Source organism: Lepisosteus platostomus, chromosome 5, assembly GCF_059453375.1.
Source record: "Lepisosteus platostomus isolate fLepPlt1 chromosome 5, fLepPlt1.hap1, whole genome shotgun sequence".
In the NCBI taxonomy this organism is placed as follows: Eukaryota; Metazoa; Chordata; class Actinopteri; order Semionotiformes; family Lepisosteidae; genus Lepisosteus; species Lepisosteus platostomus.
This window is the reverse complement of record NC_142615.1, coordinates 58,944,103-59,005,050: the sequence shown is the minus strand read 5'-3', so window position 1 is coordinate 59,005,050 and position 60,948 is coordinate 58,944,103. Positions and strand designations below refer to the sequence as shown.

At 38.9% G+C, this 60,948-nt stretch overlaps 1 protein-coding gene, 1 long non-coding RNA gene, 1 other non-coding gene and 1 pseudogene across 3 annotated transcripts; 1 reads left to right on the top strand and 3 right to left on the bottom strand.

The window, feature by feature from the left end:
* Positions 1 to 254: 254 nt before the first annotated feature.
* Positions 255 to 6,251, bottom strand: LOC148670334 (uncharacterized). Its single transcript, XM_088631017.1, has 4 exons — positions 6,240 to 6,251; positions 1,593 to 1,606; positions 861 to 1,290; positions 255 to 527 (listed from the first exon to the last, which is right to left on the bottom strand). Exons 1-4 carry the CDS (start codon positions 6,249 to 6,251, stop codon positions 255 to 257), a joined length of 729 nt encoding a protein of 242 aa, XP_088487143.1.
* Positions 6,252 to 10,650: 4,399 nt separating this feature from the next.
* Positions 10,651 to 17,064, bottom strand: LOC148670333 (antigen WC1.1-like; annotated as a pseudogene).
* An 896-nt stretch (positions 17,065 to 17,960) lies between these two features.
* Positions 17,961 to 29,804, bottom strand: LOC148670332 (uncharacterized). Its single transcript, XR_015937049.1, has 3 exons — positions 29,700 to 29,804; positions 18,466 to 18,777; positions 17,961 to 18,241 (listed from the first exon to the last, which is right to left on the bottom strand). It is a non-coding gene; the product is annotated as an uncharacterized LOC148670332 (long non-coding RNA).
* A 25,294-nt stretch (positions 29,805 to 55,098) lies between these two features.
* On the top strand, positions 55,099 to 55,170 carry trnad-guc (transfer RNA aspartic acid (anticodon GUC)). Its single transcript has one exon. It is a non-coding gene; the product is annotated as a tRNA-Asp (tRNA).
* Positions 55,171 to 60,948: the final 5,778 nt, after the last annotated feature.

The window sequence follows — 60,948 nt, the reverse complement described above, 5'->3', positions numbered from 1 at the left end:
TATCATTTACAAAGATATATATACATATATAAGATATATAAAGATATATATATATACAAAAATATATTGCTTTGATGATGCAAGTTTAACTTGGGAGTTTTCTGAATCTGAAATGCTGTTCAGAACCTGTACAGATTCAGGTGCCAGGGAGTTCTGCTAAGGGGTTAAAGACCTTCATGATCAAGTCATGCCACGATAGACTAAAAATAAATCATCATTCAACTCTAAACTTCTGTGTATTGTACTATCCAGTGTTACTCTCCTGTGTGAATAAGCTGGTGTCTTTTTAAATGGCTTGGCTGACTAAAACTCTTCCCACAGTGACTGCACTTAAATCGTCTCCCTCCTGTGTGAATAAGCTGGTGGGTTTTTAAGTTGTCTGCTGTACTAAAACTCTTCCCACACTGACTACAGCTGAGCAGTTTCTCTCCTGTGTGAATTAGTTGGTGTTTTTTTAAGCTGCTTGCCACACTAAAACTCTTCCCACACTCACTACAGGTGAAAGGTTTTTCTCCTGTGTGAACAAGCTGGTGGGTTTTTAAATTGCCTGCCTGAATAAAGCTTTTCCCACACTGACTGCAGGTGAAACATTTCTCTCCTTTGTGAACAAGCTGGTGGGTTTTTAAATTTCCTGCCTGAATAAAACTCTTCCCACACTGACTGCAGGTGAAACGTTTCTCTCCTTTGTGAATAAGCTGGTGGGTTTTTAAATTGCCTGCCTGAATAAAACCCTTCCCACACTGACTGCAGGTGAAAGGTTTCTCTCCTTTGTGAATAAGCTGGTGTGTTTTTAAATTGGCTGCCTGAATAAAACCCTTCCCACACTGACTGCAGGTGAAACGTTTCTCTCCTTTGTGAACAAGCTGGTGGGTTTTTAAATTGCCTGCCTGAATAAAACTCTTCCCACACTGACTGCAGGTGAAAGGTTTCTCTCCTTTGTGAATAAGCTGGTGTGTTTTTAAATTGGCTGCCTGAATAAAACCCTTCCCACACTGGCTGCAGAAGAAAGGTTTCTCTCGTGTGTGAACAAGCTGGTGGGTTTTTAAATTGCCTGCCTGAATAAAGCTCTTCCCACACTGACTGCAGGTGAATGGCTTCTCTCCTGTGTGAATTAGTTGGTGTTTTTTTACACTGCCTGCCTCTGTAAAGCTCTTCCCACAGTGATGGCAGGTGAATGGTTTTTCTCCTGTGTGAATTCGTAAGTGGGTTTTTAAATGACTTGCCTGATTAAATCTTTTCCCACACTGTTTGCAGGTGAATGGTTTCTCACCAGTATGGGTGCGCTGGTGACTTTTTAATTTACTTGATTGTCGAAAACATTGCTGCTGTCTGGGCTGTACTGACATTTTCTCTACATTATCCAAACAAGGTGCTGGATGAGTCTTCCTAATCCTCTGGCCTGCAGTGAGCTGGTGATTTTTAACGTTGCTTGAATGATTAATCCACTGCTGCACTGACAGTCTCTGCATGTTTGCAGAAGAAGAACTCATTCCTATCAAGTCCTGTGGGCCTCCCTGTTGTTCCTCTCTTTCCTCTCTATACTGACTCTCCTCTGAGTACAGTAACTCAGTACTGTTCTCTTTGCCAGGTACATTCGTCTGCTGCTCTGAAGGCTGAATCAACTGGGAACTGAAAACTTTCAATTCCTTTTCTTCCTCTTCCTTTCTTCCTTGAACAGAGACCAACTCCAGTTCATTCACATGCTTTGCTATACTCTTAGTGTCCAAATTATTATACATCTCTGTAAAGTTCTTAGATACTAAAGAATGATTCATTTGTTTAAAACACTTCTGCAATGACAGTCTCTCCACTCTAACAGAACAAGGCCTTATTATCATCAAGCCCTGTAGGAGCTGTTGTTGTTCCTCCCTGTCCTCACTCTTCACTGTGTGCTGTAATTTAGTACTGTTCTCTTCACCAGGTACATCAGTCTGCTGCTCTGCAGGGTCAATCAACTGAGGATCCACATCCTGCTTTTTAAGATTAAATGCATACAGTTGTTTTTTGTGATTTTGTACAGAGTCACAGTCCAGTTCGTTACAACCTTGTCTAATATTGTTAGTATCTAGATTATTAATCTTCTTTGTAAAGTCCTCAGATACTAAGAGCCCAGGTGTCCCACTCTCAGGCTCGGTCTTCATCATGGGCACAGAGTCCATATCCTCTACACTCTGTCTGCTCTCTGTGTGCTGCTCACTGAGTTTCTCTTTCCCTTCTGCAGCAGTGAGCCCTGTCTCCTGCATCAGACAGGAGCCCCACTCCTCACTGTGCTGCTGTTCAAAAGGAGCCCTTTCCCCAGCGTCAGGGAGACCACTGGCCTCTGAGCCTGAAAACACAGGAGAAGAGAATAAAACCTTGAACGTGATCTTAGAGGAGAATTCAAAAGGAAATAATATTCATACATAAGAGGCAAAAAATAATAATTTTGAGATAGCAAGGAAATATCATCAATAACCTTATCTAAATGAAATTGTCAAAGCTCATTTTCAAACTAGATATACACCAAATAGTCAAACACACTCGAGTTGCCTGAACAAAGATAACGTGAAAAGGAACTGAAAATAATAAAATCATGACACTCAAAAGAAATAAATTTAATCCTAGTCTCTGTCCAAGTGAGGTTCTGAATCCAACTATAACAAAAGGAAATGTTCAGCCACAGAGATCAGAAAAGCATGAACTGCAGATGCAGAACAAGACTTGTTCTCCTAAAAATGAAAGGGATTTTATAGCATCTAGATAGACCAGCACAGAGCACTTGTCACACCAATATTCACAAACTGACTGGATGCTACAGTTCACTGACACTGCACTGAGACACAGACACACTGACTGCACACTACAGTACATTAACACTATAATCAGAGAGAGGGGTTAACACAGACAGACTGACTGGACACTCTAATACATTAACACTGCACTGAGAGAGAGAGGGATTTATACAGACACACTGACTGAACACTCCAGTACATTAACACTGCACTGAGAGAGAGGGGGGTTAATACAGACACACTGACTGAACACTCCAGTACATTGACATTGCGCAGAAAGAGGAGAATATAGACACAGTGATCCTGAAAATGTTAATATGGCCACTTACATTTATATTATTATATATGTTCAAGAAGTTAGCTGCATCAGCATGTGCAGGTTGCAAAGGAACAAGTAAAGGTTTATTCGTTGATGAAAAGAGAAGAAAAGAAACACAATAGAAACATTGTCTTCTGTTTCTTCTCTTTCTTCTCTTTTCACCATGTAATAAACCTTTACTTGTTCTTATAATTATATATTACATATATAAATAATACATGAGATGTGTGTATTTATATGTACAGACATATAATACAAATACAATAATTATGGTAATGACGCTAAATTATAGAAAGTGATTCAGTTATACAATTATTGTGTCTTTACTTACTTTAACCTTCAGATTTACAGCAGACCAAATAACTAAAAATATTGCTTTACATTATATTTTCACTAAATTTACAAATACAAACTAACTGTGTCTAAATGACGTGATTGTAGCCCTGTTACTATATCAAGGATGTTTTAAGCACCATAACCAAACAACAACAATTCAGTTTGCAGTAAAGAATCTCGTTGCTACTGTACATCACACAGTATTTTCCACTTCACTCTGCATCTCTCCACTATACTCTCACCAGTGAGGAAGTTAAAGACACTGTTTTTAAACACACAGACACTGACTTCATACAAGTCATCACACTGACCTGACAGCTCCAGTTTCGTGTCCATTTCTTCTTTTATTTCTGCAGGGACTTCACAGGGAAGCGTGTGTCCAACACGATCTGTCTGTCCCTGATATCCTCCTCCTCCCGACTCCTTCTCCCACAGCTGCAGTCTCCACTTCAGGCTCTCGTTTTCCTTCTTCAGCTGCGCCATTTCACTCCCGAAACTCTCTTCCACAAACTGTGTGATTTTAACCATCCTGTTTCGAAAAACTTCAGAAACTTCGTCCACGATCGATTTAAGCGAAACCTCCATGAAGGAGTGAAGCTCTGTCTCCAGTGTGAAGAACACATTAGCCATCTTTCTAAAGATTCGATCCGAAACAGAGGCAGAAGTTATACGTTCGGGGTCTCTACAAATCTACAGATAAACAGGGTCGTTTCTTCAGGAGATGGAAAGTTATTTTTAAATAAAATAACCGTCTTTATTATTCATCCAAACTAACCGATTAAATTACTGCCACGTGGGTTAAATATCTGCACAGCCAGCGATTCGTGATGACGTTATACACTAGCGCTGCAGCGGCTTCAAAACAGCCGAGGAGCGGAGCTGAGAAAGGAGATTCGGCAATTTGATATAAACTTCACTGCACCTGCTACCACCAGCTACTCGGGAGGTCTGAATCGCCATCGAGCTGCACTCTTCGTGTTGAACCGTGCGATTGCAAATTTATTTCAGCTTTATACAGTACCTTCAAGGACATAAGTATGTACAATATTTTCACTGTAGCTGTTTAATGTAGGTAAGTCCAGATACGTTTATTTTGAATATGCCTTTTTTCTGCAAGCTTTTGTTCAAAACATGTTTAATACGTTTAAAATATTTTTAAATCGAAGTATCGAAGACTATATGTAAGAGTTTCAGATATACGCATCAGCTAATCCTTTTTGTTTTGTGTTACACAATCAACACAGAAATGCAAATATTAATGTAGCCCGGGAAAGCACACACCGTACTACAATAAACTTAAATGGGGATTCTTTTTATTCTGGATCTGCATGAAATCATAAAAATGATTGGTTGTATTATTTTCTGTTACAGAATTTAGATTGGATGCAGTATAACCTTTAACCCGAAACATTCACATAGATATACATGGAGATATACACACACCAGGATGCACAAAGTGCTACTAAAATAACAAAGACAAAAAAAATACGGTAGTGGCAATTTCCCTAAGGAAAGAAATACTCCACATTAGTCTGAATGCCACATTCTTCATTGGTCCCATTACATCACAGAAATATAAAAACAAAACTACTCACTCTAATCTCGTCTAATCCAAGACACACAGAATATCACAGTCTTCTTTTAACACGCTCTCTGCATTCACATCACACGGAGCCACACACCAAGCTCAGCTTTACTATGTTTATTTTTAAAGAATTTTTTATTAAATGTATAAAAAGTTTACAAATACAATCAGAGGATCAAATTATGTACAAGATAACAAACACAAACAGAAAAATAAGCAGTTAACCACCAGAGGTAATAAGTAAGTTATATGATTAAATTGTATTTTTACATATATCATATGTTTTCCGTGCTTTATTATTTCTCACATTTTTAATAGAATTTAAATAGAACTTTACGATGTTCACTTCCACAATTACTGGCGCACTGACGTCACTCATACGTGCGTGTCTTAAAGCGACAGCTACCAATTTCAGTATCAGATTTCAAATATCCACTCCGTAACCACCCGGTTACATTAAAAATAATTGTCTCCTGAAGAAATAGAACAACTATTTATAGAATAGCAAGAACATTAAGTACAAAATTAAAAGTATACTTTTCAGATATGCTATTATAAATTTGGTTAGTGGCACCATTGCTAAACAAAGAGGGTAGGTTGTTGAATTGCCCTGAGTTCTTGGACAGATTCCAGATTCCAGTTACCCCTTGGGAATATGCCATAGTCTCTGATGTTATCCATGAGAAAGTGACTCTGTCAGTACTGCCTTTCCTGATTTTACTGTAAATCTGTTCATGGATGGTGTGGAAATAAAAGACAGAAAATGCAATAACAACCACATCTGTCTACCTTCTGCTTCATTCCTTCCTGTATATCCTTCTGGAGTTCAGTATGTGAAAATATTCATTTCAGATAGTTTTATACCAACCTTGATAGATACTGCCTAAGAAACAAGATTAAAGAAATAACTTTTTAATACTGTGGGTCCTGTCCTTCACTTTTTTTCCACTGAAGAGGTTGGTCTGGTCTCCAAGTTACCAATAATAAGCTCAGGCAGTGCTCCTCAATAAAGCAGTGTTTGTTTGTATCGCTTATGTGGGGCAGCACGCCAGTTTGATGATACACACTTGGCTTTTTTTCTTCATTTAAGCAAATATCAAAATCTCCAGTCTAGTGCTGCTGTAAGCCATGTTCATTGCAGGGTTGTTGCAATCAAAACATAAATTTACTAACCATATACCTGTATGATCATGGCAAGATGCTGAGACATACATGTGGCTTGGCATACCTGCATGGCCATGTCTGTGATCTCAACGTGTGCCAGGGATCTGAAAAGTCCTGATGTTGTACATCAAGTAAGTCACAGTAAATAGACTCTGCAGTGCTCTGGGTGCCAGCTAGCTCTCTAACAAGCAAACTATAAAGACTATGCTTACTTTATGTAGAGTGTGGCAATACTCCCTTAGGGTCTAGTGATTAGCAATCAGATGTTTTTATCCAAGTAGCCCGGGTTCAATTCCCAATATGGGAATGTGGCTATATAAACTTTTTGTTTCCAAAATATGAGCTCAATACAGAAACAAGGTTCATAAAATAAGAATGGCAAACACGTGATTAAATATTTTTTAATTATTTTATTACGAAGTAGTGCAGTCCTGCAATAGAATATTAATAAAGGGTTTGATGCATTATGACAAATTATTCTGAATGGCAAGATTTGCTCCCATATGGCCTAGTGATTAGCAAACTGTAGTGTACTATGGAACTGAACATTATCTGTACCTCCCCATTTCCAGGGGATATGTGTTGGGGGGGGGGGTTACGTTATGTGGCTCCTAGGAAAGTAGTTTAAGTTAGTTCAGTTAGATGTTCATTGGAAGCTACACTATGCTGTTCAATAAAGCTAGCATTCAACATAATCCTTGAGTGGCTCTGCGTTTTGAGGTAGATATAATAATTGTGATGATATATCAATTTAATAAATGTATAACAATTATTATACCAATAAAACAATCTAGTAACTTCTGCCATGGGTTGTGAGATAAGTATTTTATTTTCTATTTATATTTAATTGACTGAGTTCATATAGTTAGATATTAAAAAATCATAAAACGTCATACCATGAAGCCACTCACTATAACACCAACTAAGCAAACCAACTTTTGCAATCCTCTTTCTCACCATCAACCGTTACACCTCTCTGTAGAGGGAAAAGTCCACTGAAAATGCAATTCAATCACTCAGAGCTACTAATTCCAACCTCTCATTTTAATTAACATTGAAAGAAATATCAAGACAGATGATTTTGGCAAAAGAGAAGGAGATCTTCGGGCCCATACAGGGAACAGACCCATACTTTGGTGTAACCAACTGAGCTAACCAGCCACATGGAAGACGTTCTCTTTGTGCGGCGTAAAATTTAATTTAGAGAAGTTTCTTTTTTCTAACTTGAATAAAAAGCCTCGCAATTAAGTGTCTTGGCTTTCTGCGAGTGGACAAAAGAGTCTGAGTCGCTGATTTTCTGTCTCAGTCCTCCTTGGAAGAGGAAGGGAGTATGAACATCATGCCCAAGTCAGTGATTGCAGCTGATTATCGCAGGAGAACAGTTCATCACAAGCATGTCAGTCTACATAATGAGGGGGAATAGATCAGCCTCTGTGATGTAGTATTGAGTGACACTGTTGGAAAATAAACCTTGTGGATTTCCATGTTGTCTTCCTCTTGTGTTAGTGTCACCCAAATCCCTAAATTGTGCTTTGGTGATTATTCAGACTATAGAATACAGTACAATATTCTGTCAGTATTATAGAATTCACATCATTAGAGAAACTAAGACACATTTTATTGTTATTTTGCTTATATGTTGAAATGTGTCCTGTACATAATTACTTGTTAGTTTTAGAAAATTCCCTTTTTCCCTAAAAGCAGGCTTCCTAACATCTTCAGCAGACAAAAGGTTAAATTAACTCTTAAAGGTCCAGAGTAAAAGTATATAGAATATTGTTTTACACACTCTCTTCCTGTTTTGGAAGTATACTTATTTTACAGGTGGCCCAGTGGTTAACACTGCTACCATGCAGTGATGGAGTTCTGTGATTATTTTCTGATATGCTGTGCTATCCTTGTGGAGCTTGTATGTTGTCCCCATGTTTGCATGAGTTTCCTCCAGGTGCTCCAGTTTCCTCCTACAGTCCAAAAACATTCTGATGCCATTTTAGGAAACAAGTTTAAAAAGGCCTTTTCTTTCATGATCATGAGTTTTGTAATGTCAGTTTGTCACACCTCTTTAAGTTTCCTTTTCTGCTGGGGTGATATTATCATTGTGAGTGGCCAGGAGCTACTTAATTTGTGATGGTCTTAATATGAAACATTAGAAAGCACATACCAAAAATGGTTCTAAAAAGTTTATTGCAAAACAAAACTTTAATAAAATGTATAAACATTTGCTCAGAGCTGCTCTAAGGCTGTGTGACTGTGTTGGTGAAGCTCTTCTGTGTCTAGACCTGCAGGAGGAGCTTCTCCCAGACAGCCCTGTCAGTCTCACAGCACCCATCCTCTCCCTGAGACTCATCCCCAACATCATCATAGTCAGTCTTGTCAGGGGCATGAGCTCCTTCTTCAGAGGGCAATGTGGGCAGGACCCTGTCCACTCCAGGTCCAGTGTGGGGGACACCTGACAGAAAGAGACGGGCAGTGGACAGCTGAGGGACAGGGATAACTCTGTTAGCTGATATTTTTGGTTTAGGAGGTAATTAAAATTAGACCCATACATTTGTAATCATGGGTACAGGATGTATTTTTGAAAATGTATATGTGTGATTTTAAAATCTATAAGAAGTAATTGTTTATTAACTGTGTGGAAATATATAGTGTCATAAAATTAATGTTTTAATTAAATCAGGCCTTGACTAACATGGTTTTTCAAATGAGTCAGCTATTAAAATAATATTGTTTCAAATTGGAGTTATGAAAATGGTGAATATCAGAAGTGACTAGATAAAATAATAATTAAAATAATCATAACCCCAAACTTGGTAAAGATTTTGCCAAGAATATGCCCAAGCTTTTGGTAGTGTTAGAGAAAGATGAGTTATTTGATCTTTTGCACAGCTATGGGGAAAAAAAGGAATAGTTCAGGCACAATTCGTTAAACAAATGTTTACTAACAATGACAATATACACACTAAACAACACATGGCATAAACATACAGCACACATGTACAAATTTACAAACAAGGTGCTTTAGAGACCTACATCCTAACCACCCAGAAAAACCCAAACTGCCACCAAGTATTCAACATTTACAAAATACCTACACAGGCCAAAAGGAGAGACATAGCTGCTGTTTTAAACCAAACAGAATATGACCTGCACCTACATACACCTCTCCATGAACCCGGATGCTATAAAACGAATGGCAGCCTATCTTCTAAAAATGCTCCCACATGCCAGGAGAGGCTGTTTTTTTTTTTGCCAAGGGAGTCTCTAAACAAGACATTAAAGTTTCTAAAAACAACAGAATGGCAAGCTCTCTTAAAGCCGTTCAAATACTAAACTCTGTTGAGGTCTTTCTGCTTGATCTGGACAAGGAGTTTTCATGTACCAGGAACTTCACTAGGGTAAACATTATGTTTGCTTTAATCACTGAATCTTACACCCCTACATGTTAGCTAACATCTCCTTGCATTGAAGCCCATGAGAATTGGAAATGTTGACTCTAGCCAGGTGTATCTACATTTTTTAAAAAACACTTCCATAGTCACAACTGTATAGTGAATGGGGGTTTTAATTTGCTGGAACAATCTGAAATTGTAAGAGCAAATTGTTACAGTACTTGATGATCACAGTCTGACACACATGCATTCTAAATAAACAATATACATTTTATTGATATAACCATAGCATGCATGAGAAACTACAAGTGTAATAGAACATATCTGAGAGATCTGCTTTGATATAAATGGCTGTTAGTGTTAGTTATTGTATATAGAATAGTTTTTTTATAATATTGTAATCTAAAAACATTAATTAGGCATTTTTTCAAATAAAATTGTATCTTTTAGGATGAATTCCTGATTCAGTGCAGATTTTACTTCTGTTCATGACACACAAATTCTCTAAAACTACAGTATTTTCAGAACATAGGAATTCTCTCCACAGTCAGAGAACACAATTCCTGGTGTTGGGGAATATAAAGCTTTGCTCTGCCCAGACCTCACTCCGAATCTCAATCATCTGATTGGCTGGGTGTGACAGTAGGTGGGTTTCAATGAAACTCTGATCTATGAGATCTAACCTTGTACGAGTACAGTCTCTTAGCCTGTATTGGCTGTTATTTATCCCTGCAGGACACTACTACTGCAAAATGCCTGATGTCTCTTTGTCTTGGATGAGAGTGGCACAGAGATTGATTACTGGGGGTCAACTTTCCCATACCTGAACTACTTCACCCACACTGAGCCCCCTGGCTGTAGCCCCCTTTACCTAAAGTGGGATCTTCCTCACTGTCCCCCACATCACTGTATTCAGAGTGTGTCTTATCAGAGAGGAGTCTCTCTGTGAACAGAAGAGCAGGTCAGTAATGTCTCTGTCATTCTGACACAGGCTGGCCTGTAAGAGAGCACTTCTTTTCAAGTTAGTGTTTATTTGCTGGGGTGAAATTAGGTTGAAACTCATTTCTAATGACAAAGGCTACTGTGGGCTGGTACAGAGGGTACTCCTGAGTCTTTTTTATAATAACTCACCTGACACTGTGTCTGGGCTCTGGGGCACAGCGATGACATCATCATAATGCTCAGGAGCCTCTTCTTTCACAGAGGACATCAGCTCTCCTGATCCACACAGAGCACAGTTTAACTGTCACACATCAGATTTTAAATACAACAACAAACTTAACTAACACTTTAAACAAAAGTTCACGCAAATACACAAGTGAGCTACGACTTCAGATAAGGGAAAACGAGTGTAGACACAAGGAACGGGGTACAAAAGAGCACAGAGGTTGATATAACATGTTTGGGCAAGGTAATGGTGAAATAAAGGATAATACAAATAAACTAAAGTACAAGGAGGAGAAGAACACAAACTAACAAAGCCGAAGCCATATGGAAACACAAACACAAAGCAAAACGAACGAAAACAGAGGAACAAGAAGCTGAAGCTGAGCCGAGCAGAACCGAAGTTGAGCAAAACGTCCCCTACGTTCTGAAAACCTCCAAGTTAAATACCGAAGAAGGTGAGTTCTGATCGGTCAAGAAGCTGATCACGAATGATGTAATACAGCAAGGTGGATGAATTAATGAACCAATGAGGAGGGAGAATAACCAAACGGACCACACTGGGATGTAACATCATATTAGAACTAAAACACCGGACTTTAAATACAGGAGATCAGGGAACCTTTTTTTCCACTCCTATTCACTTCCGTTATAAATTTAAAACTAGATTTGAACAGTGAATGATGGCTGTATTTGGACAGAGAAAGTAGTGATGTGCACACTTTGAGATATTGGAAGGGGAACCAAACAGCACAATAATACAGACGGATTGGTGCAGGGTTTCTCCATGTGACTGGACTGAAATAACCCACCTGACAAGGCATCTGGGCTCTGAGGTACAGTTACAGCATCGTCATAGTACTCCGGGGCCTCTTCTTTCAGAGAGGGTATCGATTCTTCTGAACCACACAGAGAGACAATTTACACTTCAGGACTCTGACTTACTTCACCACATAGCTAAAATAACTTTAGTCTTTCATAACACTTTGATGTCTGTGGGTACTGTCTGTATGAAACAGAAAGTAAATTAAGTAAGTCACATTTTCTATTTGGTTATTGTGAAGTGCATTTTTAAATGCTTTGTGGTGTATAATTAAGGCACGACTCTAGGGTCAGTGATTTAACATTTGATCTGAAAGAGAGTTTCTACAGCATACTGTTCCCCAGTCATCACACTGGGAAACTTGTATTGAATTCTGAACCTGAGGCACCATCTCCTACTCAATCAACACCAATTAGTCAGCATCCTGACTTTTCTTTAAAGGTCTCCCATCCCAGTATTGACCAGGTCTTGTTTTGCTCAGCCTCTGTGATCTGTTGAGATCAGGCTAGCAATGAGCAGAGTTTATAAGGTATCACAAACACATGTGGTCATATTTGTAAGACCCAGGATTATCTACTCAAGTTCTCTAAATGTCAGCCTGGTTTGAGGTGAGAGTGAGTACTGGACTGAAGATCCCCCACTACCACACTGAGTCCCGTGACTCCATCTCCACTCACCTGGTACTGGGTCTCCCTCACTGTCCTCCACATCATCGTATCCAGAGGGCAGCTCGTCAGAGAAGAATCTCCCTGTGAACAGGAGAACAGATCACTAATACCTGCAGTCAGACAGCAGTCTCACTGTCCTCTACTGGGAGATAAGCCAGGGTGTGAACAGTAACAGAGTTTGTGTTTATAAGTCAGATCAGGGACAGCGCTGTGCTGATTTTCTTTACTCACTTTGACGTTCCTCTTGAGAAAGAAAATTACTGTCTGAAACCAGATGAGTAACATTTTCTACAAGTGTACATCCTCAGATTGTCCTCAGAGGGTGGAGATCAATCACACCTGAACACTCTCTCCACTCATCTCTCCTGGGGGCGCTGTAGGTTCCCTCTCTGGCCAGTTTGTACTCTATTTCCTCGTAGACGGCATCATGATAGGGGGCAAGTGCTCCTTCAGATAGGGCTGTGTAGGGAAACAGACACTCAGGGTTACAAGGAGTACAAGCAAATCAATTCACTGCTAAATATTTTTGAATATTTGTGCATATCAATGTTATAATTCTACACATCTGCAAATTTCTTCAGATTTTGTAATTACTTACACTCTTTCCTAAATTTTCTCTACCCTACTAAATTGTTCACATCCAAAATCCACATTAAATTAGACAGAATGTAATTGATCATTTAGAGAAGATTGTTTTCCTGAAGTCCAATATAGATCAGTTCTGTGTGACAGTAATGGCCACTAGAGGTCAGTATGTGGATGGTAAGTTCCCTCTCTACCTTTCCTTAGCTTCCTGTTCTGGATCAGCTGCCTCACTAACAGGGCCAGCACCACGAAGAGAAGAGCCCCCATCAGCAGGAGGGCCAGGGGTGAGACGGACAGGCCTCCCAGCGGCTGTGTCTGGGGTGTTGTCCTGGTGCTGCCTGAGGGAGAAGGAGACAGGGGATGAACAGGGATGAGGAGTTGTGCTAGTGGGCTCATACAGGCTTTAACACATTAAATTCCCTGAGTTTCCCATCAGGAGGTGTAAGGACCTCGGGGTTAATCCAATATCAACATAGAATTGTAAAGGATGCTACATCAACACTGTCAGAAAATCACTGAGAGAGGAGAGGAGACACTACAGCTACACTGGGAATTTGGTGAGACAGAAAGACAGGAGATATCAATGACCAGGAGGATTTCTGTTCACCTGTAGCTGTTGTTGGACTGGCTCTTCTCTCTGAAAAACCTGTGAAAGAGATAGGAGATTTGTCATTATTATTCCTTTGCTTTTACAGCAAGTTGAATCCACAGTGGAGCTGATAAAAATATATTTATTTCTTGAGGTAAAACGTAAGATTGCAGAGATGGAAGAAGTCAGGTTCTGAATTGAAGAGTAGTGTTATTCACACACACAGAGCTACACAACATCCTAGTTTTATGACTGATGATCCTAGTTGGTTCAATTAGATATTAAACAGTTATAGAATATTTGTAACTTCAGTGTATCTTCTCCATCAATCTGCTACCTTGTTCATCTACAGTGCTAAGACTCCCCTCACCTGTACAGGTAACCCCTGCATCCTCCTTGTGCCGACAGTCACTCTGATTCAATCCAGAGTGACAGCAGTCCCACAGGTGAAGCTCACTGCCACTGCAGTTCACCTCGTCCAGCCAGATGGCGCCACTCCCTGGTCCGAATGAGGCCTCTATTGCTGCACTCACTGCGTCCCCACAGCCCAGCTGTCTGCAGACCACCTGGGCATCCTGCAGGTCCCAGGAGTCGTCACAGATTGTCCCCCAGGAGCCCTCATACTGCAGCTCCACCCGCCCAGAGCAGTTAGTGCCTCCAGCCAGGCGCAGAGCCAGTGGGACTGAAAGAGAACAGTGGGGTTACTGAGCATCCTCAGCTCTGTGACTCTAGAAGAGAGCAGAGAAGTTACTGAGTGACTGTAGTAGAGATCAGTGAGGTATTGAGTGGCTCTAGAAGAGACCTGTATGGTTACTGTTCCTCAGATCAGGGCTGCACTGTCTCTGATTGTTTTACACACTGAACTCACCTGGGCAGTACCGCTGAGGCTGCTCTTCCTGAGGAGCTGGAGTACTTCTGTCAGCTTCTTTTCTAGGACCTTCAAAGATTAATGATCATATACAAAATCAAACTCACAGAAAAAAGTGAAGAACAACAATAGTATTTCCTTTATTTTTATACTTGTTTGGATATACATTGCTAAGAATTCTGTTGAAAGCTCATGACGAGACAATCACTGTAGAGCTGCTCAAGAGGAAGATAGCATCACTCTTCACTCTGTACCTGAGCAGGTGATCTCAGCCACTTCCCGGTCTTCACAATCATTCTGACCCCAGGTGGGGGAGGGACACTGCCACAGGGTGGAGTCGTGTTTGCGACAGGAGACAAAGTCCAGCCATTTGGGGTCCGGGCTCAGCCTGGAGTTTGTCTCTCTGATGGTGCCCTTGTTTCCACAGCCCAGCTGTTTACAGATCACTGAAGCTGTGGAGTCAGTCATGCCGTTCTGACACACACTGCCCCAGGTGCCATTGTAGTAAACTTCTGCTTGTCCTGAACAGCCTGCAGACAGCCTCAGTATAGTGTGATCTGCCAAGAGAACGGGAAAAGCCAAAGGAAACAAACCTTGATAAGAAAGCTAGGCGTATGAACTGGTAAGAAACAGGTGGATAACGTTGAGATGTTATCAGCACAAGTTGAGATGAGACTGATCACTACCAACTGAAAAAGTTGAAAATTGATTAAATGTTCCACTGGACCTCTGATAATTTAAATCCCATTAGAGGATTTAGATCTGATTCAGATCATCAACACCATTCAGATCAGCTTGGTTGTTCATCAGCAGCACTCAGAGTGACTGAACTAGCAATATGAAAGGAGAACATGCAGCTCTGGTTGACAATCAACACCAAATGATCCCACAGGATCTGGCCAGAAGAGACTCTTCGATCAAATCAAGATGAAAATATTGAGTCAGAAAGTCATGAAAGACAATGGCCAAGACAAATACACCCTATTAGGCAACAGGCAACATTGATATTGGGAGCTTACAGTTTACAGATTAGATACTAAACTTCACTGGAGGGCTGAAACTCAATAAAACACATCTAGGCACTCTAAATGCAAGCCATATTCACAATGTGGGAGTAATTGCTATTAGCTCCCCAACCTGAGCACAGGATTCTCACATCCTCCTTGTGTCCACAGTCATGCTGTCCCCACCACGCTGAAGTGACGACTCGTTCCCCAGACAGCCCACCTTGTCCAGCCAGATGGGTCCAGTTCCCTGGCTGAAGGAGGCCGGCACTGTGGCACTGAGGGCCGTCCCACACTGGAGCTGCCTGCACACCACCTGAGAGTCTGCCAGGTCCCAGGAGTCATCGCAGACTGTCCCCCAGGAGCCACTGTGATAAACCTCCAGCCTCCCAGCACAGTTGCTTCCTGCCCCAACCAGCCTGAGGGATATCTGATCTAGGAGCAGAGAGGCAAAGGTCAGGGGTCAGGGGTCAGTGTAGTACTCTAGAGGCAGACAATTTGCTGTAACAACATAAACATCAGCTCAGGCCACTGGGCGCAGCAGATGCATTACAAGCATCTCGTGTGTCTCCTGGGGCTCCAGTCTGAGTGAATAGCAGCAGCTCAGTCACTGAAAACTCAGAGTCAAGACTGTCCACCCACCACAGGATCAGCAGTACACACACAACAGTTTGCTGTGGGTCTTACAGGAAATGGGAGGATTCCTCAATCTCATCCATTTGAACACTGTGGAACTACTTCACATATTAGAAGAAAGAAAACATTTCATAGATTTAAATATTCAGTTAGGAGATGTGGTGTCAAAATCTTCTCCGCACAGCAGGGTAAGAGAATTTGGAAATAACATTAAAAACTGGAATGGGATTTGAAGATTTCAGAATTGGGCATTTTGATAAATTTTATATATTCTTTTAGCAGACTGTGACAATCATCACTACTGTACCAACTATGATAAAGCACAGAAACAGTACCTCTCAGGTGACAAACTGAAGTGTTCATATATTGTAGATGCACTTGCTGCAGATCCCACAAACACTGTATGAGAGAAGTTAAGGAGGATGGTGTTAAAAGTCCACACACACACACCTGCTGCCAAATAGACTAATCTGGGATTGAACTGATTAACAGAGAGCACAACACACACTGAGAGCCCTGGAGATTCAGAATGAGAGCCAGTTCATACCTGGTGTTTCTGAGGAAGGAACAGTTGAAGACGGGAAACCTGTCAAACACAGAGAGAGAAATCAGAGTGTGAGCTGTGTGTGAGAAGCAATTTAACACAATTTATGAAACTACAATTAAAACAGCACTGATGTGATAGAAACAGTCCTCATTCTCTCTTTACCTGCTCCAGTTGAATCACTGGTGATATTTGAGTGGAGTAGAGTGTCAGCTGTGTTCAACCTTTACTATCCATAAACCTTCACTATCTGACTCTTGCTTTCTCTTCAGCCCCTTGGTTTATTATGTGTTGGATTAAAGAACTAATTAAACTGGACAGGTTTTAGTTACTAGGTACTGACACCATGTTTTTTTAAAGTTCATATAACTATGAATATAAATTAAAAAATATGAATATAAATATAAAACTCATTTTTACTCCTCACTGTATCTGTGTAGCAATCTGAAAGAAAATTACACAGTAATGTAATAGTGTGCTTCTGTGTGTAAGCAGAGGGAGTGTTATTGTGTTTTAAACACATGATTCTCACCTGAGCAGATGACTCCTGCATCTTGTCCATGAGAGCACCCTGCTCTCCCCCATGAAGAGACAGCACAGTGTGAGAGACGACTCTCATTGCCTCGGCACTCAAACACATCAGCCCATACTGGTCCACTGCCCTGTCCAAACCAGGCCTGTCCTGGTGCTGCTACAGCCTCCCCACAGCCCAGCTGCTGGCAAAGAACAGTGGTATCTCTCAGGTCCCAGTAGAGATCACACACTGTCCCCCAGTCCCTGAAGAGCCACTGTAACTCCACTCGTCCAGAGCAGGAGTCCGAGCCATTCACCAGTCTGAACCCTGTGTATCCTGCACACAGGACAGGGGAGAGAGCAGAGAGACAGCTTCACAACACAACAACAGGCAATAACTCTGAACTTCACCTTCAAATCCATTGTGATGATGCACTTGTGTTTTTTAATCAAAATGATGACTTTTTTCATTTTCAAGTGTAAACAAAAAAACAATACAAAAACAAAGCCGATCAATCTCTTTGATCATGGCTCTCTTGCAGAGAGCTGGTGTGCTCCTTCTCTTCACATACCTCACACACCTGCTAACAAGCTGGAATTTAAATGAAGAGGAGCTCACCAGTCAATCATCTGGGACTGTAATAACTGCTTGCTGACTCCCCTCGATTAGATACTCATGAGGACTACCTATCACATATTTTTAAAATCTTGTCCTTTTAATTATTGAAGTAGCTTATCAAGATGTTATTGTGAATCAGAAGGCTGATTTGATGAGGCATCATGGCCAAACCATGGTAGCATGACTTTAATGTATCATCATTGAAGTCAGTGGAGCACCACTACAGCAAAGACTGCTGGGAACGACAGTCTGATGACCGGTGTTAATACCGCAGTGAGCAGATGACTGATGGGAGTTGGGGTCTGTTTCTCACCCAGACTCTGTATTATGAAATACATGATCCTGCTCTTACCAAAACACTTCAGTCCCACGAAGTTCTCATGGGTGCATCCCTGTGTCTTTGTTGACTTTGGACAGAAGAAAATCTGAGATTAATTGCCATGGCAGTGGAGCACCTCGGAATGGAAGTTTGCTTCCCCCTTCCCGATCGGATTCCCTTTCAGGACTTGTGAAGGAGCCCCACAATCTAGCTGTCGACAGACAACTTCTGCATCCTGCCTCTCGAAGTCAGAGTCACACACTGAACCCCAGGTCTCTCCGTGCTGCAGTTCCACTCTTCCAGAGCAGAGATCACTGCCTCCAACAAGCCTGACCCCTCGATGAGCTGGAATATTAGAACAATAACAGAGATCACTCTCCCTGACCAGTCTGACCTCTCAATGAGCAGTGCGAATGGGAGGATGGACAGATGGATCATGATAATGGACTCTAGATCACCGATGGAGCTTCAATATCCCTCCCTGCTGGAGACTGGAGAGAGTCTGTACCTTCTCCCTGAACACCTCAGTCGACCATCATGGACATGACTGAAACCCCATTCTTACCTACCTGTACAGATCACTCCAGAGTCCTCATGAGCATAGGAGTACTGTTTCACTTCATCTTTACTACAATCTCTCAACGCAGACTCTGATCCCCTGCAGTCGACCCAGCCCAGCAGGACTGATCCAGACCCTGGTCCAAAGTGAGCTCCTATTGGTGCTGAAATAGCAGATCCACAGCCCAGCTGTCTGCACACCACTGCAGCATCTTCCAGATCCCAGGCTCTGTCATAAACTGTCCCCCACTCTCCTTTATACTGAATCTCCACTGTCCCCTCACAGGGACTGGCTCCATTCACCAGCCTCACGTCAGCACTGCCTGGAGAAAGAGAGAGACAATACTTGTCTACAGGATGTTTTTATATTTATACATATTTGAAAGATACCTGATATTGTCTTATTTGTCTTATTAATGTCTTTTACCTGCTTGATTAGATTGGTAGTCCCTTTTATTGGGAAGAGGAGAAAGTACAGTGACAGGAAGATACTGACAGTGTGTGAGATACTGGAGCGTCTATCTGTGTGACTTCAGAAGGCTGGGACTTCTGGTCCTGTGTTTCTGGGAGCTGTGGTCACTTCAGAGTTCACTACAGTTGTCATTCTGATCATATTAGAGTAACTACATTGCTACTAATTGTATATAACAGGTAAGAGATTTAAACACTGATGTGTCACTCTGTGTGCTGTACTTTGAAAGCATTAGTTATGAAAACAAAACAGAAACAGTGAAAGATTTTTCACATTTCACATCATATTGTGCTGAAATATATACGAGATGTACAGTATATGTTGTGATGGAGATTTTTGTCTGAACTACATCCCCAGGCTGCCATAAGACACCTGACCAATTTTAAGAAGATGATTGATTAGTTGTCAGTCTAAAACCAGTAAGCCAAGTCTTTCAAGGGTTCAGTCTACCTGCGCCTGTGGCTAGAAAGTTGCAAGTTCGTATCCTGTGGCTGGCAAAGGAATCCTACTCCGTTGGGCCCCCGAGCAAGGTCCTTAACCCTAACTGCTCCAGGTGTGCTGTATAAATGGCTGACTCTGTGCTCTGACCCCAAGCTTCACTCCCTGTCTGTGGGTCTCATGGAGAGCAAGTTGGGGGATGTGAAAAGACAAATTCCTAATACAAGAAATTGTGTATGGCCAATAAAGTGATCTCTTATTTCACCCAATGGAAAGACACTGATAGCAACACCCGCTGTGTTACTGTGATGTTGTCCTGAGTGTCTGCTCAAAACCTTGACATGAGGGCAAGAGTCAACAAGAAGACTCTTCCACAGTGGCAGACAGGTGATTCATGTGTTGTGCTGAAATGTATATGAGGTTTATATTATTCTTTGTGTGAAATATGTGAACAACAGATTTTAGCATTTACCTGTCAAGACCTATATATAACAAATCATGGATCGATTAACTTATGTTAAAGCACAACATATTCCAAACATAGAAAAAAAGTTAAATACACAGACATTGATTCTGAGACCCATTATATTTTATTCCAAATATACCAGGTTTAATGTATTTTGCTGAACAGTCATTCCTTAACCCCAGAGTTCACAGTTCAGTTTATTGGTCATATCCACAAATGCAATGAAATGCTTCTTTGCATGTGTGCTCCAATACAAAGACATTGAGGAAACATCAACCTAAACACACAACAATAGCAGCAACATCTAAAGTAAAATAGCACTCAAATCTAATTAAAGTTTCTCAACTCAGATCAAATTAAACTCAGCACAAGCAGTATGAAACAAAAACACCAGTGGAGGTCAACAAGACGATTTGCAAAGTTGCAGAAAGGTGTTTCACATGTTGAGCTGAAATATAAATGAGGTATTTATCCTCATTCTCTGTATGTAACAATATGTAAACAATGTATTTCTACATTTACCTGTCAAGATCTAAATTTCACACACGATTCACAGATTTGAATATGTATAAAAGACAACGTATTACAAACACAACTGATAGGTTTATTGTACAAGCACAGATACAGATACAGATATACTTGTTTATTTGACTTAATTAATTCAACTTTTAATTAATTAATTTTACTTAATTAAAATTATTAATTTATATGAACATGAATTTACATGAATTATTGAATGTCATTAGCCTTACTCAATAACATACCATTGATTGTGCTTTTCTAATATATGTATCACATAACAGAGTTTCTAAAACTTGTTTATGGAAAGTTCCTAATTCCCGAACAATATATTTCCTCTCATTATACAACTAAGTCTTATAACATACATCAGTATCCTGTGGCAGTTAAACTATTGTTGTCATATACAGATGCAGCCATTCAAAACGAGCTGTGGTACAAAGCGGTGGGCGTATTGCATCATAACACATTGTAAAGCGTAAATTGCATCATACCGCATAATACCACAGCTATGATAATAGTATCCAGAATCACTGCCAGGTGGAGCTATTAAGCTTAACCTCTCATGTACAGCATTTGAGATGTCACCAGAAAACATCTGGTTTCAAATCCTGATCACTGCTGAGGGACATTCTTTATTCAATTAAGAATTTAAGTTGTATACTCTTTAGACTTTTAAATTTACACTGTGTATTACAGCATGTTAATCATTAAACATTAAAAAGTTGGTATATTTTATAAAAGCAAGATTGCTCAGTTGGACAAAAGTACACAACCTTCCACCTTCACCATAAATATTTTAATTATGCATAAATATTTAATGTGCCGAAGTCTTTAACTTAGTAATTTACATGGGTTCTGGTTTTAATGTACTCTCGGCTTCACATGGGTATGCACCCTCACCACTGCTGCCACAGGTTGGCCCCCCAACACTGGGAACTCAAACTCTGGTCTCCAGCTTCACTCAACAGGGTGCCAGTGAGCTGAGCTAAAGGGAGATCTCCCCTCAGCCCGGAGGCTGAGGACTCTGTTATCCACAGGGAAGGGCGGTGACGTCACCGCGCTGGTAAGCCGGCTCGCACAACCTGCAATGCTGGCCGTATGCGTTACATTAAGCTTATATTCTGTACTGAAAGTTATAACGTTTTATCCTTTTCCAAGAATACGTACAGTACAGCAGTAAGAACACCACTTGCTGTTATTGTAAAAAGATAAATGTTGGAGCGATTTAACATCACTTGATAGCTATATTAATATGGAATTGTGTAACTAAGCAGCTAAAGTATCACAAGTGGACTTTTTGGAAACATTTTGACATTTGTTTCCTTTTAAAAAAAATTATATTGTTCTTGTAGTGGTAATGGGCACTGCAATGTAGCGAGCTGCACCCAGACAGTTCAAAGCACGATGGGAGCATTACTTTCGGTTTGGTTCAGCCACTTTATGTAAAGCAGCTCTGTACTTACTGGGGTAAAGTTAGCTTGAAGTTCGAAAAGGATTTTGGCACGCCTGTAGCTTTTTCATGAAACCTCCTAGAGTTACGAGAACACTTGCTGTGTGGACAAAGTACATTGTGAAAAATTTCACAGCCTTCACTATGTTGTTTTTATGCCATTTTTTTGACCACGCATGAATATTCTTATGTCCATATCTTCGCAAGGGAAACACAGAAAGCCTTTAAACCAAACGCATATTAAAGACCTCTACTTTTTCACAACCTCTACATAAAACTATCAGTGAGCTAATTCTCTTTTGTAAACTTCCGGTTTTTCATCAATGCATGATTACGCACTAACTGGAACCCTATAAGAACAGGAATAAAGCTTTTTTTATTTCTGAAACCCTTTCTTCATGTCCTGTTTTCATTCAGGTAAAGGTCAACTATATACACAATACTTACAAGTAATAGGTTTATTCCATTCTGAAAAAAAAGAAGAAAGAAAACACAACGTTTCAGCCGTGGAGCCTTCTTCAGGTGTAACCCACCTGAACTATACACACAATACTACTGACAGTAGGAAAATTCTTATTCTTTACTCAGCAGCATATTAAAAACAGCACCCATGATGTTCAAACTGAATTGTACACAGAAGACTGACATAGCTTTTCATTGTGGATCTCTTTTTCTTGTGATTTTAATGTGGCACTATGCACTGGGATAGGGGTATGCTGTTCACAAGCCAACAGCATTTAAACCACAGCACCCAAAATGCTGTAAGTAGGTGTTTTACACACTAAGCAGATCCTCTGATCTTTCCAAGCCTTGCTTTGGGCTCTTTTAGCTTTTTAATGATTTTTTTCAATATGGCATCACTAGAATTGATATACTGGGATAATGGGGTCTTCTTCATGACTCAATAGCTTTTTAAGCACAACACCCACAGGGCTGCAACTAAGTGTTTCACACTCTAGACAGGTCCTCTGACCTTTCCCAGCTTTGTTCTGTGTTTTGAAACTTCTTTATTTTTTTATGATTTTCTGAAGATAACACTACAGGTAATACACTGAAATAGGGGGGTCTTCTTAATGACTCAATAGCGTTTTAAGCATAAGATTCACAATGCTGCAACCAAGTGTTTTACACGCCAGACAGCCCCTTCACCATATACAACATTGCTTTGGGTTGTGAATCTTTTCCTTATTTTTTAATGATTTTTTCAATATGGCACCATTAGAGAGGCGTTACATGGGGATAGGGGGGTGCTATTCACGAGTCAATACCTTTTCAAGCACAACATTCAAAATGCTGCAACCAAGTGTTTTACACTCCAAACAGGCTCTCGGACCTTTCACAACCTTGTGTTGGTTTGTGAATCTTTTCTGATCCTTTTCTTTTAGATCCTTAAATTAATATTGTTATTAATTTCTTTAGATAATCAATTCCATATTATATTCTCTATTTAGCGGATTCTAAAAAATATTTCTGTATTTCTGTATTTCTGCGAATATGCTCGTTATCGTAGTAAACAAAAGCATACTTTTAGAATTTGATTAATAGGGAATATAATATGGAATTGCATATCTGAAGAAAAGTATCTAAAAAGAGTATCTATCTTGCCAGCGCGGTGACGTCACCGCCTTTCCCTCTGCCTATGACCTCTTTTCTGCCTGATCTTTGGCTGATCTAAAGAAATTAATAAAGATATAATTATATACATATACTGTTTCTAAAATAATACTGTAGGCTGTGAAAACATTTGTCAGTATGTCCATGGGGGGAAGGGAGACTATTCTACTCTGAGAATGAAGAGGGGGAGGAAAAGTGCCCGCGGTCATTTCTTTCACTGACAAAGCTGTGTTGTGTTAACAAAAACTACAGTATGCTTAAGAGTTTTTAAACTTGTTTAATTCCAAACACCTTATCCAGTGGGGCAATTTAACAGATGCCTCAAGCCTTTGAAAGGCTTCTTTGAAAAACTAAAATAGCAAATATTATGGACATTATATTGACATTTTTTTAAATTTGATTAATATGGAATATAATATGGAATCACGTATCTAAAGAAATTAATAATGATATAACTATATTCATATACTGTAGCTTAAATCCTGCTAAACTAAGAATTAGACACAAGAAAAGGATTATTGGACAATGTTCTGGGGCTCTGGTGGAATTTCTCTGTAAATTGAAGAGTTTAAGAGAAGACACGTTCGCATCTTTTTACACTTGTAAATAAGGAACATTCCAATGTTAATGCGACACAGAAGATATTATTAATAAGACACTATTCTTCTTGTGTCTAATTTTTAGATTAGCAGGATTTGCGCGATAAGCACTTTGCTTAATGGGGATCACATTACCCACATCTATAATCACTGTACAATACTAACTACTTTCAGGCTGTGCTGAAACATAAAGCGTCGTTTTTCATTCAACGTGTTTCTGAGTCACTGTGTCCGTCCTCGCCGAACCCGAAAATTCCACAATATTATGAATGCCCTTAGGCTGGGCAAATTATTTTTTTAATTTTTAAAAAATAATTCAATAATGAGATATAATTATGTGTTTCTGCTTAGACATTGCATGATTTTAAAAGCTATAAAAACAGGTTTCGATAGTTAATAACCACTTTTTGTGCATGAAAAATGGGTGAACTTTCTTCCTTGTGGTCAGCCTAGAATCTTTGTGTACACTGTAAGTTTCACTTTTTTCTCTTTTCTCACCCGCTGTGATTCGGGCACAGAAGGGTTAAAAAGAAGTCAGACAGGCAGAGGGAATGGGGAGGGATGAAACTGTTAGCTGTCCTGGATAAAGTGATTAGAAAATAGGTGGATTTACATCTGTGAAAAGCGTTCCAATTTTAATGCGATATAGACAATATTCATAATAAATGATCTTGTACGGTCTGTAAACTGAAAATGTATAGAGGACACACGTTGAGTATTGCCTCTTTTTACACTTGAAAGAACATTCCAATGTTAATGTGACACTGAAGATATTATTAATAAACTTTTAAATCTGAAGTGGATAACTCTACTTTAGACCTGCACAACTCCACACCTGCATGTCAAGATCATTGTCCATCATGCATGAATGAGTCAAATTAAAAATAAAACATGTTTACAAAGAAAGTAGAATAGAGTAATCAGATGGGAACTCGAACGCAGGCCTTCAGCATCACTGCTAGCTATGTCAGGCAGCTGAGCTAAAGGGAGATCTCTCCTCTGAGGTCCCTGCTAGCTATTCAGAGGGAAAGGCTGTGATGTCACCAAGCTGGTGAGCAGACACACCCTCTAATGTCAGGCGTATGCATTAAATATATTTAGATCTTTGAATTAATATCGTTATTGATTTCTTTAGCCTCACAACGTTGTCTTCTTGTCTCTAATTTTTAGTTAAGCAGGATTTGAGCTACAGACCACAAAAAACAGGATTCACTTTTTTCACATATTAAATGTTCACATATTAAACTTAATATGGTCAGACGGAGCACGTAAAAACATTTCCAAAATAACCACATGTAAGACTTTGATGCTTAAAATGTTTAGGAAGAAAGTGAGATACTGGTGTGTATTTTTTCTTTAAACTACCAATACCAACCATATACATATCATATATATAACATATCATATGTTTTTGTCCTAAATTAATATCGTTTATGATCATCAGATGCGTTATGCTCCTCTTCTTTTTATGCTCAGCTATTAAAATTTCCCTTTAGTTGTACAATTCTATTTGAATATTCAATACTAAGCAGATTAAAACATGCACAGCCAAGATATTAAATGATTAAATCTTTTCACTAATGACCAATGCACCACGAGTGCACCATTTTGGCCTGCCAATCATGTACCGCGGTATGCCGCAGTGGGTTGTTGTGTGCCTTATGGGTTTGTACCGTGCATTTTGAATGGCTGCACATGTATGTTTCTCTTAAGATTCCAGTAATGATTATTATTATCATCATCATCATTATCATCATCCTTTAATCCTTTTCTGTGAGTTTTAAGGTATAATTATAATTTTCCTTTGTTGGGCTGGGTAAGGTTGCTGTTTTTATTCCTGCTGCTTTACAAAACAAGAGCTGTATGTGCAAAAATTAGATTAGTTTTACATTACTTCCTTTTTCATCTAAAGCTTTTACAAAAATAAAATTGTTCTAGGCAATGAAATATTTTCCCGACTCCCAGTTGTAGGATTAGTTTTATAAGTAACCACAAATCAGAATTAAAAAAAAATATTACAATCTCTCAAACCTGTTTTTACTTTTTTGCTTAAGTACATTCATGGTATAATTATGCTGAATAGCATCTGTACAATTATTATTAATCCCACTGCTTTTAAAAACAAACTTAAAAAGAAGTAAGCAATTAATTTACAGCAACACCAAACAATCTCTTAAGTAATGTCAGATAAATTACCACAAAGCTGTATTTAAAATAAAATAGTAACGTCTCTCAACCATGGTTCATTTTTGCTAAATATTGTGCACCTTTAACATTTATAGATTTACGTTTTAATTACAGTTTTTAGACAGATAAGACAGATAAATATTATTATTATTATTATTATTATTATTATTACTGCTTTTGAAACCTAAAATTAACTTACTTACTTAGAAAATGATTATAATGTTGATACACAGTCACTACGCTCAATTAAAGTAAAAAACACTATAATTGTGTACATTACTTTGTGCAAATTTGCCACCTAGACATTTATGGGTTGATCGCAGTCATTATAGAGTGCAACAACCTGACTGATGAATCTCTAAGTAATAGGATTCTGATCTTTTAACTAAAATATTTCTAGGTAATTCATTTCCTTATGAACAGATCCAGAAAAAGTCAATAATAAAAACCACACAAAACCAAGGTTAAAAGAAAACAGTCAAATCTCTCACCCTGGGCTCATTTTCATGTTCCTTTTTACTCTTTTTCATCTACAGATAAATTACAGGTGTAATACAGTTAATCAAGCCAACTGATGAGTTTCTCAACACCCTGGGCAGGTGCAACATTGACAGTGACCTGTTTCTGGACTGAACGCATCCACACATCTACTGCTACATCTGTTCTCTTTCTTTTCCCGTTTACAACCGTTTTTGTGCAATATATGCCAGGGACCTGTGCAATACATTTACATCTATATTTATATCTATATCTATATTTACATCTATATTTGTATTCTTATGTTTGATACGATTTTTCTGTGTACTGTTTTGTTCTAGTTTGTTCTTTGTGTCCGGACTGTGAGTAACTCTTTTGGTGCACCCCTCACTGTACTGATTGTATTGTATGTATTGTACTATTATTATATCGTTCGTTACACTGTGGCTGTGTTGTCTGTGTTAAGCTGCTGTTGCACTGCAATTTCCCTCACGGGATCAATAAAGTATCTATCTATCTGATCTAGACTCACAGTCTCTCAGCAGAGTCCGGTTGTTATCACTGCTGTGGTTTTACAAATAGATTTAAATTGTTCTAGGCAATGAAATATTTTCTTAACTAACAGACACAGAAAACAATAAATAATTGATAAATAACCTGTACAATCTCTGCATTTGAATCTGCAATCATTTTTACATTAATTTTTACTCCTTCTCATCTACAGATTAATCCTGAGCTCCAGTCTCTCAGCAGAGAGACAGTTATTATTACTGCATTAAAAAAAGACTGAAATTGTTCTAAGCAGTTAATTATTTTCTTTACTAACAGACACAGAAAACAATCTGTGATACATAACCAATTACTGCTTTTGAAACCTAAAATTAACTTACTTACTTAGAAAATGATTATAATGTATAATGTATAATTATAAGGTTTTGATTTTGGGCTCACTGTAACTGTAAAACTATAAAAAATCTAATTACTCTGTAGATGAAATGGAGTAAAAAGTAATGTTAAAACATCAGATTAATTTTAATCTACATATTACAGTTTCAAAACAGTTAATCGAGCTGACTAATAGGTCTCTAAATTCCCTGGTCTTGAGCTCCAGTCTCTCAGCAGAGATCCAACTATCATCACTTCTGTTTAAGAATAAATGACTAAACAGTGCTTAAAATGAAACCATCAAAATCTCTGCTTTGGAATTATCATCCATGCCACTTTATCCTAAAGACTAAAATTGTTCAAAGCAACTAAATATGTTCTTTACTCAGAAAACAATCAGTGATAAATAACCAGCACAATCTCTGCTTTTGAGCCTGCATGCATTTTCACATAATTTCTACTAATTTTAGTTTATCAAGCCAAATTTCTCTACACCCTGATCCTGACTCCCAGTCTCTCAGCAGAGTGCAGTTATTATCACTGCCATGCTTTTACAAAAAGTCTGAAATTGCCCTAAGCAATTAATTATTTTATTTTACCACAATCTGTGATAAACAGCCAGTATAAGCTCTGCTTTTGAATCTGGGCTCATTTTCACATTACCCCTTACATTGTAAAACTAAAACTGTAGAAAAACTGTACTTGCAGATTAAATAGAGTAAAAAGTAATATGAAATTCTCAGATTAATTTTCATCTGCAATTTTTACACAGTTAATCAAGCTGACTGATAAATCTCTTAATTCCCCGATCTTGAGCCCCAGAGATCCAGTTATCTTCCCTTCTATTTAAAAAAAATGAGAAACAGTCTTTAAAATAAAAAAAAACATTATAATCTCTGCTTTTCAATTATCATTCCTGCTGCTTTTTTAAGACTAAATTGTTGGAGGCAATTTAATATGTTCTATTACAGACCCAGAAAAAGATCAGTGATAAATAACAGTACAATTTCTGCTTTTGAGCCTGGGCTCATTTTCACAGTAGTTTATACTCCTTTTCATCTAAAGGTTAATTATACTTTCTGTACAGTTTATTTAGCAGACTGATGAGTCTCTGAATTCCCTGATATTGAACCCCAATCTCTCAGTAGAGATGTGATGATCATCAATTCTATTATATATTTTTTAAAAGCAGAACTTATCTGTGATAAATAAACAGTACAATCTCTGCTTTGAAATCTGGTCTCATTTTCACATTATTTTCTTACTTCTTTTCATCTACAGATTTATTACAGATTTCATACAGTTTATTAGGCACACTGATTATCCTAACTCCAGTCTTTCAGCAAAGTGAGGTTATCACTGCTGTTGTTTTACAAAAATACTGAAAGTGTTTTTAGCATTTAACTATTTTCTTTACAAAGAGAAAAACAATCTGTGATAAATGACCACTAAAATCTCTGCTTTTGAATCTTGGCTCATTTTCACATTACTCCTTTTAATTTACAGATTATTAAAAGATTTTATACCATTTATAATGCAGACTGATGAGTCTTTACACCCTGATCCTAAGTCCCAGTTGCTCAGCAGAGGTGCTTATTGCTGCTATTGTTTAATTTAAAAAGCACTAAAATTGATCTAGGCAATAAAATACCTTCTTGACTAATTACTGACCAGAAAATCAGCAATAAATACCGCATAAGGCTCAGTTTAAAATAAAAGTAGTAAACTCTCTCACCCTGAGCTTATTTTCACATTACATTTAACCCTTTTCATCTAAAAATTAATTACAGGTTTTCTGCACATTATGACACTGATTGCTGAGTCACTGACTCTGCCATTTATAAGTGCTGCTTTTGAAAACTAAAATTATTATGGAAAATGAAATATATTCCTGATTTAATCACCAAAAAATAAAGAGCAACTAAACTAATCTTACAAAACAAAATCCAGCATTGCAAGTTTTTATTTTAGTTTAAGTTTGTGCTCCTTTTCCACCTAGAGATTTATGGTTAAATTATGGTTTCTCTGTTTATTTAGCTGATTGCTGAGTATCTAAAGAGACTGATCCTGACTCCCAGTATCCCATGACTCATTTAAGCAGCTGGACAAGACTCTGAAGAAGACTGGACACTTACTGGCTGAGGTGTGTAGCACCAGGACAGCGAGAAAGAAGATGGACAGGCAGCTCTCCATTGTTGTCAGGACAGAGCGCAGCTGAGACCCCTGTCTTCCCCCCTGAGCCCACAGGGCAAATGAGCTGCTGCTCAACACCCAGGACCCCCAGTAACAACACACCCCCCCGCCCCGCCAATCACACACAGCACTGCCTTTTCAGACTGAGAGCAGGAACCTCCCGACAGGGCCTTTTCAGTCTTCTCCAAATATATCAGAGCCACATCACTGTTTCCTCTCCCTGAAGACACTCCCAGGAGTGCGGAGGAGAGGAGAGATAGGAGCAGCTCTGTGTCTCACTGAAGGACACACACACACACACACACACACACACACACACACACACACACACACACACACACACACACACACACACACACAGAAACAGCAGGGCTGCAGGTGCTCCAAGGGCAGGAAGAGAACAGATATTAACACAACATAAAATCTCTTCAGTTCTAGACAAGTAACATAATAGTAGGTCAGTACTAAGTTAACTAATTTATATATAAGACAAAACAAATTTTGAATACATCCTAAAATCATTTTAAATATTACAAGGTTTTAAATTGAAAGACATTTCACTTAACACCAGATTAAATGCTGAAGAAAACAGCTGGTTTTTATTAACTTCATTGATTAAGCCAGAGATTCAGTGTTCTTGATATGGTCCTGTGTCTCTTGCCGTCTGTGTCAGGCGGTGTCCAGTGACTGGTGTGCTGCCACGAGTCACAAAGAGGTTGTCTCCCCAGACAGCAGTGTCTTCTTGTCCTGTCAAGGACAGTGTGAGGAGAGCCTGTCCTCAAGGTGGCAGTGAGGTCACTCAGGTCAGCACAGGAATACAGAGACAAGGTGGACTGAATAAGATCTGGCTGTCCTGTGGCTGTGAACAGATAATTTATAACCAAAAATTTAAATGAAAAGAGAAAAAAAAGCCCAGCAGTGACTGTGTGCCCCTGTGTACTGAGCCTGGTGGACAGCAGCTCTTCCAGTTGAGTCCCCTAGACCCCATGTCTGTCCCTGTGCAGCTCCAGTCCAAATAGATGTTCCAGCCCCTCCAGCTGTGACCCCAGTGTCTTTCTGTGTTGAACCAACTGTGTGACTGAGACTCTCTAACAGCACAGTGGAGCTGAACTGATACTGATAGACTAATGCACCACCAGTCTGAACAGTGTGAGGGCACATCCTCTTCCTTATTATTATAGGTAGTAGTAGCAGCAGTAGAAGCAGTAGTAGCAGTAGAAGCAGCAGTAAAGTATTAGTAGTAGCAGTAGTATCAGTGGCAGCAGTTGTGGTAGCAGTAGTAGTATTAGCAGTTATGCTGTATTTAAACTCTCCTGTTCAATATAGCAGAGTTCTTGTATTACAGATTCACCATAAAAGCTGCAGCAGCAGGAGCCGCAGAGCAGGAGTCAGTTTCAAATTTGAAAAAGCAACAAAATTCTGAAAAAAAAGTTCAGTCCTTGTTAATACAGCGGTGATTTAAGGCAGAGCTTCACTGGAGCTACACGTCAGGCTGTACTGTGAGGCTGTGGGTGTCAGTTTGATGAGGCAGCTGAGAGCTGAGCTGTACAGAGAGACACACAGGGAGCCCAGTATTCAGAGCTCCAGTGCTGCACAGGGAGACACAGGAGAGCCCAGTGTTCAGAGCTCTAGTGTTGCACAGGGAGACACAGGAGAGACCAGTGTTCAGACCACTACAGGGTGACAGGTCTTCTACCCACACAGCTGTCTCAGGGCTCTAACAGCTCTCTCAGTGTGTCTTTCAGGGCTGAACAGGAGGGGCTATTCCTGTCTGAATGGAGGCTGACTCTTAGAGCTCCAGTGTCAGTATGAGGAAAAGCTCCCAGACCTGACTGCTGCCAGACCCACTGAGCCTGAGATGCCATGAGCCCTGAGCTCCTCAGCAGCTGAGAAAAGCCTCCTGTCTCCTGTGGTCACAGTGTGGTTGAACACCTGTACTGTCTTCCTGCTCCTTCTCCTCTCTCTCCCACTTCCTGTCTCTCTCGCTTTGTGTGCCCTTATCTGTCCATCTCTCTCTCCTTTTCTCTCACTCTGACAGTCTGTGCAGAGTATCTGAAGGGGATGTAACGTTGCTTGGTAAAGGAAAAGACTTCTCAGAGGCAGAAGAAAAAAAAATATTTTTCTCCTCTCAGTCAGATTCACAGCTCAGACTCACACACAGAGCTCTGGGACCCTCAGTACTTTACACAAACTCCTACCTCCTGAACAGACAAAAGCTCATCTACATCCTTCTCTTTATCCTGACAATTCAGAACCAGAGGACATTCAGACAATCAGTGCTGCTACATGAATAATATCAGACAGAACAGCCTGGACTCGGGTCACATCTCCCCCTTTTCTCCTTCCTCACAGCCTCTTAGAGACAGAGAGGAGCTCCTGGTTCTCCTCTCTGTGAACTGGGCTCAGGGGTCCCTGATCTGGCAGCTGTGGGCTCTGTTCCAGGTCTCCAGGACCTCCAGCCCCTCGGTATTACTGCCCTGATTCATTGTCTTTATTGTAAGTCACTCCCTAACCCTCTGTCAGAAGTGTTTTACTGAAAATTGAGCAATATGTGATTATCTCTTATTATTATTTTTACTGATTTAATGAACATCAGTATTGCTACTCTTATGTGTAATATGATTATCAGCAGCAGCAGACTGATGGTCTTGTCTACAATAGTGACTAGTTGGCCAGTCTGTACCTCTGAGCAGTTAGACTCAAATCACACAGAAGACCTGTCTGTGTGTGATTCCACACCAGCCCTGGGATACAGCGTCTCTCACACGTCTCTCACGGAGTCTTATACATATACAGTTAAACAGGGTCTGATAACAGTTATACAGTTAATTAAATCATCAAACTGGCTGAGGAACTGAGAGCTTGAGTGGAAATAAAACCAGGAGATACTCTTCAACCTTCAGGATCAGGTGTCTGATCCTCCTGGCTTCTATTCTGTGGAGATTAGTGTAAAACGCTTAAAAACGCTTTTTACAGGGACTTGTGCCCTTTCTCTTCTGCTCTACGGGAGTATGCTATACAACGCATTAGTCTGTGAAGTAAACTATTTTTTTGGTTTAATACATTTTATTCCTCGGTTTGTCGCTCTCCATTTCCAGCTGTTATGAATCGCCTTTATTATTGGAGATGTTATATCTGTAAGAAAAGCCCCCTGGGCTCCGGACAGGAGTCTCCTCCAGCGGAGACATGTCTGCTCCGTCAGAAAGAGCGCTGTGACGTCACAGACACCAGCCAGAGCGCCGGGATCAGAGAGCGAGACCGCGGGAGGCGCACCGAGCGCACGGAGGAGAGTTATTGATCACTTATCTATCGACAACCAATTAATTCAACTGAAGAACCGTGGAATAATCGATTAACTTCACTGATTTGTGAGTACTGATTCTTTTCCCGTTTTGATCCTGTTTTAAATATCTAGAAAACAGTCAATACAGCCTGTATCGATCAATAACAATAGCGCCTTTAGCGTTAATAATGTTCAATCCGAAATTAAAGAATTATTATTCAAATAATTGTTAAGGAATTGTATGCTAGAGCTTAAAATTTATATTCCAAGTTGATAAATTATTAAAAACTATATTCCAAGTTGATAAATTTGTGTAAGTAAAAGCTTAAATGCATTTTTCCACTGTTTACAAATCATCAGTATAGTCAAACCACGGCAACAGGCCCCACTTCACTGTGCACTGCTAGGTGTCTTGCCTTCGTCACAAAGAGCGTTGTGACGTCACGGATAGCAACTAATACTAATATTGTCTTCATGTTTCGAGTACAATCGGTAGTTTTAATATTGTAACGCTTATGGCCGACAGGCACTGTGTAAGAGCCGGCATATCAGAGCAGGTGACGTCACCGCCCTTCCCTGTGATAGCAGGACTACAGCTACCAGGCTGTAGAGAGATTGCTCTTTAGCTCACGGGGCTAGGTTGCTGCAGAGAGACGTGGAAATCTCGGGTTCGAGCCTCCAGTCGGGATGGGGCTGACCAGATGCGGCAAGGGCGCCTGCCTGAGCCCCCGTTGTGTTACAATATTAATGCTAGTGTTCACGTGAGTATTAATGATGATAGTGCTACTGATTGTAATGCTAGTATTCCTGTTAATATTAGTGATAATTACAGAGATAATTTTGTGTCAGTGTTAGAGAGGACGATAGTGTAAGTCCTAGTTATAGTGTTACTGTTGCAATATAACTGGTATTTGTATTAGTGTTATTGATAGTGTATTTGTAGTTATGAGCGTATGTGTCTGTGAGTGTGTGGTGTTTGTGAGGAGTGTGTGGTGTCTCTCAGTGTGTGAATTTGTGTTTGTGAGTGTGTGGATGTGTGTCTATAAGTATTCATAGTGTCTATGTGTGTGTCTGTGTAGTGTCTGTGTGTGAGTGTTTGGATGTTTGTCTGTCAGTGTGTGATAATGTGTGTGAGTGTGTGGGCGTATATCTGTCATTGTGTGTGAGTGTGTGTATAGGTGGGCTTGGGCTCCATTGCTGTGTCTGACAAAGGTGACCCATCTACAGGTGTTGAGGTCCAGAGTCGCTTGTGAAAGAAACCACTTTCTAGAGTCCAGACCAACGTCCAGAGATCTGTGAGTACCCTGTTTTTATCACTATTAGTAGTAATGACAGCAGTTGTAGTATCAGGAGTATTAGTATCAGAATAAGGATAAGAATCTGATGTAATGGTTGTAGTAGTTGTTATAGCAGCAGAAGCAGCAGTAACAACAATGGCAGTTGGATTATTCAAGCAGTTACTTCCAAAACTACAGATTTACACATTTATACTCTACTTTTCTATGCATGTTTTGTAAAGTGCCTTGATGCTCTGGATTAAGTCATTTAAATTAAATTCAATTTATTTTTATATAGTGCCTTTCACAATAACTAGGTTGCCCCAAGGCGCTTAACAAAGGAAGTGACCATACAGTGGATATAAAAAGTCTACACACCCTTATCGAAACTGCAGGTTTTTGTAATGTAAAGGCAGAAATCAAGATAAATCATGTCAGACATCTTTCCATCCTTAATGTGACCTTGCAACCAACAAAATTCAAGAGAAAAACAAACAGATAATTATTAGGAAGAATAATTGAAACTATTAAACCTACAACACCCTGGTTACATAAGTGTGAACCCCCCCCAACTAATACTTTGTGGAAGATCCTTTTGCATTTATTACAGCAGTAAGTCTTTGTGAATAAGTCTCCAAGAACTTTGCACACCTGGACTTTGCAATTTACTCTGTAGACAAGCAAATCTGTTCAAGGAAGAAACTCAGTTTAGTGAACTACTGGTGAATTCAGCACAGCTTTTGTCATTGCTTGTCAGGATGGCTGAGTGGTCTAAGGTTTAAGGTGTCAGACTTGAGAACTGATGTCTTTCATCTTGGTTGGGTGTTCTGGTCTCCGAATGGAAATATGGGATTAAATCCCACTTCTGACATCTACTTTTTTATTTTTTGTGCATTGTTCCTGTCTTATTGTGCTGACAATGACAATAGGAGGAAAACAGAGATACCGCTTTTCAAGAACATGATGGGCAGGAAAATGCTTCGTCAACACTTAAATGTGATTAGTAGAAAGGAACATTTAGATGGGCTCCGATTTCTACATTAAGAACTTTTTGAGCTTTCTATAAGTGAAGAAAGATTTCCGGTAAGGTATGCATTCAAAAGTCAAAGATCGAAATATAAAAGCAGCAGAAGAATGCAGCAACACTACAATTTGTGAGTGTTCTGTACTGTTAAAATCCACAGGTTTCCATGCTTCTTGGATTTCTTAGCCCAAGAAGTGATTCCTGTTTCATTTTCTATTCACCATCTCAATTTGCATTATGCCCCTCGAAGCTCAAAACTGAATAACAAACGCTAATCAAAGTTGTACAAGGACTACACTACTTTGCCCCGTCTAAATACCATAATGTGAAATTAACAAAAAGCAGTATTTTGACAAAGTGCGGTCTTCAAGCAGTAAACGCTCTTGTGTTTATACTTACTCGGGAGCAGATCACCCTCGATTTAGAAAAGCCTTTGCTTGCCACTTGCTTTCACAGCGATATCTGAATCAAGCCCCAAAGTGGTAAGAAAGCTGAATTACACAAAGCTCATAAGACATTGGGTTGTCACTGTATGCTATCACGTCCTGCTTGCACTGTCCTACTAAAAGATTAGAATGATAAGAAAGGACACAAATGACCCTTGAATCCACAATTCTAAACATAAGGGTCGCCAGCTCTACTGACTGGGCTTCTCTTGCTCCTCTATTACACAGTAATATTACTAGCGTTGGTTGAACATGGTATAGTAGGCTGACAGCTGAAACATGTGGCTTACAAGCAGTGACAGTACCATTATCAGATATCACTGCAGCATATTAGTTTGGGAGCAGGAGTAAATTTCCCATGGAAACATGTATGCTTCCATTAACATAGTATAGTATGTGGACATTTGGTTCTTCTTTCAGCCCCACGTTTCTCTATCTAGGTCTTCAAATTACTTGGCAAAACATCGGTTTTTGTTACTCTTTCTCTTTTTGGTTTTGAACCAATGATTATACCTCAATAATCAATTCATCCTTGAAAAAAGAAGAGACAGGCATGTTTTGAGTCTCATAATGATCCTCTTCTGGATCCACAAGAAACGTGTTTTGGATGTACATATAACTTCCATCGAAGAGAGATCTCATCAGTTGCATGCAATTGAAACTTTGACTTTTTGGATGGAATTGAAAATATTTTTAAAAAATAAAATAAACAATTTTCTAACAAAGATCTCATGAAGTATTGCCAGGATCTATACTTAGCGCTCGGTAGTGATAACACTGCTGATATTGATGGAGTAGAAATGTACAATGCATTTACAGCTTTTCTGAACCGAGAAATCCTAGAATGCCGCCTATAAAAGAGTTAGGATTCATACCAAGAAATACTTTTTTGTTTTCCACCAAGAAGGCTGCTATTGCATTACACATCTTGTGAACATTACCAGTTTTGGTAGCTTCTGGGCACGATTTTTCAAAACTGAAACTAATAACAAAATTATTTAAGATGCACCTTGTCCAAAAATTGTAAATCAGGACTAGTATTACTACAGAAGAAAAGATTTAACCGAAATATTAATAAGACTACGTAAGTATAAAAAGTAGAACTATTCAATTCATATAACTTATTTTTTATTCTTATCAGAAATGGGCTCACGCAGCAGAAAACACTAATTTCCCTAAGGGATTAATAAAGTATTATCTATCTAATGTTTATCTTCGTTTGAGTATGTGAATAACAGTTTAACCTAAAATGTTTGTAATTGTGATTTTATTAAAATTCAATAAATAACCCATCAACAGTAAGAAATTTTTAAGAAAGTAGAACATTATTTTATATTTTATAAGAAAGTTTACAGGTCATATCCTTCGCTTTGTCTTTTAACTTAAGTGTTCAGGATCAAAGCCCGTGTGTGGATGGTTGTGTTTCTTGAATCTCTTGTAATCATCAAAAGTTGTTGTTTAGTTCAGTTTTTCTCGAGTTGTAGCTTGGATATTTCATACGATTAATGCTTTTCATGCTCTTTTGCATTTTCCTTCACATACGGAAAAAGTTCAAAGTCTCCTTATGGCTGTGATCAACATCTACACGAGAGCACTTGTAACAGTACAGGACACGCAGTGAGGAGCTTGTGCAGCTTTCTGCTGACTGCTGAGTCCAGAGGGAGGACTAGCTCGGTGAATGATGTCTCAAGAAATCCCGGGTGAGATTCAACAGGTGGCTTCTTCAACACCCGCAACACATCTGAAGGATTTCCTGAATATGATTTTAAATTAACTCAAATCATTTGGCAGTTAACATGCTTTGGAGGTACATTTAAAACAGCAGAGCAACACTGTAGCACTTTGAGTGTGCCTGGGTTTAATTGTGTGGACGTGGCTCTCTATGAACACAAGCAAAGAGTTCTCACTCAACAGATGATTGCAATATGAGCACAGAATGTAAATGAGTTAGAGATGCCAGGAACTAAACTTAGGACCTCAACTGTGCAAAGCATGCACCCTGCCACTGAACTACATCCCCAACAGAGGTTTTTATGGAATTGACTTAAAGACGTGCTGATGCTCTTTGAACACAATCCACCACTCACGAATAATTCATGCAGTTTCCCGCTTTCGCATTTCCTCTACTACAGAGCAAATTCATGGGAATGAAGAAATAAGGAAGGAAAATTAATCGCGTCGAAGTTTCCAGAGACTGGGCACAAATGAACCAGTTATTTTTATATCCAGTCACAGGGGGGACGGTGGTTGATTCCTCGATGGGGGAGAGCTTTTTTTACCTCCTTGCTCGACTGTCTTTCAATTTTGTTTTCTTTGAAAGCTTTTTGCATCTTTTAAGTGCTCTTGGTTAAACTATGCATATAAAAACAGCAGTACTGATGTTTTTCATGGACCGATGCACACTTGTTCTGTACAATTCCAGTGATAAAACCCTGTCTGTAAATATTGTAGAAGAACATAAAAGGGAGAAACAACACTCCAACCACAGGAATGGTAACATAAAAGATTGTGTTTTATTTAATATGTCCTTTTCAGATACCTTATCAATGCACACAGGCGTTAGAGCTGAATAATTTTTTTAGTGGTGTTTGTAAACAAAGATGGAACATGTTATACCGATACCAGGAAGAAAGGAGCAGACTCTTAAACTTTAAGAGACAGAAACAACACCTAATCACAGCTAACACTGATTAAAATGACATCACAACAAAAGAGTGGAGCCTTGAGTGAATCAAATTAGTTTTCATTGGTCGTCTGTGTCTTCATAACTTTGTAGGTGAGAGAGAGGATTGTGAAAATGTGCAGGGGCTTCTTAGAAGTGCCTTGGTGGTACAGGCGACTTCCAAATTATTGAGCCGGATTTGAATCCCGGTCAGTGCATCTCCAAAGCTTTTCAAGATAATATGTGGTCTGGTAACACATCTTTTGAAACTAGCACTTGAGGTAGGAAGCGTGTTCTTAAACACCAAAACACTCAATAAGGAAGAAGCAGATCTCTGTACACAAGATGGCAGTGCGATATTAGAATTCCTGTGTTCTTGATGGATTCAGACTCCTTCTTAGAGGTCCTTGCTCACCAAATAACTTCGCAGTTGAGGAATAGCACCACAGAAAATACCCACTCAACAAGCGAGTGTGCTGGTTGCTCTTGCCCTTTATGCAAGGAGCTGTTTTTCTTTTTTACTCGTAAAAGTCATTATTAACCAGAAACAGCAGCACAACTGGTCACATTTGTGATTATGTCTCCTCTCTGCTTCAGCAAGGTCAATAAAATACTCTGAAAGTAGTAAGGCAAAACTGAATTCAAAATCATTTTAGGAATTCTGAGCGATATCTGCATACAGGCAATCCAATAAGAACGTTGAAATCTTTGAATATCATCTCTCTACATATTGTGCTGTTTTTTGCTCGGAGTAAAACTATTGAATTGAAGGAATGCTTACCGCAGGGTTAAAATGTATCTTTATTTGGAGAAATTTTATATGCTTTAAAAGAGCCATACGAACAGGAAAAACGACAGTGCTGATTATTTTCCCTAGACGGAGCACTGATGACCTATCCGAGCCCGATGATAAAGCCCACCCAGAGGATACTCTAGCAGAACATAAAAGAATGTTTACTTTTGTAACCAAGGCAACCATAGGAACAGCATCAAAACGCGCAATAAATTCAACAGTTAAGTCTTTCGTGTAAGGTGTGCTTTGTGAAAGCATGAAATGAATCCCCTGATCAGTTTTGGACAATGTATTTTTGAATGAGCGCTATGCGCAAAGATTTAATAAACAAACAAAAGCAGTTCGCCACCACAGCCAATATTAAATGTACCTGCCGGAACACTACCATGCGCACTGGCTCATAAGTGATCTCGGCAGACGTTGTTCCCTCATAAAGATGAAAGTGCCAAAAAGCATTCATGTTGAGAAAACAAAACATTTTTTCTGCCTTGATAGCTGACAGCCTGTCTTTTAGAAAGTCTATCTCTAAACTCCTTGCACAGCCTCTCGAGAGACTACCAAAAAGCACTTTTACTGAGCATATTACAAATCAGAGGAAACAACTTCTTAAAACCAGGACATACAGGAGTGCTGGGATTTGAACCCAAGACCCTGGAAAGAGTGCACCAGCTCTTTACAACACTCAGCCACATTCACCTTGTCACTCTCCTTCACATTTCTGCCTTGGACAACGCCGGGAGGGGGCTTCAGCTCTTGTCAGTTCTAGTGGTATCATGACGTGCGGAAGTGACCGCACCTATGCAGCACGAACGCTATTTTCAACAGCACACCCCAGCACTAACGGAGGGGGTGTGTTTCATTCTTTGTGCTGTTTGTAGGGTGGCACCTTCACGGAAATCCAATTAGTTCTTTAAGTGCAAAGATCAAAATCCCCTGCTATCAATGTAGCTTTTTTCACAGTTTCTTCATTTGAACTTCATTTGGACATCGATTTCGAAGGATATTGATGATAATACCACAAATTGTGGTTTTCTTTTGATCATCAATTTTATTTCAAATACTGGCCACTTTTACAGTTGTCTTGCATGTTTCACAACGTGTCATAGCCCCCCTCGCATCCTCAGCTAACATATTTTTACAAAATTACATTACATTTACAGCGTTTATGTTTACATTTACAGTACATTTAAACTATGGTAAATACTCCAAAATATCAACATATGTACAGTGCTAACCTAAGAATACTTGTGAAGTTCTCCAACAAATCTGCATTGTAATTTTAAAATATTTCAACTGAGGGTGCAACGGGAGTAAAAATGATTTCTCCCGCCAGCCATTCAAAGACCAAATTCAATGGATAAACATGATTTTCTCGGACATACCAGTTATGTTCAATAGCTAAAAACACAAAACTAACTTCTTCGTGTGAAAAGTACAGATGCAGCCATTCAAAATGCGCGGTAAAAACCCGTACAGTAACCTACTCGCAGGGCACCGCGGTAAGTGATTGGCTGGCCAAAATGACCGACAGGGGAACTCGTGGTGCATTGGTTGGTAGTGAAAAGATTTAATCATTTAATATCTTTACTGTGCACATTTTAATCCACTTAGTTTTGAATATTTATATGGAATTTAACCACTTAAGGGAAATTTTAGTAGCTGAGCATAAAAAGAAGAGGAGCATAACACATCTGAAGGTCATAAACGATATTAATTTAGGAACATACACATTACTGTATGTACATAAACTGTAATGTGTATGGCTGGTCTTGATAGTTTAAAGAAAAAAATACACACCAGTCTTCCATTTCTCCCTAAACATTTTAAGCATGAAAGTTTTATGAAACGGTACCCAAATATGTGATTGCTGTATAGAATGAATTTTAATTTTTAAAAATTATTTAACACAGAAATTAAGCTGTTTACATCTTCCGCCTGAGAACAGTCACCCGTTGCTACCCAACGCAGAAACACAGCCACTAACTAGCAAAGAGAGGACATTAACATGATTATTTCGTTTATTTCTTTTGCACATTTATTTGAACATTTCCATCGATTGTACAAGCACTTGGAAACTGTCCAATCCCTAGTTCATCAGGCATTTTCTTTTACGCTGTGGGCATTCTCCTGGTCTGTGTCTTCTAGGATATAATGCCAGCGAACTCTTGTTTTTATGTCCACTATAACAGACAATCTCCTTTGCTTTTAACCGAGCGTTTAATAATTTCCTAAAATGAAAATGATTTACTTTATTTCCCTCACGGGATCAATAAAAGTATCTATCATCTGTCTAAACTATGGGACAGAATTCTGGGGTCTCCCCATACCAGAGATTATGGTAGGGCTTCAGAATGGTGATTGGCTGACACCATCTGACACCCCTCTGATTGGAGAAAAAAGACGTGCTGGTTTGCTATACATACAGTACTGTACCAGGAAGAGGAATTCTTTCTGTTCGAAACGTGTATTTTAAAAGTTTAAGAAGTAAAAACCTTACAGCATACACAGATTTCGTCATCTTTGTCTTATGCATAATAATGTTCACCGCTCTGTCTAGCAAATTAATAATAAACTTTATTTCATATAGCGTTTTAAACGAATAAGTAATTAGATTGCTCATAAACCTAATCACTTGCTTTTTCTTTTTATTTAGGCTCAGATTTCAACTATAGATCGTATTATTAATAACCATAATAACAACCAACCAACAAAAACAACCATATAAACATAATACCAACCAAAAACATAAATAACCACCACAATACAAAATCAAATATATCAAACCATTATACTCTCGCAACTTCCTCAATTACCATAATCCCGCCCCTTATGCAAAACCAAATCCTCCTCCCATCCCAGTTTATCCTCTTTATCATAAACAAAATCCACCTCAATTTTCAACATAAAGCATTACACAAAATCAATACCTCAACACTCCATACTCAACAACGATAATTCACAAACAGCCAGAACATGTAACTCCACATTCCCAAACAGACCTCATTTCCATAGCCCCGCCCCTTATGCAAAACCAACATCCCTCCCCTGTTCTCTCTCTCTCCCCTGGCGTTTGTAATCGTTATTTTCAAATAAATGTTTGCAAAGTCATGTATTTTAAAAATCTTAAGATTTTTATATTTATGTCTTTATTTAGTGGTTTCATTAGGGACAAAGGCTAAACTTTCTTGGAAAAATGTCTTTTATGTAAACCATGTTTGCTATTAATTCATTCAGGGCTAAAATATGTTCATTGTCGTCTAATGAAAGAAGGGTTCCTTTCGCCGTAGTTGGGTTGAAATTAGAAGCTTGCCAGGCCCGGATTGTTACACCAACGTATTAGCATGTTAAAGCGATTTCATTGAGGAGCCTAGGCTTTAACTAGTAAGTACTGTACTTACTGGGTTTTTGAGGGGGGGTGCTGTCTTTCTTTGGAAATCTTGCCTGCTTCTACTACTAATACTTGTGAAACCGGTTTAATTAGTCACAGCCAGCACTCCCGCAGAGAGGGAGAGAGGGTTGTACTTGCAGTGTATACAGTAGATGGGAAAGCCAGAGCCGACCTCTACGCCGCCCACGTGTTATGCTCTTCGTTAACGTCTAAGCCGGAACACATCATTATATCTCATTTTGTATTTCTTAAAAAAAAAATTGTTTGCCCAGCCTAACAATAGTATTATTGTTATTGTTTTTAACCTGTAAAGCGCTTTGAGGAGCCACCTTTAAAGGCGCCATATACAATAAAGTTCATTATTATTAGTATTGTTAATTTGCTGGACAGAGAGGTGAACATTATTATACAGAAGACAAAGATAGCGATTTACGTTGCATTGTGCATTGTGCTGCTGTAATACAGTTTTAAATAATTAATAGTCTAAACAGTATCAGCTTTATTTATGGGTTTTAAATAAAGGCGATTTAAACGCGATTTAAATCAATATAAATGTTAATATTGTAACGCCTAGGTGACTATTCATTGTTATTAAAATGACTTAAATTTGATCATGTTGTGATATTTAGAAATATAAATTTGTTTGGTGCGAGTGAGGTTTTAATTAATCTCTGACTAAGGAAACGTTTAATTTTTTCAAAGAAATGTTTGTTAAAAAAACCCAGTAGGATTTGATCACAGACCATGTGACATGGGAGTCAGGAACCTAACCCACAGCGCCACCGGCAAAGTAAAAAAGAATGAAAGAGTGCTGAAAAAGCACTACAGAAACATTATCAACAGACAATGTACAGCGTGTACTATTCTTGTGTTGCGGTACATGAATATAATTATATCATTATTAATTTCTTTAGATACGCGATTCCATATTATATTCCCTTTTAATCAAATTCTAAAAGTATGCTTGTTGACTTCGGTATCACGTTAGTTAAAGACTTTGATGCTTAATGTTTAGGGAGAAATGGAATACTGGTGTGTATTTTTTCTTTAAAGTACCGAGACCAGCCATATACTGTATGTTTAAGTTCCAAAATTAATATCGTTTATGACCTTCACACGCGTTGCAGTATGCTCCTATTCTTTTTATGCTCAGGTACTAAGATTTCCCTTCAGTGGTAAAATTCCATATAAATGTTCAATACTTAAACGGGCACAGTTAAGACATTAAATATACATATACATACTGTATACAGTACAGTTTGCATACAGTAATATGTTTATGTTCCAAAATCAATCTCTTTTATGAGCATGTGAAAGGCATGGTGAATCAGTTCTCAAAAATTACTGTACTTTGCATGATTGGAAACAAATGCTCGATTGCGAAATGCTGTGGTGTTACTTTTACAAAGACGGTCAATGAAAAAAAGAACGTGGACAAAGGCAATACTTTGTTTACAGCTTGTCCAAGGTCAAGACTTTGATGGCCACAGCTCAAACATGAGAGGTTGAGTTTATTAGCTCCACCTTGTGGAAATTCCGGATACTATTATTTTAATTGCGGTATTATAGGAGAATTTACGGTAACTCGCGGTAGACCGCGTAAAGCGCACCGCAAAATAATGCGGTATCGCCCGCGCATTTTGAATGGCTGCATCTGTAGCTGTTACAGACGGCGTTTTAGGACTTTTAGCTCATAAATTCATCTTACATTTCTACTCCATCAATATTAGCAATGTTATCTTTACCTAGCACTAAATGTAGCTCTAAATAAATGCAAATTCTAAAATACATTTAAAATAAATCCTATTCCATATATTGTAACTTTGTGGTATTTAGAATTTTTATCTGAGGATGCAGGGGAAAGTATTATACAACTGTGAAAGAGGCTTGAATTTTAATACAATTTCGATCAAAAGAAAACCAAAATCCGTATGATTTTACCGTCAGTATCCCTCGATATTGACGTTATGTTGAAAGATTGGAAGAAACTCTCAAAGAAGCAACTGCAGTAGTGGAGAGATTCGATTTTAACCGATGATCCGATGTTTGCAGCTCAATAATCCATTTGTTTTCGAAAAAAGCAAAGGCAGGTATGTTTTGAATGTCACCATGATCCTCTTCTCAATCCAAAAGGTTTTATGTGATCCTGATCCCACTAGAAAAGAGTCAGTATACAAAGCTCAGTATACAAAGAAGTAGAGACTCCTTTTTTGAATAATCCTCACGTCTGATTGTTTTGCTTAGACCTTTAAAATGTACACTGTTGACTGTTTGCTCTTCCTAACACAATTAAAAAGCCGCCGACAAACTTACAGATCGGGAGTTTGGTTCAGTGATACCGCGCACTTAAGACGCTCCGTTTTCTATTGCCGGCGTCTCTGGATTCTTTTTGTGTGTGAATTTCGGGGAGACTCATTAACCCTTTGTCAATTTAAAAGAGACATTATTTTAATCCAGACATAATGAAAGACGTAGTAATTAGACACACGTACAAAAACACATGAATCTAATTGAGAAAATGTTGACCGGGGCGATGTATTGCCAATAGCGGCTCTGAGCTCAATGTGGTGCTCTATAGGAATGCAATACAAACGCCAATGGCACAATGGGTAACGTATCTGATTACGGATCAGAAGACCTCAGGTTTCTACTCTTTCCTGGTATAAACCAGGCTACTTAACACTGGCACCGTAGTGTGTGCGGTCCTACATAACCTTACTATCGACTGGATGAGTCTTCTGTTCCATCTTCCACACATTCCTGCTGTTTCACCACCGTTATTGTAGGACAACAGCCAAAGACACGAGAAGATATACTATTCCGAACAAATGTCTTAACTAATCATGTTGAAAAAGGTGACAATAAGTTTTTGTTTCTTTAACATAACCTTACATTTGCCTGTAAAGTTCATATAATTTTCTGTAGGCACAAATCCCCAATATTTCTGCTTTCTCCTGAGAAACACAAGCGTAGAGTCAAATCATATTAAATAACACAACACATCTATTAATTTAACACCCAGATGTGATGGAGCAATACACACAGACTACACACAGCTTTTTATATGCGATAGTGAATTTGCAGGTATCCTGGGGAGGGAAGAGAACTGATATTAAGGAAATACATATTTAAAGGGGATGCAAGTCTTAAATGTGTTTTGTCACATCTGGGTCTTAACTGAATAGTTTTTTTAGTATTATTTATTATGTTTTGACTCTATACTTGTGTTTCTCAGGAGACAGCAGAAATATTGATGTTTACATTTATATTCATATTCCCGGTGATATTGACTTAGGTACTCAACTATTTACTTGTAGTTTGACTCGTGTCAAAAGTTGAAAATCTCTGCAAACATCAAGATGACTAAGGACGTGCAAAGAAACTCAATCACATTTAGAGAAGGTAATGTTTAGATCAGATTAATTCGAAGTGTGTCTCTGGGTGAGTTTGATCTACCAACGTTGTGTTTAACAGACGGACACCCTGACTGAGTGTGCCATAGAAACTGACACGTCACATTTTGTCTACATTCACAGATTTTTGGCTAAATTAAAAAAAAATCATTGTCATTTTCTTGCCAGCTGGCAGTAATTCTTTTGGATTGATAAGAAAGATGAGCATTTTATCTTTCGCAATGTGTGGATTTCTTGAAAAACAAGTTGTGCCAAAAACGAAATGAACACCTCCATTGCAGAAGCATGTTGTCTATAACAATAAACAGTGCACAAAGACAGGCACCAGTGGGATTTGAAGCCAGAATCTCCTGTTTAATAGGTAGGCGCTTTAACCAACTAAGCCATGGCACCGGCAAAGCACTGCCCTTTTACATACACTTGGACACACTGCTCTGTTTTATCTTCGTTCGGTGTGCGGTGAGCCTGCTCACTGAGCAAGTTGAGAAAGGATGAGAAATGGCTTTTATCCGGCAATTTCATTACCAAGGAACTCAATGTGCTTTTGATGATTTACAGGGTGTCCAGTGCAACACAGGCGATGGGCTGCTGGGATTTGGAGCCAGGATTTCTGTTAACTAGACAGGTACTTTAACCAACTAAGCCACGGCGCCGGCAGAATTCTCCTCTTTTACTGCCGCTTGGACACACCGCTCTGAGACACCTGCGTTCAGTAAGCGCTGAGTCTGCTGGCTGAGCACGTTGCCTCCTTTACATTCAATAGGAGCCCCGGCACTAAGAGAAACGTACAGACATGGCTTTTATCGGGCACTTTTCATGTCCAATACGCTTGACATCTCCCACGGGCGACAGAGTTCATTTACGACGCTTTCCCTTTCTTTCTTCTTTCTGTACACTTTGATGAAAAAAAAGAGAAATCATGTAGAGAAAATGTCTTTTTTACATGGAGAAAATGTGCACCAGGAAATGTGGTGTTTAGAAGAAGTGAGTTAACGTGAAAAGTGACCTAATTTACCGGAGCAAATGCTCACCTAGCAAGGTCTGCTTTACTACTAGAGAGACGTAGAATGAAAGACGTGATAATTTAACGCCGCTGTGGAACAAAACGCTATATTCTTGGAATTCTAAATCAATTAGAAATTCAGAGCGACACACAAACGCTTTGTCTGTTTAAAAGTGATGATTTAAAACTGATAAAAATGTCGAAAACACGTTTCTTACTTAGAAATTGTAGATGTGGTGGTGTACTAGTAGCGGCGCTGAACTCACCAAAGTGCAATTCAGTTACGTGACGGGCTAGTGGTTTAATGGACAACGCGTCTGATTTTGGTTTTTAAGATTGTCGATTCGACTTCTACCGGGGTTGCGTTATTTAAATCAGGCTCCTCAGAAATAGATGTCCGTTATGTAAATAGACCGCACCTGAAAGCAAATGTTGGGTCTGGTTTCCTTTCTTTCCTGCATGAAATAGCAAATCGTTACAAAAAACACCAGCTAATGTCCAATAGCGTTAGTCATTTAAACAAACATGAATATACCATAGGTCTTGGTACATGGGAGTGGATTGGTACATTTGTTGCACAAAGCTAAGGTATGCGTATACGTGATCTGACAACTGGAATCAATTTTGTGTCGTTAAACTCTGTTTATTTTTAAGTAACAATTAAAAAAGGAAAAATTATAATTACAGGATTCAGACACTTTTTTAAACAAACGTGACCAAACACTCCCTAACTTTTAGGTTTGCTTGAACCTGTAATAAAAACGAGGTCTGAAGCTTCCGTTCTCTGATGTTACTGTCTTTAAAGCCGGACGTTATGTTTCGTGGATGTGCAGTGTGCCTTTTCTCTTGTCGTGTTCAAGATGATTCGCTGCATAAGCTCCTGACTGGGTGTTCTGTACTGCGATGTTACTTCGTTCAGATTACCTATGTGGTGTACAGATAAAATTCAACTGCGTGGTGTAACTTCCAGGTTTGTTACTAGCAGAACCTGCAGACAAATGAGCTGACCTCGACGTGATTTGAACGTGCAAGCTTCTAATCTGGAGTCAGACGCACTACAGTTGCGCCACGAAGTCACGTGCTAAACGTGCTTTTAATTCCCCCAAAGAGAAAAATCAGCGTCCCTGAAAAAGATTTATTTTTCATTCTCTCCTGTGAGGAGTGCCACTTTTCCAACGAGGGTCTCTTCTTCCCAGACCACAGATTATTCTTCCTGCCCAGCTCTCACACAGATAGCAGACACACCATCTCCACTTATGTCTTCACTACAGCTATAGATTTGACCCCTACAGCCCCGATATTCCTGGACAGGATATTTACCACCAGCCTCATGATCTTCTCATCTTGACCTCTCCCAGGAGGAGAACAATTAGCACAGAATCCTCACTCTATTTAGCAAATAGCACAAACCACAGTTTACCTGTCAAGACAGAAAACCAGGCTGCTTCAGGTGAGGCTTAAACTCACAACCTCGGCATGACTCCACTGATTATGTCATTTTACATGGCCTGAACCAGGAAAGAGATTGGAAGTCAAGAAGTTATGGTGCTGTTTTAATACTTGCCTACACTTTTAATTTTTCGGTCAAATCTTTTATTTTGGAATACTTTCAATTGATGTTAATCCTAGTCTCGATGAACGATTCTGGGCCATGGTGCGTCTTGAATAATGTTCTTATAGGCTTCAGTTTGGAAAGTGTGCTCTTCAGAAGCTACTGAAACCGCTAATGGTTACATAACACTTAATGCAAAAGCAACGTTCGGGTTTGAAAAATAATATTACTTGCTATGAATACAAACACTGTTACAGGAGGGGTGTTAGGGCTATTTTAGCTTAGATCATCAATTCATCTTGCAGTTCTTCTCCGTCTATATTAACAGTGTTATCGCTACTGAGCGCTAAAGGCAGCTCCTGGCAATACTTCATGAGATCTTCATTAGAAATCATTTAAAAAAAAATATTTCCACTACCATACATAAAGTAAAAGATACCGATTGCAGCTAGATGCAAATTCCAATCGAAAATGTATCAGCTTTAAAATTTTCCTTTGGATCCATACAACCACCAGCATAAGACTCAAAATATAACTGTGTTTGATTGTACAGCATAGATTGTACAGGATTTATGTTTATATTTATGTTAAAATTAAGGTAAATATATCAAAATATCAACATCCAACTTCACAGTGCTGACGTAACAATGCTTGTTAAGTCCTCAAACAATTCCGCGTTGTATTTCTAAACGATTTTAGCAGAAGACGCAACAGGAGTATACAGATCCAGCCATTCAAAATGGGTGAGGTATTTCGCGGCATACCCCGGTGGGCGTGTCGGGGTATCACGCGGTATCACGTAGTTCACGTGTGTCACGTGACTAACTATCCGGCGTCGCCTTGTAAAACCGCCAGGGGGAGCTTAACCTCTCATGTACAGCATTTGAGCCTTTAATTTTGAACTGTGTATTACAGCATGTTAATCATCAGTCATTAAAATGTTGGTATATTTTATGAAAGCAAGATTGCTCAGTTGGACAAAAGTACACAACCTACCTTTATCAGAAATATTTATGCATCAAAGTCTTTACTGAAGATATTACTAATAGTATTAATAATGGATGACTTTGGACAAGCTGTATACTCAAAGTATAATTTCTTTAGCACATTTGTACAAGCACTTGGAATCTATCCAAGCCATACTTTGTCAGGCATTTTGTTTTACTTCAACTGGCATAAAAACTTCCTTGCTTTTAACAGGGCGTTTCATAATTTCTAACTACGAAAATGATTTAAAATGCGACATCTATCATTCAACTAGAGCTTAAAATATCACAAGGAAAAATACACACCGATATTTCATTTCTCCCTAAACATTGTAAGCTTCGAAGTCTTTAACGTGATACCGGAGTCAACAAGCATACTTTTAGAATTTGATTAAAAGGGAATATAATATGGAATCGCGTATCTCAAGAATTTAATAACGGTATGATTATATCCGTGTACTGCGGCAGGGCTATGTAGGGCTGTTTCGCCTGCCTGTTCATGCGAGCTGTCTTGTAGCCTACTGGTCTAGGTGTGTGACTACCAACTGGCAAGTTGTGTGTTCACATCCAGCTGGTGCTGGACTTTTCATTTTTATTTATTTATTTTTTAATCGCGTAACATAAACATATTACCGTATGCAAACTGTACTGTATACAGTATGTGTATGTATATTTAATGTCTTAACTGTGCCCGTTTAATTGAATTTAAAAAAATTATTTAAAACACGAACATTAAGCTGTTTACATCTTCCACCTGAGAACAGTCACCCGTTGCTACCCAATGCAGAACGGTGATTGGCTGACACCATCTGACACCCCTCTGATTGGAGAAAAAAGACGTGCTGGTTTGCTATACATACTGTACCAGGAAGAGGATTTCTTTCTATTCAAAACGTGTATTTTAAAAGTTTAAGAAGTAAAAACCTTACAGCGTACACAGATTTCTAAACTGATCAGGATCGTTATCTTTGTCTTATGCATAATAATGTTCACCGCTCTGTCCAGCAAATTAATAATAAACTTTATTTTATATAGCGTTTTAAACAAATAAGTAATTAGATTGCTCATAAACCTAATCACTTGCTTTTTCTTTTTATTTAGGCTCAGATTTCAACTATAGATCGTATTATTAATAACCATAATAACAACCAACCAACAAAAACAACCATATAAACATAATACCAACCAAAAACATAGATAACAACCACAATACAAAATCAAATAATCAAACCATTTTACTCTCGCAAAGTCCTCCAATTATCATAATCCCGCCCCTTATGCAAAACCAAACAATCCTCCCATCCCAGTTTATCCTGTTTATCATAAACAAAATCCACCTCAATTTTCAACATAAAGCATTACACAAAATCAATACCTCAACACTCCATACTCAACAACGATAATTCACAAACAGCCAGAACATGTAACTACACATTCCCGAACAGACCTAATATCCATAGCCCCGCCCCTTATGCAAAACCAACATCCCTCCCCTGTTCTCTCTCTCCCCTGGCAGTTGTAATTGTTTTTATTTTCAAATAAATTTTAGCAAAGTCATGTCTTTTAAAAATCTTAAGATTTTTATATTTATGTCTTTATTTAGTGGTTTCATTAGTGACAAAGGCTAAACTTTCTTGGAAAAATGTATTTTATGTAAACCATGTTTGCTATTAATTCATTCAGGGCTAAAATATGTTCATTGTCTTCTAATGAAAGAAGGGTTCCTTTCGCCGTAGTCGGGAGCCTAGCCTTTAACTAGTAAGTACTGTACTTACTGGGTTTTTGAGGGGGGGGAGGTGTCTTTGGCTGGAAATCTCGCCTCCTACTTTGAAAATACCCGTGAAACCGGTTCAATTCGTCACAGCCAGCACTCCTGCAGAGAGGGTGGGGTTGTACTTGCAGTGTATACAGTACACGCGTTATGCTCTTTGTTAATGTCTAAGCCGGAACATATCATTATATCTCATTTTGTATTTCTTAAAAAAAAATCGTTCATGTTGTGATATTTAGAAATATACATTTGTTTGGTGCGAGTGAAGTTTTATTTAATCTCTGAGCCATACTGATTCTTCTGGAAGCCAGTTTCCGCCAGGGAGTAAAAAAAAAACACACTATGGTATTCTCTCCAATGCAGTGCAGTTAAAAACATACCTCTGATGCTGCTCCTAAATGAATATCATTTATGACCATCAGAAGCTTTATGCTCCTTTTCTTTTTTCCAGTGGATTGAACAGGGAGAGGCATTTCATGATATACTTTTCACTGGTGAAACAACAGTGGCTCTGGAACAGTTTTCAACCATGTCGTTTTATAAAAAGGGGAGATATGTACACGTTACTGAAGCTAAAAGTTTAGCCTTTGTCACTAATGTAACCACTAAATAAAGACATATAGAAATCCCTACGTTACAGACTGTATATGGCTGGTATTGGTAGTTTAAAGAAAAAATACACACCAGTATTCCACTTTTTCCCTAAACATTTTAAGCATCAGAGTCTTACATGTGGTTATTTATTGCATAATTTAATTTTGAAAGCCACTGAGACATCAGGTACTACTGTTGTATTTATGAAAAAAGAAACAAAACAAAAAACATACTAACAACTGTGCCATCCTACTCCTTAGTTAATACATTTTATTATTCATAAACAGTTAACATTGTTAGCAAAATATTTTGAATTATATTTAACCCTATTTTTTCTTTAGTTTTGTATTTAACTTATTATATGATAGTCAGACTTAATGTATATTTGAACAATGAAAATATATTTTTACAAGATTTTACATTAAGCACTTAAAATTAATATGGTTAATAATAGTAAACTGTAACATGCTGTAACAAGATCGGTTAAACTGCGAAGAAAATGCTTTCAGAGAAAATGTTTCAGGTGTGAAGAACATAGATCTCCAATGTAATTTCAACCAAACCTGTTCCCACACACCCTGCCCCCACTACAATTAGAATACACACAAACATTTTAGCGTTTCATTCTGAGCAGAAGACCCTCACACCTGAAGAGTGCTGGCTGTGACAAATTTAACCAGTTTTACAGGTTTCAATCACAGACCATGTGACATGGGACTCAGTAAACTAACAGCGCCACTGAATTTGATAATACCTAACCAAAATCTGCAATATGGAAACAGAACCTGTGTGATTGTTGATAGATGATGTATTCGTAACATTTTTTCAAGACGAACTACAACATTTAAAAAATGACTTGTATGTACTTGATATCTCTAATCAATCCACGGGTCCCAGCACAAAACGAAAGTAAAACGCATACCGTTTCGCGCTTCTTATTAGTTGCTCAAAAGTAATTTGACCGTATGAAATGCATAATATAAACCTAGAAACATATACGTGAGCAGTACTTAAGCACTGTAGTATCGGTGTTAAGACATACCTCTCAAATACTGTAAATCAAGTTAAAAATATCTCAAGACCGATTCTGGTCGTAATGAAACCATGTTTCGTGTATGTTTTCTTTTTCATCTTGAAATAACTCATTTCTAAACCCGTTGTTTATTTATTTATCCCGTATTAATAAATAATAAATTTATTTTATTATAAATATAATAAATATAATAAATTTAATATAACGTTTATGTTTATTTATTTATCCCCCGCCAGGGGAGAGAGAGAACAGGGGAGGGATGTTGGTTTTGCATAAGGGGCGGGGCTATGGAAATTAGGTCTGTTCGGGAATGTGTAGTTACATGTTCTGGCTGTTTGTGAATTATCGTTGTTGAGTATGGAGTGTTGAGGTATTGATTTTGTGTAATGCTTTATGTTGAAAATTGAGGTGGATTTTGATTATGATAAACAGGATAAACTGGGATGGGAGGAAGGTTTGGTTTTGCATAAGGGGCGGGATTATGATAATTGGAGGACTTTGCGAGAGTAAAATGGTTTGATTATTTGATTTTGTATTGTGGTTGTTATCTATGTTTTTGGTTGGTATTATGTTTATATGGTTGTTTTAGTTGGTTGGTTGTTATTATGGTTATTAATAATACGATCTATAGTTGAAATCTGAGCCTAAATAAAAAGAAAAAGCAAGTGATTAGGTTTATGAGCAATCTAATTACTTATTTGTTTAAAACGCTATATAAAATAAAGTTTATTATTAATTTGCTGGACAGAGCGGTGAACATTATTATGCATAAGACAAAGATAACGATCCTGATCAGTTTAGAAATCTGTGTACGCTGTAAGGTTTTTACTTCTTAAACTTTTAAAATACACGTTTTGAATAGAAAGAAATCCTCTTCCTGGTACAGTATGTATAGCAAACCAGCACGTCTTTTTTCTCCAATCAGAGGGGTGTCAGATGGTGTCAGCCAATCACCGTTCTGCGATGGGTAGCAACGGGTGACTGTTCTCAGGCGGAAGATGTAAACAGCTTAATGTTCGTGTTAAATAATTTTTTTAAATTAAAATTCATTCTATACAGCAATCGCATATTTGGGTACCGTTTCATAAAACTTTCATGCTTAAAATGTTTAGGGAGAAATGGAAGACTGGTGTGTATTTTTTCTTTAAACTACCAAGACCAGCCATACACAGTACAGTTTACATACATACAGTAATGTTTATGTTCCTAAATTAATATCGTTTATGACCTTCAGATGCGTTAGCTCCTCTTCTTTTTATGCTCAGCTACTAAAATTTCCCTTTAGTGGTAAAATCCATATAAATATTCAAAACTAAGCGGATTAAAATGTGCACAGTAAAGATATTAAATGATTAAATCTTTGCACTACCAACCAATGCACCACGAGTGCCCCTGTCGGTCATTTTGGCCAGCCAATCACTTGCCCTGCGGTATCCTCCAGTGCCCCACGGTGGCTTGTGGGTAGGTTACTGTACCACGGGTTTTTACCGCGCATTTTGAATGGCTGCATCTGTAAATGATATCTCCCGCCAGCCATTCAAAGACACTTTTCCATGGGTGAATATGGTTTTCTGGGGAGTTGTGGTGTTGATCACTGTTGGACTTCCCCGGTCTCAAGTGTTGTTGTTGGACACGAGCAAAAGACTCGCATTTTCTGCAAATATGAAGAAAGGTAAGGTTTCGGCTTTAGCAGAGACAGTGTTTAAATTGATAACATTAAGGAGGGCATCCCTGGGTGGGTGTGAACCACCAACCTTACAGTGAACAGCAGAACGCACTTGCCGATTGCGCCACAGAAACTGACAAATGAGGATGTTGTCCATTCACACCTATCCGGGCAAAAAATAAACATCGCTTGCATTTTCATGCCACAACCCATTTGTATCTGCTAGGCTGCGCAGTCGTCTTGCACAAAGATAGCTTTGAAAAGCGTTAAAAGCAAGTCATTCCGAGTTGGTCGTTTGTGTTTTCGAAATGCTGTATTGCTGCCAAATGCTGAAATGATCTCTCGGCACCTCGGTTGTCATCTCTGCTCTGTAAAGGAATCACAGCATGCGTCGGCTTCTAGCACGGTGGGTCGGGAGACGATGCTGGTGGTCGAACAAAAGTGATGTCTTCCTCGTTAGTATAGTGGTGAGTATCCCCGCCTGTCACGCGGGAGACCGGGGTTCGATTCCCTGACGGGGAGTCGCTGTTCTTCTACCTCCTTAGAGAAAGGACTGGCTTTCACTTCTCTGTGTTTCCTTTCACAGCGCCATACACCTTTTCATTGCTCTCGCTTTCAGAGCATCTGCACGGCACAAGACTCGACATAAGGATGCGCATTGAAGTGAAAGCAGGAAGCGCTGCGACATGCACTGTGCATATCCCGCCACACTAAGAAGTGAGTGGGTCTGTTCGATCACAGCACTAGGCGAATCCCCAAACAGTGTGCGTGGCGACAAAAGAAGCCGATCTGTTTCGAACCGGGGACCTTTCGTGTGTGTGGCGAACGTGATAACCAGTATACTACGGAAACTGTGCGAAACCGTAGTAACCAGTGCTGAGCTTCGCCAGTGATATTCGATGTGAATTGAATGCTATTCGCCTAGTGCTGTGATAATTGAATGCTATTCAATTCACCAATCCTATTCAGGGGCGGAAAAGGTCAGAGCTGTGTGTGTCTCTGTAACTCGCCGTGATCGTATAGTGGTCAGTACTTTGCGTTGTGGCCGCAACAACCCCGGTTTGAATGCGGGTCACGGCAGAATAGGGGCGTCTGCTTTTACTACTTGCACGAATGAAGGCAAAAAAAAAAACAAATCGATGTGAACAAACGGCGCTTAACAGAGGAGTACTGCCTGACTGAATCATTGATGAACTACAGAGGCCACTCCGTCCTCTTCTCTGTTTTCTTCCATGACTAACTAAGGACTGGGCTGCGTCTTCGAGAGCCGGGAAGTCGGACTGGCCTGGCTAATTCCCGAGAGCCCAGCCCCTGCGCACAGGCACAGAACAAAGAGAAACGAGCGCATCGCCAAATTGACGTCCCGCTAAACTATTACAGGAGTAAGACAAGTAAACCACCAAACTGTGTTGAAGCAAGAGAGCATAAAGTGTGAACGCGGTGACTAGGTTTTTATACTGGCAGGACCTGCTACCACACACCTGGTCACATTACCGCTCAATCAACACAATCAATTACACACAGAGACCCGGATTGTTCTCAGCGTCTAATTAGAACCTGCTTCCAATCTGAGGCGGGACTGAACACTTTCCCATGTGTATCCGACCTCAGCGGAGGAGTTTCACGCAATTTAGACAGAATTAAATCACCCACACGTGTAAAATTTGCTCAGATTAATTTATTGTTCAATTAGTTTCTAATTTCCGAGGAAAGTGTGTTAAACTCGCTGTCAGACAGAGTACGGAACATGCGACACGTCCGTCCACACTTTCCTTTATCGAGGGGGCTGTTCTATCAACACGTACCGCAATGAAAATAATTTTACTATTTTTCATGTGTAATTGCATGTCATATTAAAATGTGTAATACAAGCATTTCTTTGCTTCCCAGTAAAGAAATACTGATCAGCTTTTGACATGATCTGATAATAATTGTCTGATTTTTCGGAGATTGGTTTTGCTTCGCAGCACTGAGAACCTATGGAAGCCCGTTTCCGCCAGGGAGTAAAAAAAAAAACGCGCTATGGTATCACAGAATTGCGACTTATCAACTCAGAATTCCGACTTATCAACTCAGAATTGCGACTTAGTATCTCAGAATTGCGACTTAGTAAGTCAGAATTCCGACTTTATATCTCACATTTGCGACTTCGAAATAGCCATATTTCATTGTCTGTCCTTTTGTTATTGTAACGGATTCGGGTTCTAGGGCTTGTGCCCTAGTTCACTGCATTGACTAGAACCCAGGCCTTGCCAGCTGTCAGAATTCTGAGATACCATAGCGCGGAAACAGGCTTTCATACATTTCAATTAGTCTGATCAGTGTAGGATAAGTAAATGTAGAATTATTACTTTGTCTCCTGTTTGTATATAAATGAATGTCTCTGACAACTTAATGTTAGTTTTTAATTTAGTTTTAGTTTTACGATGTAGGTCAGGCGTTGACATATGCACGAGCATACGAAATGTCTCACTCCTGATTCAGCTCATGCTCCATAGGAGAGAAGTGATTCCTCCTGCTTCTCATACAATCATTTTTATTCTTAATCATAATTTTCTTTAGTTATGATCAATATTGAACTTTTTCTAAATAAAACGACAATAATCAAACATGCAGGCAGACTTTTAAAAAGTATAAGGAGTTGACAGGGTGCACCTTAGGAATAGTTGTTAAAAATGTGAGAAAATGTGAGAAAAGGAAAGTTACGTAAGCTCTCACACACAGCATTAGAGATTGGCATCTGATTGTAAAAAAAAAAACTACCCGTCTCCCCAGCATTTAACGGTGCTGTTGTTTTTGTTTTATATATTTATATGTTGTTAGCATTTTAATGAATTGTTAAAAGATTGATATACAACTCGCTAAATACGAAACGTAAAAAACCCAACTGTAAGCAATTGACCTTTCATATTCCTGAATTTTAAATCCCTTTGTTTATCTGTGTCCAAGTGCCTGGTGCAGCTATTTTGAAAGCAGAGTCTATGATTTATTGCGGAAGTGCATTGTTGCCACCAAGGAAAAAAATCCAGAATTCTCCTAATTAAGAAATACAAAATTATCTCCTAATTGCAAGATAGCAACGATATCATGTGTGTGTATGAACAACCTGTTACATTTGCAATGGCAGTACCTACGGACTATCGAAAGGTTTGCTGGCACTGTGGGTTTAGTGTTCCTGATAATGTGCATGCTGAGAAATGCATACAGACTGACTTTCTTCTCGGAATGAAAAGGTTACCGTTTGTTCCTCATGTAAACACAGTTTTAACCATTATCACATATATATGAATTAAGAACGAATGTGACCTGGAATCCATTCTACCGCTTCAAACTGAAAGTCAGATATTTAGTGTCAAAAACTACATAACTCAAGATTTTTTTTTCCTTGATGGCAGCATTGGCTTCTGTAATTTAGATTCAACCACTGAAGAGGTTGGTTTTGTGTTTTAAGCTATTAAACATAACTGGTAAGTTTAAGTCAGTTCTTGTTACTCTTTCCGCTCGAAAGAGCTGTATTAATACCAGCGCACCTGTCTCGACAGGAAAGTTATTGCTGTTCCCAAACCAATGTACTGCAGCTTGTGGCCATGTGTTCCTGCTGTCAGCCTGTGATACCATGTACGTCCACCGCTAGAAATATTACTGCTCCAGTACAGGAGTAGAAGAGGAAACAAATGCAAACACCGTTTAGAAAAAACACACGTCTCAGGCCTTAACCATGACAAGGATGGGATTTGAACCTAGACGAGCAGAGCACAATGGATTAGCAATCCAAAAAGTGACTCCTGTTTAATTTTCTTTTCACTTGCTCGATTTGTAGTACGCTCCTCAATCCTTACAACCGATAAACAAAATGGCTTAATGTGCCACAGCATTCTGCTGCAGGTAGGGTTTGCACCGTGTATTAGGTGAACCCGAATGAAATATTTCAAATATGTGAAGAATTTCATGAAACCTGAGAAAAGAAGATCACAGCCAATGTCAACAGTTCAGAGCCTGTTGTAATACAGGCTAGAATACAGTTACAGTAGTCTAAGCTTTATCAGCCTATTTAAAATAATTTTTTTGAATCCCTGGCGGAACACACTCCATAGGAATCAGCGCTTTTCTACAGTATATCGCCTTTAAACACATATATTTAAACACGCGTTTACCAAGGGAAACGTTTTATTTTTTCAAAGAAATGTTTGTTAAAAAATAAAGTCATAGTTCCATGGGATTCAATCATAGACCATGTGACATGGGAGTCAGGAAACTAACACACAGCGCCACCGGATTTAATAACGCAATAAAAACGCTATAAAATAATGTGATTAGGCACAGAAAAGGTTTACTGCACAGTACAATAAGAAATGCTGACCATGACTTTAGAAGCACAAATTACCTTACACTCAATTTAAACACAAGCTGTCTTTCTGTATGAACCTCTAAGCTGGTTCATACAGAAAATGTAGAAATGCATTAGCCTGATTATGATTAAAAAAAACACATAATTAAACACGTATTTGCGATTTAAATCAGAACACGATTTAAATCAATATAAATGTTTATATTGTAACGCATACTGTCCAGCCTCCATTTCTCTATAAAAATTTACTCTGTTGCACACACACACACAATAGAAGCAGGAACCGCTGTCAGAAGGGAAGATATGTTCAAAATATCGCAAATATCGATCATGTTGCGATATTTTGAAATATAAAAGACAATTGATTGTCCATAATATCGCTATTCTATTTTTTCGAAGAAATGTTTGTTAAAAGAAAAGTCCAGCACCAGCTGAATTCAAACACACAACCTGTGTGTTGTTAGTGACGCACCTAGACCAGTAGGCTACAGGGGAACTCACATGCATGGGGAAGCGAAACAGCCCTACACAGCCCTGTCACAGTACACGAATATAAACCGTTATTATCATATACGAATATCATACCGTTATTAAATTCTTTAGATACGCGATTCCATATTATATTCCCTTTTAATCAAATTCTAAAAGTATGCTTGTTGACTCTGGTATCACATTAGTTAAAGACTTCGAAGCTTAAAATGTTTAGGGAGAAATGGAATACTGGTGTGTATTTTTTTTTAAAGTACCAAGACCAGCTATATACTATATTATTTATGTTCCAAAATTAATATCGTTTATGGCCTTCACACGCGTTACAGTATGCTCCTATTCTTTTTATGCTCAGCTACTAAGATTTCCCTTCAGTGTTAAAATTCAATATCTACAACGGGCACAGTAAAGATGTTTACAGTAAAGACGAGTGCCCCTGTCGGTCAACCAATCACATACCGCGTCATCTTGCGTCATGATACGCGATAACGCAGCCAATTACCTGCGGTACGTGTCTGTACCGCGCACTTTGAATGGCTGCATCTGTAGAGTGTATTGTGACACTCTAACCATGCTGTTGCTATTATAGACTATAGGAATAGACTACTTTGAGCCTTCCAAATTCCATTATGTGAATTTAAGCTTTTTTTTTTATTAATAACAGCATGAGTAATACTATGCGTGCTCAGAAACGTTACTTATTAGCTTATGAAGCAACAGTGTTTCGACAATTTGCGGTCTTCAAAAAGTAAACGCTGAAGTTTTTATACTTCCTTGTGAGCAGATCACCTTTGATTTAGAAAAGGAAAACTTACTCCCCTGTTGCTTTCATTGCAATATCTGTATTGAGATCCAAGCGCTAAGAAAGCTAGATAACGCAAAAGTCATAAACCCGATTTTAATTTAGATACACATTTTCTAATGCAGCCTTCATTACAAGACAGTCTATTTCTCGATAGCGTGTAATGTGAAAAAGAGAAAAACGAAAATATATGGATGACAATATTTAAAAGATGAAGATTTTACTTTTGAGAAAACCGCTGGTTTTAGAACTTTGCTGTGCTTCCTGCATCATTGTCAGTGTTATAAACCGGGTGTGGAGGTAGCGATCACTTTGTAGAGCAGTTCATAGGCCGGAGCTGTTCAGACTACTCTTCTTATTTCTCAAATGCTTCCATCATTTTTTTCACGCTAGGACGCGAGTGTGTACATGTGCTTGGTTTTCGTTTCACTGATTCTCATTGAAGATTTGGGAATTAACGACGAAAGAATACTTTGCCTCGGAAAGCAGAAGGTTTGGTTCACAACGATCTTGAAGACACGCCCATGTAGAGCACAGTGTGATATTTGTACTATAAAAGACCAAGTGCTCAAAGTGACGTCTGCGTTTACCGTTGAAACTTTCTTCAAAGTAAATCAAGACGTATGTCTCTCTCGCTGTGTGTGCTCTTATCTGTCCATCT

Excerpts from the sequence above, each read along its gene's own strand:
- LOC148670334 (XM_088631017.1), bottom strand. Across the intron at positions 528-860 it reads ATTTAAAAACCCACCAGCTT|CTTGTTCACACAGGAGAAAA; the intron begins GTTCACAAAGGA and ends AAAACCCACCAG.